The sequence below is a fragment of the Salarias fasciatus genome, chromosome 22 (genome assembly GCF_902148845.1).
Source record: "Salarias fasciatus chromosome 22, fSalaFa1.1, whole genome shotgun sequence".
In the NCBI taxonomy this organism is placed as follows: domain Eukaryota; kingdom Metazoa; phylum Chordata; class Actinopteri; order Blenniiformes; family Blenniidae; genus Salarias; species Salarias fasciatus.
In genome coordinates this window covers 10,601,335-10,663,798 of record NC_043765.1, presented here as the reverse complement: position 1 = coordinate 10,663,798, position 62,464 = coordinate 10,601,335, and the positions used below count along the sequence as shown (strand labels likewise).

At 44.2% G+C, this 62,464-nt stretch overlaps 3 protein-coding genes and 1 long non-coding RNA gene across 8 annotated transcripts; 2 read left to right on the top strand and 2 right to left on the bottom strand.

The window, feature by feature from the left end:
- The first annotated feature begins 10,149 nt into the window (after window positions 1–10,149).
- Window positions 10,150–29,041, top strand: LOC115409660 (uncharacterized). Its single transcript, XR_003934009.1, has 3 exons — window positions 10,150–10,290; window positions 25,433–25,435; window positions 29,031–29,041. It is a non-coding gene; the product is annotated as an uncharacterized LOC115409660 (long non-coding RNA).
- On the bottom strand, window positions 10,284–22,316 carry tent4a (terminal nucleotidyltransferase 4A). 3 transcript variants are annotated; one of them, XM_030120917.1, is made up of 13 exons: window positions 21,341–22,316; window positions 17,187–17,310; window positions 15,371–15,417; window positions 15,128–15,248; window positions 14,459–14,566; window positions 12,854–12,982; window positions 12,521–12,734; window positions 12,076–12,202; window positions 11,890–11,993; window positions 11,619–11,800; window positions 11,295–11,453; window positions 11,045–11,218; window positions 10,284–10,566 (listed from the first exon to the last, which is right to left on the bottom strand). In XM_030120917.1, the coding sequence occupies exons 1-13, from the start codon at window positions 22,126–22,128 to the stop codon at window positions 10,414–10,416; spliced, it is 2,430 nt and encodes an 809-aa protein (XP_029976777.1). In that variant the 5' UTR covers window positions 22,129–22,316; the 3' UTR covers window positions 10,284–10,413. The 3 variants fall into 3 exon arrangements, with proteins under 3 accessions (XP_029976777.1, XP_029976778.1, XP_029976779.1); XM_030120918.1 differs by having other exon boundaries at window positions 11,165–11,218; window positions 21,341–22,315; XM_030120919.1 differs by lacking the exon at window positions 11,045–11,218 and having other exon boundaries at window positions 21,341–22,315.
- Window positions 24,356–34,323, bottom strand: srd5a1 (steroid-5-alpha-reductase, alpha polypeptide 1 (3-oxo-5 alpha-steroid delta 4-dehydrogenase alpha 1)). Of its 3 annotated transcripts, XM_030120922.1 has the most exons (6): window positions 33,917–34,323; window positions 32,468–32,634; window positions 30,910–31,011; window positions 28,911–29,061; window positions 28,712–28,811; window positions 26,253–28,426 (listed from the first exon to the last, which is right to left on the bottom strand). In XM_030120922.1, the coding sequence occupies exons 1-5, from the start codon at window positions 34,225–34,227 to the stop codon at window positions 28,745–28,747; spliced, it is 798 nt and encodes a 265-aa protein (XP_029976782.1). In that variant the 5' UTR covers window positions 34,228–34,323; the 3' UTR covers window positions 26,253–28,426; window positions 28,712–28,744. The 3 variants fall into 3 exon arrangements, with proteins under 3 accessions (XP_029976780.1, XP_029976782.1, XP_029976781.1); XM_030120920.1 differs by lacking the exons at window positions 26,253–28,426; window positions 28,712–28,811 and adding an exon at window positions 24,356–24,508; XM_030120921.1 differs by having other exon boundaries at window positions 26,253–28,811.
- A 1,829-nt stretch (window positions 34,324–36,152) lies between these two features.
- On the top strand, window positions 36,153–44,964 carry nsun2 (NOP2/Sun RNA methyltransferase 2). The gene is made up of 19 exons (XM_030121258.1): window positions 36,153–36,356; window positions 36,868–37,025; window positions 37,121–37,225; window positions 37,317–37,422; window positions 37,542–37,613; window positions 37,696–37,780; window positions 37,864–38,056; window positions 38,393–38,467; window positions 38,631–38,761; window positions 39,259–39,332; window positions 39,413–39,543; window positions 40,794–40,890; window positions 41,056–41,213; window positions 41,297–41,389; window positions 41,470–41,605; window positions 43,079–43,159; window positions 43,577–43,715; window positions 44,165–44,204; window positions 44,300–44,964. Exons 1-19 carry the CDS (start codon window positions 36,219–36,221, stop codon window positions 44,604–44,606), a joined length of 2,319 nt encoding a protein of 772 aa, XP_029977118.1. The 5' UTR covers window positions 36,153–36,218; the 3' UTR covers window positions 44,607–44,964.
- The last annotated feature ends 17,500 nt before the right edge of the window (window positions 44,965–62,464 follow it).

The following is a 62,464-nucleotide window of genomic DNA, read 5'->3' as shown; positions in this document are numbered from 1 at the left end:
CCCTCTGATTTTCCGCTCCGCTGCTGCACCTCTGTGAGCAGGGATTACTCACACCTGCACCCCATCCGAATGTCAATGGAGGATATCGACCCCGGGAACCCGAGCCTTCGGTTTGCCATTTGGCCGCGGCACTTCCTGGTTTCTGGATGTTTGATGGATCACCATGAACCTTCAGTGACCACTGAGAGTGTGCCAAATTGCAGGTTCAAATAAACTGGGCTTCCAGTTTGTGTGTATTTTGTGGGCGATTTACTATAAATAAAACCTTGAGTGTAATCCCAGTCAAACAGGAGGCTTGAAATCCCTTCGACTCGCCCCCGTGCTGGTTTGCTTGTGGTCACAAAGGAGTGATGGGCTGGAGCGCTAAGCTCCTTCCAGCATGTGTTGGTGGAAGGAGTTAAGCTCACCCTAACCCTTTACAGCAAGGTAAATCTGAATTTGGGGAAAAAACATCCCTGTGATGACCGATCATTACGTTAAGGCTCTGTTTACATGCACGCAGATTCCCTTTGAGAATACAGAAGTATTTTGGCAGTGAGTTTATATAACGCTGTTTCAGTTCTTCTGACTGCACAGAGTTGGTGCATGACAGAAAACTGCATTGACAGGCCCGAAGGCACATTAATAATAACAAATCACAGCTATGTTGTTTCACCTCAGCCCAACTCTCAAAACCACCTACTCGCTGCATCCAGAGTATTTCTGAAAATCAGATGTGCTGGATGTGTTTCCCATTAGCGATGCGTGTAAAAAAAAAAAAAATCACACGTTGTGTGGGACGGACCGACGTGAATGGACTCACTCACAGCATCGCATCCCCCGACAGAATCTGCTGAAGTGTTGCTGTAGAGAGAGAAATGACAAGAAAAGCAGAGAAAGAGACATTTTAGAGCAATTTTCACGGCAGGAGCCTGGAAGCAGGGAAATCGATCAGAGCAGAGCAGAGCGGCACGAGGAGAAACTCATGGAGGATTACTCTCCGGCTCGCTAAAATGATGGCCGTTACGACTGCAGGGTCCTGAGGTGCATTAACACTCATAACCAACACATTTTATACCGCCGTATAACTCAGACAGAAAAGTTGGGACAGTAATGACAGATTCCACTAACTTAGGGTCCGACTAGGGGTGAAGGCATTTCACACACTGATAACGCAGCAAAAAATTATATTTCTCATCAGCTTATGTACATAATAACCTGGTGAGAAATAACTCAAATTAATCAACAAGCAGGTTGAAGATATGCAAATATGATATGCAGATATCCAGGTTTTCCCAAAGCATTTCTCCACTCTGTGATTGTTTTAAAGAGGAATCACTGCAGTAAGAAAAACACTTTTAGGCATTTTTATATTTTAATATTATTGTACCAAAATTGAAAGTAAAATTATTCGCCGAATATCATAACGACCAAATATTCAGATATTTGGGACCAGTCATAAGTACTTATGGAAATGACTTTTGCAGCATGCTGCGGTCTTTTTTGATATAAAGGAAAATGTGGAATCTAAAGCCACTATTATATCAAAACACACAATCTCAGAACACAATTTACTGGAAATGTAATGTAGTTCTCAAGTAAATTTTCATTCAAACCCATAGCAGACATTACTGTTGCAGACTATATATAAAGACTTAAAGAGTTTAACAAGAGTTACACTTTCTATTGAATTAGCATCCCAATATATTTAATTGAGGAGTAAAATATTCAAAACATTGGGGGGGACAGCCTGGAAAAAACATGGCGGCACAGCTTGAACCAAATGACATGCTGTCTTTGGCAGGTAACATCGGTCCAGGCTGCCTTCACACACAGGCAAGGAGATCAGTTGGACAGAGCAGCTCAGAATTAGATTTTGCAGGAAAATGCCCTTCGACACATGGATTTGTTCATTTCAAATAGATGAAGACAATGATCTCAATGATCGATTATGTGACTTAGCAAGAGGTGCGGCCACTCAGGTTCAGGCGGTTCAGAGGAGGACGGACAAGAGAGGATCAAGTTCTCGGTGTCAGTCACCTCCTGAATATAAAGCAGGGTCGTCACCGGAGATCGGGCCTTCTGGAGCAGCACAAATATTTATTTTAGTAACAGGAAAACATGGCAGTGTGAAGGAGGGGTCGGCCGACGCCAGGAGGCACGCGTGGTAACGAGCCAGAGCCCCCCACTCCCCGGCGAGCTGAGAGCCGTATGACATGAAGTGTGATGCATCTGCAGCCGCTCGCCGCTGCTCATTCTGCGCCTCGTCAGACGTGCCGACAGCTCGATGACCCCAAGGAAAATCGGTGTGAATTCGTGTTTAATTGTCACATGAAATCTCCCTTCTGGTGGTAACAAAACCGTCTGACAAACGTGTGATGAAGTCTTCATTTGCAGCGTTTCTGTGTGTGTGTGTTCATACCATATTGCAGCCCATCATATGCTTCCTGCCTGGCTGCACTGAATAAGTGTGTGTAATGTAATCTAATTAGGTCTGCCTTGACACAACAAAGACAAGATTAATGGACTGAGCGGAGTTACTCGCACGCAACAAGCCATGACAGTTTAAGAGTGAGTGTGTGAGTGCGTGTGTGTGTAGGACAGCTTGAACTGACTTTCCCTTTATTCAACTTGTCCTTCGTTCAGTGAGATAAATCCTTTTTTTTTTTTCTTTCCATGAGCCCTTGAGCACAGTTGCTGAAATTCGGGGAATCCCACCCTCCGTCACTGTACCCAAACCACAACAAGGGCGTGTAATTCAGACTTGGCAGACGAGGAACACAAAGAAACAAACCCAAATATTATCAGGATGTGAGCGAGTGTGTGTGACACACATCAAGACGCTCCTATTTATATAATGTTGTCAAACCACATCCCATTCATCATCTGTGTGTGTGTGTGTGTGTGTGTGTGTGTTCACCGTGTAAGCCTTCACACTCCCATCACATTAACAACAGGTGTGGCTTTGCTGACCACCTGCTACCCGCAACGTGCACGTACGTACGTACCGCTGAGGGCGCTGACAGAATGAGAGCACGCCGAGGAAACGTGGCCTTAACGCACTAATTCCGCATGGACGCCCTCCCACGTACACACGGAGCAGATGGAGCCGGGATGCCTTCACGTGCTGGGGGAGACGGAGCCGGCGTTAATGAGCCTCAGCAGAGGTGTGGAAGCAGGTCTGCTGTGACCTCTGATCATATCATCCCTGCTGAAATGGCTGGATGATCGCTGCTGGTTATTATCAGTTTCATGCAAAGAGGCTGGCGAACTGATCTGCATGTTGCTACACCGCCACAGTAGTTGGGCGTATGGTACTTCTGTTGTCATGGCAACCAAAAAAAGGTATGTAAAGGTGGGTTAATGCACCAAAACCAGCGTGGCTGTTTAGGACAGATAATTACCATGCTTTCTGTTGCCATGGTGACAATAACAAACTTGTTTTAATGTTTTGGTTGTTGTTTTTTTTTTTTTCCACACAGTGGCTGTTTTGTTTAGATCAGGCAGCAAAAGTGACTTTTGTCTCAATGTTAATGAGACACACACAGCCAGAAAACACTACTTTATATTTAGAACGCAACTTAAATTCCAAACTTTAGTGGAACTCTTCCCAACTTTCACATACTGTCTCTTAAGTTCTCGACCTCTAGCAGTGAGGATCATTTTAAAGTTTTGCTTTTGCAGTCAAGATCAAGACGAAGCAAGACAAAGTCAAGAGCAAGACCTTAAAATGTGGTCTTCAGATTTTTTGCTATATATATCTCAAACGCTGCATCACCAAAGCCTGCACACATCTTAAATGGGTTTACAAACACTTGTTTTGAATGCAGACATCAGTTCAGTTCTTTTGCAGTGCATGTGGAGGACTTCTGGTCAATTTGGGCATCTCAAACTGTAAAAATGCAGGTTTGTCATTATATTGTCAAAGGCAGATTCTGCTGATTCGTCTTACTCATTTAAATTTTTTCCATTTATTTTGGAAAAAAAAAATATCAGTCAGTCTATACATGAAATAAATCGAGCTAACTCCTCTAAAAAGGGAAAAAATATTCAGTTCATATCGAGATAACAAGAAAGAGACAGAATTTTCATGCGCTTACCGTTACTGAGTCAAAATACACGAGGATGTTTGAGGAGAAAATGCGCTCCGTCTTTTACTCTTGACGCTAAACCAAAAACTGCGCTTTCCTTAACAGGAAGTGATAAGGTCAAAGGTTAATGCATGCGCTGCACCCATTGGATGAATCAAACCACGGCAGTTTTTAGTTTTTTATTTTATTTGAGCATTTATTATTTTATTGGACAACAAGTTATCTTACTCAAACATAAAAAAAATTAATTAATTAAAAAAAAATCTAAATAAACAATTTTTTCACCACAGAGCCTCTCTACAGAAATCAGTCTTCCTGTGTCACACGTTCACCTTTCCTTCAGACTTACTGAAGCCATACAGATGAAGGTCAAAGGAGAACATACGGGCCGGGGACAATCTAGGTTAAAAAGCATCTTGTGAATATTGAATAACTGACATAAACTGGATGGCATCCCAAAAGCAGCTGAGCACGTAGAACGGTAATTACAGCAGGACTGATGGTGTGCTAGAAATAAACCGACTCTCCCACCTTGATGGGAGAAAAGTGGGCTTCATCACCTAACTGGGTCTCTCTCATCCCAGCAGTGATTAAAACACACGGCGCTGACCTACATAAGTAGCAATCAAGGTGGGAAGGTGGGAGATGGGAATGAGTGACAGAGGAAGAGAGACCACCCACACGCCCGATTCCTCATTAAGGCAATCACTCTGGGATTCATTAAGCACGACTACCAGTGTGTTTTCTCAATCAAATACCGTGATTTTTAAGCGTGCTGCAGCAAGGGCCTGCTTCGGCATTTGATTCTGCGATACCTTATCTGGGAATTGACAAAATGCTTGACTAATCAGGCTTTTAATTGCACCTGATTGTCACTGTTGAGGGGATTCTTTCCCAGGCTTGTTAAAATGCCGTCTGCTCCCTGCGGCGGGAGATCTCCAGTAGAGGATAATCGTTGAGTGTAAAGATCATCCCATTCACCGCTGAATCTTTATCACAACATCATTAAACACACTTGGCTGTTGGCAGATCGTATCCCAATTAAACAATAAACCCAAACTGGGAAGAGTGTCAACTGCAGCCTCTGCCTTCGTTTAGCCTCCGAATTAATCCTGAAATCTTAATTTGAAACGTAGTCTAATATTAGAGCTGAATTTAAAGTTCAGTGGACCTCTCTTTGTTTTTCTGCAGTACTTTTCACCACTAATTGGATTAACCAGGTTTCGTTGCTTTTCCTGGAAGCCCATGTATTCCAATGACTGCATACACCTAATGTAAGGCAGCATCCCCGGGCGTGATGGATGGGCTGTTAGGAGAAAATAAAGAAGAGAAAAGAAGCCGTCTGTATAGGAGGAATTGGTCTGCTGGCACAGACGAGGCACCGACAGTCGTTTTCTTGGATAATGGCTCAGCAGATGAAAGGATTGATTTGAGAGGCGAGACTGAGCCAAAACAAAAGCCCCGAGACCAAAACGCAGACATAAAGATGTTATGATGCTCCCCAAACTGTGGGAAAAATGTGACAGACAGTCCATCCATGAATCCTCTGTATCTTCAGTTAAATAGCGTTAATAGAATTTTTCTATTCGATTCTTAACATTTAACACAAATGCTTCAGAGTACATTCAGTGTGAGCCTCATGCTCAGCGGGAGAAAAAAAACAAGGTCTCAGCTGCCTCCTGCGCTTCCTCTCTTTTTCTATGGAGGAAATCAAGTGCGCGGACGCAGTTAATCACTGAGTTGTGAACGACTTGTTCATCCAGCTGTTCATGAGGCTTATCCACTCCGAGTTGTTTCATTCAGCTCAGAGGACAGGCGGCTAGCCCGGGTCATAAGGTCAAAAGGCCTGGTGAGGCCAGCAGCCCGCTCTGGGTGGGGTGGGGGTCATCCTGGTGAGGCCGTAGATAATCATTACAAGTTTTTTCACAGTTGACCAGATCAATTAATTTCTGTCTAGAGATGCACCGCTGCCAGCACAGATGGGAGACCTGATCCAGAACAAAACCGCACACAGTCAAGCCTGCGGGTCCCAACGAGGTGCTTGTGGACAGTCTGGAAATGCAGAGTTAACGCCTCAACGGTCTCTTTCAGGGCTCGAAGACACCAGGAAGCTCAGTAAAGTAGAGCATCCTTGTGTTAGAGAGGGCTGACTCAACAGGCCGCAGACCACAGCAGAGCGTGTGCACCACCCAGTGTGAGGGAGAAGAATCACACACTGATGGACGAGCCCAGGACGAACCCACGATGAATGAACCCACTTTCTGTGCCACATGGTAGAACTCATACATTCTAGAGCGCTCACACATTTTTTTTTTAATTCTCTTTTTATTCCAAAAATATGTCAACAGAAACACAATTCCTTAAAAATGTACAATTCAAACTTTTTTTTTTTTCAAATTTATAAATGAACAGGTATATAAAACAGGTGTTTAAAAATCGTAACAAAGAACACCTACGTGCACGCCTGAAAAAGACATAATCCAACCAATCAAAGACCAGTAAAAGAAAAAAGAAAGAAAAAAAACCCTGTGTAGCTGAGAACCAGGGAGTGTCATATTTCAGTTTATATCAATTAGTCTGATCTATATGGGCTGATGAACTCGATCCAACCATTCCAACATTTCTCAAACATACCTGTTTTGAGTCTCAATGCAAATTTTACTTTTTCCATTACAAAAATATCATGCACCACATTAAACCAGTCTTCTATAGTTGATGGGTCCTGACATAGCCATTTTTTTGTAATGGCTTTTTTACTGGCCACCAGCAGAGTTCTGGATAAATATGTCTTGGGGTAACCAGTAAGTTGTGGTGGCACCTTACCAAAATATAATACCTGGAAAGAAAGATCAGTTATGATTCCTTATACCTTCTCCATGCCATCTCTGACTGCTTTCCAAAAACCATGAATCCTTGGACACCCCCAAAACACATGATAATGGTTTGCCCCCAGTTTTCCACATCCTCTCCAGCAAGCAACCTGCCTCTCCTTGGACTGTTTCTGGGCTGGTGTCATGAAAAATCGCGCGCACACGTTTTGAAATACGCTGCTTGACTTTCACACATTTGAGATAATGTTCTAGAACGCTGACAAATTCCTAGCCGTTACATTCTAGAATGCATCAGTGAATCTAGAACTCTCATATGCTCCACTTTCTAGAGTTCGTCTGTTTTCAACATTCTCCTGCTCCAACACACCTGATTTTAATAAATGGATCACAATGAAGCCCTGCAGACAGTCTGAGAAGAGTCAATCATTTCGATCAGCTGTGCTGAAGTGAGGAACAGGAATGTGACTCTTCAGGACCAGGACTGCCCACCCCGGTTCTCAGACCTTTATTCATTATACAACTGTAGTACAATGTAGAACTATCAAACATTAGTCTAGGAATCTTCATGTATACATCTCTTACCCCCTGGATTATTATGGGAAAAAATAAAACGAGTCACACACTAATTGGCAGTTTTAAAATGTTTATTAAAAAATAAAATAGAAAAAAATATATTTACATAAAAATGTCAAAAAAAAAGCTGCTGTGGTTCCCTCTGGCCACTGGTAGCTTGGTGTCCATTCTGAGGGGCCACTGCTCACATGAATGGACCAGGACACAGTAGGGCTGCCATCTCTCCTTAAACAGCAGCCACCAGTTTAAAATCCCTCATTGTGTTGCAATGGGGGCGGTATTACATTGCATCTTACATGTACATGTGTACGCCAGAATCCCAGCGGTCCAAGCCGCGCTCATCCTGGATTCCCGTTCTTTCCCCAAACACCTGCTGGAACCCAGAACCGGCTGCTTTGGACCGCTGAGATGCACAGAGATTTTAATCCATACAGACTTCTGAAGATACTGCATGTCAGTCTTTTTGCTGTGACAATGTGGGCAACTCTAATCAAGCCAACAACCTTCCATCAAGTCATTTTACGGTCCGGTCCGTCAGTGCTGGTTCTAATAGCTAAAAGCAGACACACTGGCCCAATACATCCACGTTTTCCAATTTATATCCGGCTTGATTCATGAAAGGGGGGGAAAATATTCATCTGTGAGGGTGAAATGTACTACAGCATGTCAGAGTCAGTGATTTAATTGCTTTTTTTTTTTTGCTTAAATCATTAAAATGTGAAATGAATCTCAGACTTGAAGGTGGATATATCAGCTCATAATCTGCTTTGCCGGTGACCCCTCGGTCAAAGACGGCAGCTCCTCGCCCGCCGGTGAGGAGCCGCCGGCCGGCTGCAGTTTGGACTGACAGATCAGAGTTGCCACATCTGAAAGGAAATCAAAAAAATCACAAAAAAAAAAAAAAAGTTACAGCACTGAATGAGTCCCAGTATTGAGAGGAAAAAAAAAAAAAAAAAAGGCGAATTGTCAGCGGACGCTTTGGAAGTGCAGCTGCTGCAGAGTGCAAGGCGCTCTCTGGGTGCACTCGCTCATGAACCGTCAGGTCGTCTGCTTTCAAAGAAACAAAGTCATGAGTCGGGATACTTTTCTCACACACGTTGCACTATGTCACACACTACACAGACCCCACCACTGACATCAACCCCCCCTCATTCCTTACATCGGACTGATAGGTGTAGAAAACTAGACTTTGAAACAGATCAGGGCCTTCATACAAATACGAGGGGGGCTTGGGGGATGATTGGGGGAGGGGGAGGATTGTAGTTTACGTGAGTTGCTCCGGTCCAACAAGTGGAAAAATAAGCCCCGCCTCGTTCTCCAACAGAAAAATACAGATGACAGTAATTAGAAGAATCCACTTGCATAGTAATAACACCAGCGTGTGTAGTGTTGAGGGCGAGTCACAGCCTCCGACAGTCCTGTCTGTGCACGTTTATGTGTGTGTGTGTGTGTGTGTGTGTGTTTGTGTGACACGCCGTACACACGCTCCAAGTAAACACAAAGAAAGGCATTGCAAACAATTAGCGGAAGTACCTGGCAATCAAATATACACGAGATTCCTAAATGGAATCAAAATATAAATTCCCTTTCGCTTAGGGTCCTTGGTTCAGGAAGACCCCCACCCCCCCAAGCCCCTCCCTCCTTCTCCCTTTGTCCAGAAAGAGAGGGAGGAACTTATCGCTGAGCATCTTAAGTGTTGGTCAGCACTGATTTACAGCCGTCAGTGAGAGCCGACCTGGGGTCACGTCTCATCTCCCGTCCTCCTCGTCTGAGGCGGAGTGAGCACACAAACTGCCCTCGCCTGAAGTCAGTGCTTTTTTTTTTGTTTGTTTTGTTTTTTTTATTTATACTCTAACTCAAGTCAGTGAGACTGTTTCCTTCTCAATCCCACGACCTTAACAAGAAATATAGTGATAAAGGAACAAGAGCAGAACGGGCTCCGTGGGGCCAAAATCCTCAGAAAACTACCTTAAGAGGACAAAAAAAAAAAAAAACCCACGAGGGACGTGCACACACACTCTTCAGGTGGCAGTACTGAAGTGTGTGTGCTTCTTCTGTCATCCTCGCCCCTCGTATATCCGGGTGCAGTTTGAATCCCTCCACTCGTGGAGTCGCTTTAAGCAACACGTTCAAAGAGAGGTCGAGACACGAGAAGGAGGGAAGGGCAGGCCCTTTCCACACACACACACACACACACACACACCCACACACACAGGTGCACGCACGCGCCCACACACACAGGTGCACGCACGCGCCCACACACACAGGTGCACGCACGCACCCACACACACAGGTGCACGCACGCACCCACACACACAGGTGCACGCACGCACCCACACACACAGGTGCACGCACGCACCCACACACAGGAGATGCTGCCTGGGGAAAGGTAAACAAAATTTAAAACTCTATAAAAATAAAATAACAGTATAAAATGCCTTTACATATACACACGCGAAATTAAATAAGCATTTACTTCCGAAGAAAAAACAAAAAAACTACACATTATTGCACAAAATGGAAAAAAAAAAAAAAAAAAAAGTTTGTTCTTAAGTGTGTAAACTTATAAGAAATGTAACGCGACCGCGGGCAGCTTGGCTCCGGGGGTCAGAACGAGGTCAAGTGAACTTGGTAATGCTGTCGTCACCGAGACCCAAAACGAAAGCAGTAATGGACCTCCGAACAACGAGGAAAAACAACACTGAGATTAACATAATACTGAAAAAACAAAGAGGGAATAAACACCCAGTGAAGTAAAGGCATGCAGAAATGGAACGGTAGAGAGAGAGGAGGAGGAGGAGGAGGAGGAGGATGGTGTCGAGCTTCAGAGTGATGGCTGCTGGTCTCGGGGTCCAGGTCGACCTGCCTGTGCGCCCTCATTCAAGACGAATGGAGAGCCGGAGGAGGAGGAGGAGGAGAAGCAGGAGGAGGAGTGGCTTCTATCTGCTGAGGCTGACCGGCAGGCTGTCCCTCTTTCGGCGTCTCCAGGTGTTGCGGTGGTACTGCGTGTGCGTGTGTCCGCGCGTGGCCAGGACAGCGTTGTTGACCAGCGGCGGGTTGTGGAAGCCCTTCGCGTTGAACTTTGCTCCGTTCTGCGGGAGAGAGAAGAGGAGAAAATAAACGAGGACATCAGAAGAGAGCGCTTTGTTTAGGTTGTTACGACGCAGAACTACTTGTGATGGGACACAGAAGATGCTCACTGCAGAAAGTCCTGATTTAATTTCTGCGTTGCAATTAAAAAAAACTCAATGTCTGCTATGTTACACAGAAAATAGCTTCACAGAGGACTGGAATCGCTTTAACAAGACTTGTATGGATGTGTATTTCTATAAAATCAAAAGATTAGCAGAATATCTGTAACATCTCTAAGCTGATGTACGATGAATTGGAGGTTTTCTCTGACAGCATTTGTGGTTTTTATAGGAGAGACTGATGTGACACTTGATGGAAAAACAGGACGGCCCATCAGACTCAGACACAATGCAATGGGAAAAGCGTGTGCGCCCGCGTGTGAGAGGCGGGGCGGTCTCGGTCGTGCATGTGAGTGTGCTCGTGGCGTCCGGCGCCTACCTTGTGTGTGTGGCTGGAGTGGGGGCTGGGCGGAGGCTGGGGGCTGGAGGGGGCGGGGGCATGAGCATGGGCTGGGGGGGGCATGTGGAAGAAGGGGGGGAGCCCGGTGTCTATACACACCTGTCTGCCAGGTATAGAGGACATGGCTAGACCACCGGGCAGTGAGACGCGAGCCTGCGGGACGACAGGGACCGCGGTCAGTTTCAGCAGGTAAGCACGATTCGACGCGTCACTCCGCCGGACGCCTCACCTGTGAACCTGGAGGTAGGAGCAGGTGGGGTCCTCCCATGCCGGGCTTTCCGGTGCCCATGTTGAGGCCCGGAGGCAGAGCCAGGCCGAGGTGCGGGAAGGACGGGTACGCTGGCAGGGTGAGCGGCGGGAGGGGGCACGGCAGCGTGGAGTCCGAGTCCTGGCAAATCAAAGAAGAGCGTGAGAGAGGCTGGGGTAAAAAAAAAAACCCATACCTGTGGCTCTCAGGTTACGGAGAGTCACATGACCGGGATGCTCTGACTTCACATGCAGAGAATAACACGGCGGGACTTCGGCAGGCTGTGGCCATTCTGTGCATTCTTACGTTGTCGGATCCCGACAGTGAGGACACCGACGAGGCTGACGAGTGCTGCTGGGGGCTGGAGATGGACATGGGAGAGTCGGCGCTGTGGGGGGACACCGAGTCCCTCTGCTGCTCCTCTGACCCGACGCCGCCGCCCAGCACACAGGACTCCTGCTCCGACGCCGGCTCCTTCGGTGGAGACACTGTGGAGAGACGGCGAGAGGTCAGTGAGAGAAAAGCTCCCGATAAATCTGATAAACGAAGATGTGGAGTGCGATCTGAACATTCTTACCTCGGTTGTCCGTCCGCGTCAGATCCCTGCCCCCCCACTTCTTAATGATCCACTCCCTATAGTCGATCACTTCCTGCGTCAACCTGATTATCCTCCCCAGCGTGCTGCGGAGACACGAGACAAAACGGATTGAGGGAGGACTGCCACTTTGAGCCATCGTCGTTCCCTCTTCAGCTCAACTCTCACCTCTCGCAGTCTTTGTTGGGATACGACCGCGCCAGCGGCGACACAGCGTGACTCAGGACAGTGTAAGCGTAGTCGAACACCTGCTTGACGTGCATCGCGCCGTAGGAACCCCTCCCTACGTCGTTGCCTACAAGACGACAGCACATTATTAAATTATCTAACTTTACTGGCTTCATGACATGCTTTTTGGGATGGTTAAAATCCCATTAATGTGTGCAGACGGAAAGTACTGCAGCTATTTTAACTGCTTCCTGCTGTGGTGTCGTTCTCAACACCGCCACCAGATGGTGCTAAAACCAAAAAATTTCAATACAGCAGGATTCTTTTCCAATTTCACAATTTTAAAAGGTGAAACATTTCATGTTTGACTTTTTGACTCATAGATGTACATCATCTTCAGGACAGAAATGAATGTTGATCATTGTGAAGCGAAGTAAATACAAACCTGGGAGCAATGGGTCTTCTATGCAGAGCATGGATGGCCTGTGTCCGTTCGTCATGGCCTTCATTATCTCCTCTTTGGCTATGTATGCGCCACCATTTTTGATGCGGATCCCTGTTTTCAAGTAGTTGAAATGGCGGCCGTACAATTCAAAAAACTCGATCAGCAGCACGCCCAGGTTTTCGCTGGGGTTGCGGGCATCAATACGAGGATGGAGCTGAAGAAAAGAGGAGATCTGTTTGTGTTAATGCAAAGTCCTGTGGTCCCAAACGATGTCCGTTTACAGAGTCACACGCGTCCGAATGATTTCCAGCATGTGTGCTGCGCTTCCCGTACCTGCAGGAAGCTGATGACCATGAGGATGAGGCTGTACGAGCTGATGCCCCCCGTGAAGACCTCGTTCAGGTCCCTCTGCAGCAGGAACTGCTTCAGTACAAAGATCAGGTAAGGCAGCACCGGGTACTTCTGAAAGCAGACAGAGTAGAGACGGACAGGCTGTGAGAAAGACTGATTCAGAAAAAATGTGGACGAGGCAAAAAAAGAACAAAGCACCAGGGAGAATCCTGAAGCGAGGAGGCTGATGATGAATCGATTGAGGCTCCTGTCCTATAATTCATTAAGAATTACTGATGAGATACACAGGATTAAAAAAGTTACAGATAGCAAATGACCTACCCAAAAAGACAGTGTAAGGAATCATAAAATGATTAAGGACGGTTGAATGACTTTCTTAATTCAAAGGCGTTTAATGTCTCCTTTTAAACAGGAGTCCATTTGAAACCATCACTTGAGTAACGAACCAGTAAGTTCATAATGTATTTCCCTGCTAATAAATCTGATGAGGGGGGCCGTTACAGCTTCTGCTGTGAGTTCCCAGAGGATTCCTTCCATCTATCTGAAGGCTGGGTTGCTGTTTCAGTGGAAACGTAGCTCTGGCCTCCTCTGTAATTTTCTTGTGCACCGTCTCGACATCGTTTCATCGTTTCACCAAACTGTGCGACTTCCTGTGAGCAAACTATTATGAGCTCAAAACAAAACGATTCAATTACATTATCGCATATAAAGACAAGACACAGCTCAATTGGGCGTTTCATTGATATTAGCAGGTTTCTAGGTGAAGGTGGATGTGGTGTAATGTAACAAACGAGTGTGATAAGACCGACGTCACCGAGCAACAATGTCATAAAACAAAGTACAGACCGGCATCTTTCTTTGAAGGACTGTAAACGTGAAAGAAGTTCTGTGAACAGGAAGCCGTGCGAGAACCTGACGTACCAGAGATAACTCTCAGGTGACCTTATCAATGACAAGACCGCACTGGAGCAGCACCAGAGGTCTGAGTGCGGCTGTCAACGGCAGGCTCTCAAGCCGCGACACGCATTTCCAAGGTAATCCCAACGCAAACGTGCAACAACAACAACCCACAAAAGGTGAAAACCCGACGGCTGGATGGAACTCGGGGCAGCTGGGATTCTCCTCGCTTGCCTAAGTGGGGAGAAGCGTGACTGAAGCAGGCAGACGTCCACCTTCAGCAGGAATCCTGTCAGCCTCTGCTGAGCGGCCTCGGCAGCACGGGAGTCGAGTGGAGCTGAGTCAAGATTACACGGAGTGCAGCCGCTGGCGTCGGTTCCAACTTCACTTTGGAAATGAGATGAGGCGGTACGAGATGTAATGCTGCAAACTGCTGGCCGGCCCGATTCAACAAGGGAATTTCCAAAGTTCTGAATTTAGATTCCGCTGTAAAACAGTAATTATGCGACTCCTCCGGTGGTTTTTTAATTTAAATATGCCTACGTGACCTTTTCCTTCTCTTCCATCATGTGTTCCTTCTAATACAAACTGGCTTTAAAAAGCCTTCTTTGAGCAGTGCGTTGCCTTCTCATCTGACTCTCAGATTAAAACAACACACAGAGCGTGTGTGTATCTGAAAGCCTTTCTCACCTTGACGTAGTCTTTTATGAAGCTCGCTGCCTTCACGCCGGTCTCCACGTTAAAACTGATGTCCACCTTCACCTCGGTCTCCTCGTCTGTCAGCTTGATGATTGGCACCTGAGAGGAGATACACGCAGCACATCAGAAAGCATCACAGGAAAAAACATCATCTCGATAGTCTTTACACTTGCACCACAGACTTGATAAGTCACCAGACGGTATCCAGTGAGGGACGCAATGATTTGTGATTGCTCAGTCTTCCAGAAGTTCAGTATATAAACCATAATAGCCACCATTTCTTTTAAAATCTACAAATCAATTTAAGATGAAATTAAAAAATAGCTAAGATGCTTGTGTGAGAAGCTGGGGAGCTTTTTTGTGAACGATCCGGACACGGATTGTGTGCTGGACTGACTGCAGGCGACTGTTGCTCCTTTAGCTGCCTCGGATATTGACAGCTTACAGCTCACTGCTCGTCTACTGGGTTTGTTAACTGTATATGCCAAATTCAGTGACAACAAAACAGCAAGCAAGACTTGATCAATCTTCCATAAAAAAAATGGTAAGAATAGGCTCCTAAACAAGCTGTTCCTCACATCCCAGTCATATCTAGTTCATACATTTTCAGGTTTTGTGTGTGTTTTGAAGTGTTGACTGCCTCTGGCGATGTGTACTTACTGTAGCTTTGTCCAGCACTTTGATGGAGAAAGGTTCTGCCACATTATGCTTGCGAAGAGCTTGTTCCAGCTCTTGCAGCGGGGGACGGTCCCACTTCCCAAACACCACCAGGTCAATGTCACTGAAGACCAAAACAAACGTCGAATCATCACTAAAACCACTGCCAAGCAAAGAAAAAAAAAACAAACAAAAAAAACGCACACATATCATGAAAATCATCTATTTAGAAAGATTGGGTCTTACCTTGTTGGAAGGTACAGGCCGGTGCTGAAGCTGCCAAATATCTGGACCTGCAAACACAATGACGAAGATTCCTGTCACAGCTCCTCAGGTCACGTTCTGACCACAGACAACTCGGCAACAAAACTTCTGAACAACCATGGAAAGAAAACAAGCCCTCCTCATTAGTGGTGATGGTGTATATATCCAGTTTGAATGTCTGCACACTAGCATGAGCGAGGTATTTCCGGATTCCACTTCAAAAACAGTCAACGCTGCCAAGTTGCGCGCGCTGCCAAATCAAGTATACAATGGCCCCGGAAAAAAAAAAAAAAAAAAAATACAGTGCTTAGGGGAGGAGGCCGCGAGGAAAAGGTCTCCAGAAGGAAGCCGAGTGGAGTTGTTTCCCTTTCCGTCTGGTAAATACGACAAGGCAACAGCACAAGGACCGGCCAGGATTGATAGGTTGAAATGAAAAGAGAGGCCGGTGCAAATCAGAGGTTTGATCCATTTACCTGACAGTGTGGCTCACAGTGGAAGAGGGGAAGACTGGCAGCCGACAAATCACTGCCGCGCGTGTTTTACATGATTAAGTAATGAGAGTGGCATTACATCAACCCTGCTTCGCTGCATTTTTCCCCAGACGGCAACGGGCTCCTCCATCGTCATTTCTACGAACCGAGAGTCATCGGCTTATAACCAGCAACCCGGCTCACGTCTCCTTCTAATTGAACTACTTGTCATGATTTCCCGCGGCAGAAACACCACTTTGCACTGAAAGGTGAAGGCGGATCCCCCCACTGGAGTCACACCTGGCTAACAACCTGTAAGAGCCCCGCTGTTGATTCAGAGGACAAAAGAGAGAGTCTTCCCACATCCCCCGACTGCAGCCCACGGCTCAGCGGGGGGCCGGGGTACACTCACAGCAGGCCACCTCAAAGTCATTTCAATGCAAAAATGCGGAGTTGCAGCCTGGAGTCTGCTGCTTCAGCTCGGCATGAGAGGGGAGGACAACTCGGCACACTTGAGTAACTTTCCAGAGAAACCTGGGCTGTGGTTACACCTTGGATTAAACCTGATCAGGAAATATACTAGTATACTAATACTACTCAAACTATGATCTACTATTGGAAAATGAGCTAAAAATGTGTGTGAGCTACCCGATACCTACATGATAGTGCTAAAGATCACAATGGCATGATGTTTATTACGTATAAACACTTTTGAGTCCTTGCTGTGGCCCATTGTGTTAAAGTGGCAGACAAAAATAAATAAATCATACATTTTCAAAGGGGGATTTGCTTTAAGGTTAGAGTTAATTTAAGGTGAGGCAAACAGCAGATATGGTTGAGTTTAGAGTGACCCTTAAGGACATTAATGCAAGCCAAAGCAATGCTGTGGTGTGTGTGTGTGAATATTAATCATCTTTATTTATAGCGTCGGCCAAATTACTGCTACTCAAAATGAAAAAATTAAACACTGAAAGACAACAGAAGTCAAGATCAAGGGCAGAGCATTACAAGAGAGATCATAAAAATATGTTTTATGTTGTTTCTGACAAAAAAAAGGCATCATAAGCCTGCTCTGCTTAATTCATCTCTCAAATCTAAAGGCGAATGGCAACCAGAAGATCGGAGAGGACGTTTAAGAGCATATTCATACACGCAGACGCACACAAAAAAATACATGCAATAATTATGGTCTTCCATTCTAGACTTTATCTGTAGGACTTCATACTCACTGCAGTGTACCAACTGTACCAACCTCCTTCTTGTAGAGACAGAGAGAAAAAAAAAAAACAGATCACATGACTAAAATGTGTTGAGTGTTTGAGTCTTACGTCTGCAGTGGGCCACAGCTCCTTGATGATCATCTCTATCCGGTTCACCACCTCCTTCCTCATCGCCGCCTCCTCTGGTCGAGGCGACATGAAGTTGTAGAAGTCCATCACCTCTTCATGGAGTCTGTCCAGATGGAGACAAAGACAGAAATCAAAATGTGTTGTCTCATGTGGTGCGGTGAGAGGGGTTCACAGACAGCAGGTCTCGTTTCCATGTTCGACTCCACAAAGTTCTAAGTGCACACACAGCAACGTTAGCAAAGGATAATGATCCAAAATACACGCAAATGTGAAAAAACGTTGAAAATACTGTACTGGACCATAAGTTGGTGCTGAATTTTTTTTAATTTAACAATAACATGTAAACATTCCTGCAGCTTTCAGATCCACACAATGAATTCACACTTTGGGGAGGAATACTATTAAAGTTCAGAGTGTGAGTAGCACAAGCTGAACTCTGGAATCCACTATTTTTATCTTTGATGTGTAGAAAAACGACTGACTGCAGGTGAGAGAAGCTGTTTCACGGCATGTGAAATTTTGTGGCCAGAAATACAACAGAAAACCGTCAAAGTGACACCAAAATAACACAATCGCAGATTCCAAAAGGTTCTAAAATGCCAATGAAGTGGAGGCACTCTGTCCATAAATGTTTACTGAACAACTGAAAAGCATTGTGCACAAAGATGATGTCCAGTAAATCAAGTATGTACATCCTGTACATACCTGTTGCCTTAACAAGTTTGATAGTGACAATAAATATGAACCATATCCTGAACCATCAACTACAGTAACTCACTGCGTGTGTCTACATGTTATGATTAAAGTTTGATAAGCAACTTTTGAGAAATAAAGCACAGCAATCTCTTAATTGACCTGTAAGAGATAAATTGAATGCAGCTGAAAAGTTTAATAAACCAACAGATCGTGTTCATTTTTCAGCTGGGAGCTGCTGACAGTGAGGTTGCACTTTGCAGTGAATGAATTTCAGCATCATTAGCAGACAAGCGCCATTGTTTCACAACAGAGAATGCTGCTCTTTTTTCCTTCTTAATTTAGAGGCTTTGTTTCATATACTTGCTTTTTTAACCATTAACACTCAGACCAAAACTTTGCGAAAGTTTGCACTGGACTCAATATCTAAGCCTAATAGAAAATGTCTATACCTGATCTGATTCCACTACAAACATTTTTCCAGAAAGATTCAGCATTTCCCTGTATTTTGCACCAGAAAGTAACATTAATTTGGATTTCTGTAGAGGCCGTCAGTAGTTAGTGTTTAATTTAGTGAAAATATCATCACATATACTCTGCGCCATGACAAAGAAAAACTTTCAGCTTTAAATTTAAAGGTTATGATGGCACTATTTTATTGCCCCCATCGAGATGAAATTATTCTGTATGTGGTTTCTGAATTAAATTATGCTTACATCCCCGCTATAGATGACAGAGCAATGCAGCACAACAACATAACGGGTGCATGTGCACTGGATGTATGTTAGAAAAGTGACATTCTGCCATTTGTGCTCGGGTGAAATGCACAAACATGTTCAAAATTTTACATGTAGATCCGAACTGCAACTGTGTGATACTGTAAGTATTTTTCTCCACAGACATGTATTCTGTCATGAACATGACAATCAAAGCCTATATGTATATCCTGTAATGATAGGTCTTAATATAACTGCACGCCACACCAGATGTACAGTGTTCACAGCGAGGTCGAGGAGGACTTCGCAGAATTGTTATCTCCTGTGAAAACAGCTTCTTCAGGAGAAAATACAAGTACACACACACACGGAGACACACACCTGAGGTTTGGAGCAGATTGTGAAGACAGGCAGTAAAAACACTGATCAATCACAAGAGGCTTAGGCTTAGCATTATCTGCTTTTTGAGTTTGACAGAAAAAGAAGCGTATACATATATAGTAAACATTATGGACCAGTCAAATGCCTTCGAACAGAGGAAGTCTGTTCGAACCCTGTGGCCATTCATTTTTTGAGGAATGCATGCCATGATGTCAGTGTGAAATACAGAACAGAGGGACTGTCACAAATAATTACCAGAGCCCTGGAGGACATGCAGTCGGCCTGTATGGCCACGATTTGGTGAAAACTCTGCAAGTTATTGAAGGAAACCCCCACAATCACAACTTGATAACTCAGCATTAATCAATTTTGTTCACAACAGGAGCAATCTGTTATCAGCTGTCTGTTACAAACACATTTTTCCCACATCAAATCAGTGTAATTACAGATTTATTGCTTCATATTTTCAATTTTAAACTGCCATTCCCTCGTCTTGCGTAGCATCAAAGCGCTGCCCTGAAGGCAAACCAACAACAGTAGTGAGTGCACAAGCCAAAACTTGAATTTGAAAACAAACGCAATCATTGGAGGGGGGGGGATGCTTTAATTCACCTCTTAAAACCACCAGGTTAGCTGGTATTAAACATGTGGTAAATTTGTAATGAACAAGTACAAAAAGAATTCAACCAGCGAGCACAACCATCCTCACTTGGTTTGGGAGAGATTGTGCCATGGCAAAAGCCATCAAAGATAAATCGTAAGAGAACAAAACAAAAAGAAATTTGAGGAGATGGATAAATCCTGCTAATCCCTGGCAAAAAATTCACTATTCCATGAAATCAGGAATTGGTTGAATATATAATGGGTTAAAAAATGTCAAATCTCACTTCTTGTCTTCAAAATTATGTCAACAGTGCAGAATGGGTTCAAATGGCTGTTTTGGCTACAAAAACGTTAAATTGGATTAATTCCAAGTATCCTAGCCTCTTATCATCACCCCATCTTGATTGTATTCATTTTTTTAGAAACTATTTCAACATTCAAATGCAATATCAAGCAGTTAAAGGGTTAAAATCCTGGATATGAGGACTTTTTAAGATGATGAAATGATTTAAAGAAAAAAGATATACGTCATCTTTTATTTACTTTAATGGAAAGAAGGTGGCCAATCCAAGGAAGACATAAGGATTAAAATTATTCTAGTTATACATTTAATAACCCAGGTGGCTGCAACTGGACAGCTACTAAACTAAATCAAATTAAAGTTATACAGCGAAGTTAATCTGTGGTAAAGCTTTAATTAAAGAGACTTTAAGTAGACTCAGACACACCCTGAATGGTTTATTAAAAAAATAACCTGGAAAAACAAGAATTAACTGTGATCTGGGATAAATGAGTAAACAGAGCAATTACCTTCTCAACTGAAAGTAATGAAGCAAACAGGGAAAATTAAAGCCCTTCAGATTTAAATACTTTTTTTTTTTTTTTTTTTTTACATAGAAGCCACTTTCACAGTGGAGCAAACACCTAGCCAAGTTTCATTTGCACAACACTTGAGTTAAATTTATCTCAACCTTTTAGATAAAGGAGGAAAATATCTGTGGCTATAAAATTCGAAGTGTAACAATATTTAGTTAAATTGTTCTGTTTATTTCTGCTACTTTAAATCAGTTTGAGCCGCTTTAGTCTCCCAAATCATGCTCGCAAATGAATTACATTTGAAAGCTACACATACGGTGTAAGCCTTCTAAATAAATCACTCCGGACAGAAAAAATATTGAAATCCCAATGAGAGACTCTCCAACTGTATTTAAATGCGCACATGTTTGTAATGTGTTGAATTTGGACTTCTAGAAGAAACAAAATGAGTTTCGGCCGTCAGTCAGCCACAACGCAGATTAAAGGTGTTTAGGTTTATCTGGTTCCCCTGTTCACCGGTGAGTCTCCTTCGAGCGTCCCGTGTTGCTGCAGATGCTTAAAAAATAAATTAAAACGACGGAAATCAGTAGCGAATGCCGTTTAGTCGCATTTACAATAAAGTTTCGAAGCGTCACGCCTTTTTCGAGTCTTATTTTAACATCTGCTGTTAATGGCAAAGGAAGTCGGTCACCAATTAACAAGCAAACCAGTTAATCCGAAACACTGGTCAACGGTTTCATAAAAAGGCATCAAACGCCTTTCTCCGTAAGATATAAGTTGGAAACGAAATGACATCGTATGTATCATGCATCCAACTCTGGAAACTACATCAATACGTCGATATTTTCGTCCAAACAGTCGTAACAAGCAGACGTTACCAAAGTTTTTAACCCTTTAAAGGCAGTGATGTGCACGTCCACTCACCCGAGTACTCCAGGGTTGTACTTCCTCGTCTTCCAGGGTGTCCAGGAGCTCGGGTAGTTCCCATTGGTGCAGTTTGAAAGCAGGTAATTCATCCCATAAGTGCTCGCCTTATTGTCGCTTTTCCTCCGGCCCGGGTGGTGGCTGTGTGTGGGGTTTACGGGCACGGAGGGCTGGAGCTGGTGGCGCTTCATGCAGAGCTGCTGGAGGTGGTGATGATGATGATGATGATGATGGTGGTGGTGATGATGAAGGTTATGGTGGTACAGGTTGACGTTATTGTCCATGGTGTCGCTCAGGTTGAGGATCAGGTTGGCACCCCCGACGTTTTTATTAATGTTGCCCGTGTCATTCCCACCCATAGTCCTCTCCAGCGAGCAGCTGGAAGGGGGGCTGTCCGTCCCGGACTCCTGCGGAGACGGCGGAGAGACGGATCCCGTCTTCCGGGGGAGGATTTTCCCCTCACCGGGCTCCGAGACGCTCGCGACGGGGAAGGAGTTGTGTGCGTTCCCGTTGGTCAGCGCTATCCCCAGCGGGGGGACCGCGGTGCCGTTGATGCCGTGATGGCTGCTGCCATTCCCGGTGCTGCCCGATGCCACCGCGGTCGCCACATTTTTCAAAACATCCAGCGCGGCGTAACTCACGCACTGGTTGTGGTTCTGATTGTGGAGCTGCTGCTGCTGCTGAGCGGACAGCGTCCGTACTCCCTGAGAGGTCTCCCAGACGTGCATCCATAAGGCGTTCGCAGGTCCTTTCTGTTCGGGCTGAATCCAAGCCACCCTCGGATCCATTCAACTTCTCTCTCTGGCAACCCCCGTTCTAACAAGTACCGAGCCCGTGGCGAGTCCGCGCCGCACCCTGGACCGTTCGAGGCCCGCTACGCCGTCCGGGGTTACGAAGAGATACGACTTAGATCATGAAACCGAATTAGGACCATTGATAAAGTGGCCCCCGTTACACCGCTAGCTGGGAAAAAAAATGCTAGCTGATTCCTACGGGAATTCAATATGGCGTATTCTCTTCAAATCCACGCGCATGCGCCCTGTAAGGGGTTTCTGAGCCGACTCCCCCCTCTATCCACCCACTCCTTCAGCGCTCCGTCATTTCCATTTGATGGATGTTTCATTTAACTAAAAATTAAGGAGAAAAGAACTGAAAAAAGGATCTGAGAATCTGCAAACCAAGAGATCCCGCCTCCCCCCTTTTTTTAATATGATGATGAATGAATGAGAAATGGATTTCACTTATATAGCACTTTTAAATTCGGGAGCAGTCTGGGGTCCAGTGTCTTGCTCAAAGACGGGGAGGGGTCAAACCCGCAGCACTCAAATTGGGAGAGGACCACTAGTAACTGAGCCACAGTGGCCCCAAACGGTTTATAGCATTCAAGAAAATACAAACACCAAGAAATCACTTTAAATGACCGAAAAAAAAAAGCTGAAGGAAGTAGCCTATCCATGCACATCCTATCAATGGTCTATGGAATGACCAAGATCATATGCAACAAAACCAAAGAAAGACCTGGAGAGCATCAGAAAATTCCATAATCATAATGACATTCCCCTTCTCTGATCAGTCTGGATTGTAACCCTTAAATTATTCTGTATTTTACAGCTTTTTTGAAAGTTGACAGAGAGCTACTAAAATTAAGTTCATCACTGAGTTTAAGTCCCAGAAAGGAAACACATCTACATTGCATATTAGTTTTCACTTTACTCAAAATAGAGTCTGACAAAATTATATTTGCCTTCTCTCACCTTAAAAAAAACCTCTTCAATACTAACAGGATGACTTTTGTTCTGAACCCATTAACCAATATAACATTTCCAGTGTTTTTAAGTACACACTGCCTGAAAATATATTTGAAAAAAAATCAAAATAATGAGAATTATTTATTAATCTTATAGTACTTTCCTGTAGTTTGATTACTGAATCTAGATTAATTTGATGCACATGATCATGTATATATTTATATGGATGATGAAATGCGATACACTCCTCTAGACAAAAAAAAAGTTTTCTCTCAAATTTGTTGACTTTTCTTCTCTGATTTCATAATATCTATACACAGTTCAAATTGACAATAGAAATGATTGCAAGAAGGTATGTTTTTATTAGTATAAATTAATTTTTGTATGATAAAGTTATCTATTAGTACTTGTTGTGTGCTTTGAATATTAATATCTCGCTGGACACAAGAAGCACCAAAAAAAAAAAAAAAAAAAGTGAATGACTGAGTCATGTTATTTTTCTTCATCCCCCCCCCCTGCATCTGCACTTCAAACTGGCAGTGTTTCAGAAGAGAAGGATTTCGTTGACTTCATCTTCCCAGTTTTTGTGCTTCTGACCTTTGCCCTGGAGCTACCAGGTAAGAAATTATCAGGACTGTTAATGAATTCACATTTTTAAATTCGCTAGTGAATTTTCACTTTTATTTCATATCTAAACTGTGATTTTCAATTTGAATAGCACAAATTCAAATTGTGCCTGTATATATCCGCAGTATTGATACATTTGCAGTATGTTGGATGGCTTTTATTGGTTTCTTGGTGCATGCACCTCTTAAACAATGTCATCGTCTACTTCTGAGGGCCACAATCATAACCTGTGGCCCTTCACTTGCAGCTCACATTCATACAAGCAGCAGAAAACTGCGTTCCATACCATAATGCAATTTTTTTCTTTCCTCTATGTATTGATGGAGCCCCTTGTTTGTTATTTCAGATGCAGACAGCGCACGCTGCGGCCAATGAATCCAAATCCTCATTTCAGGATGATAACACACAGCAGGTGGTGTTGATCATTCCAGATCCCGCGTGCCGCCACGGCCCAGTAACGACCGTCCTCCCAAACCCATTAGGCTCCGCGATGGAGCAGTGGCGAGCTGGATGAGGCATAACCAGCAACCTCCACAGATGAGAGTGGAAAAAAAAAGAGAGAAAAAAGACAGAGTGAGTTAGATGGTGTCTTGCATAATGCCCGCCCCCAACCTCTGCTACTCACGTGCAGCATGTGACACAGTCAAGGAAAGCCCCCTGGAGCAAACTGTGTGTCGGCTAGGATATGTAACACACTCCGGCACACAGACAGCTGCTCACTCCCACTGTACGCCTGTAGAAATACAACCTCCTCCTTCCATCTCCTGCCATCTTCCACTGTGTGAGCCGGCCTCTGAGTGACACAACACACTGAACAGGTTATTCTTCGCATCCTCTGATTCTCAGCTAGAGCCAAATGCCTGCATTGTGTGTGTGTGTGTGTGTGTGTGTGTGTGATTTCAAGGCTGGTTTGCCTCATTGTTACTTTTGTGGGACTACCACATAGGTGGCAACTGGACCATGGCTGATAGATGCCAGAGATGCTCGCTCACGCATTCAGAGCCCGGTTTGGAGGAGCCGCCATAACGTTTATGGGTATAACGGTAATATTAAAGAAGCAGGCGTTCGTCTGAGGCTGCATGTGGCTCGAATAGTAATGAGGCTGCAGCATGTTCCAGATACTTAACCCACATTAGTTGAAAGCTGCGTTTCCACCGTCAGCAGCTATTTGGCTTTTTCACACAGCGACATCTTGCCTGCGGTGTGTCGCGGGTTAGGTATAGCATAACAAGAGGGCCGTAATAACAGACAGAGGAGCCCGTCTTACTGCACAGCAGCAGCCACCCGCAGGCTCGTGACGGCGAGTCTGGACCGCTGACCCTACGTGCACATCCTCGTCAAGTGGTCTTTAAAGTGAGCCTCCCCCGAGGGGCGCCAGAGAGCTTCACAGCAGCGGAGAAAATCCAAGGAGGGGGGTCAGGGGAATGCCTTTTCCCACTATCATTAGGCTATCTATGATATGATATGAAAAGCATCATAAAGTGCAGCTATCAACCAAAAATGAGTACTTTCTACTAAAAAATAAAAGTTGTGAATAGTGTGATAAAGTCTTTAATCTTTTATAGTACCTTATTATAGGTATAAAGTGAAACCGCATGGTGTTTGCGTCTTCGCTTCACAAAGGTAGCGTGTTTACAAATTTTTAAAGTGACATCCATTTACGTACAAAGAAATGATAATTACTGATAACAGTGTAGTTTTTGTGCTGGGCCACAAGTGGGTGCTGTTTTGGTTTAAAAAAAAAAAACCAAACACATAGCTACACAAAAAACAACAACAACTTTTTGTATTCCAGAACCACAGCAACAAAATAAAGATTTAGGCAAGTTGAGAACAGTTTTTTTTTTTTTTTTAAGTAACTGCCCTTTCATATTATGTGCACTTTGCATTCTCAACCAACAGAAGTGTAGATTGTAGAACTTCGCATTAGTAATACATTTCTTCATGTAGAAGCTACCTCTTGTCTGCTGTTTTGGTAAATTACTTTGGACAAGAAAAAGCCATTTATTGGCAAAATCTCATAAAGGCAAGTATCTAATATTTTGTAGTCACTGTGTGAATGTCACACAAATATCCTAGAAATTCAGTACGAAACCCCTCTTAAAACATATGATGAAACCTAAAGATAGCTCAAGACCTGACATGAAGAAAACTGAATATTTTTCCTCACTGTATTGATCCCCGTCATTCTGACAGATGAGATTACAAAAATCACATTTCATCAAACTTGTATTTGTACAGAACTCTTGCTGTTCACGAGCCGCTGCCTTTTTTTTCCTCCTACATGTATATATTGAATATCTGCAGCCTGCTGGGCTGTATATTTGAATGTTCGACGTTGGAAGCAATTTCATGGGGATGTTTTGCATATAAAGAGACAATCCACCGCTGTATGCAAAAGAATGAATGGTGCTACAGGCAAATGGCAGGCTCGGTAAATATTGTCCGTGTAATATAGCGCTGCAGTTAAGAGGCACGTGGATGAAGAGGCAACACACATCACACAGCCTGGAAAAGAAGGAGGGGAAACAGCGGGGACGTGAAGGACGTCGGTCTGCGCAGACCTTCGCAGATGTCGTTTTTCATCACATTCAGACATTATTTATTGATGAGACAGTGCATTGAAACAGAGAGAAAAGAAACGCCGCCAACAGTAATAATGACATGACCTTGGTTCTGAGTAGTGATGAAAACAGGAAAAACTTAATATGAGGAAGATGTGTGTTGAAACACCTGAGTATCTTGTCATTGATGAAAAACTTCAAAGCATTTAGGTTACATTCTGAGTTTCATTAAAGTAAGGCATAATCCAGTTAGAGTGGCTGCAGCAGCATTTAGCTCAAGGTAAGACTCATGATGAAACAATAAAGCCTGTTTTCAAGCACGATGCAGCCTTTTACGCCTCTTCTTCCTCCTCCTTCCTCAGAGGCCACACCGGGAGTGATGTGTTGAGGCAATTCTCTCTTCTCCTCATTTCAGGCATGGCTGAGTTATTGAGGACCATGCTTGATCTCTATTTGATTTACCCTGCAGCTTGCCAGGAGAGGCGCAGCCTGCTGTGGACTCTTGTCTTTGCAGTCCAGAAGCGCAGCCGGTTACATTTTGTCGCAAAGTGAGAGGATGACCCGGATTCCTGATAAGCACAGCTTTTAAAATAAAAAAAAATAAAAACCCTTTGCTACTACAGTCATTCAAGCATGGTTAAAATATAAAAACAAACTCAAATCAACATTATTAGCAACAACATCAATTAGTGTTCGTTCCTATTTAAAAACAAAAATTATTTTTGATACATAGTGTTTAAACAGCACTGAATTAAAACAACAAATGATCGTAGATGAGTTTTGAAGGCATTATTAAATATCTTGGAGATGGTGAGGAACATCGATGAGTTTTGTTCTCTCACCATCTGCACATAACACAATCACATTCCTTAGCCTCGGGACAGCAGTGTGCCTGACTCCAACTCACTGAAGGACCCAGAAAATTACAACACATTAGTCTGACAGACATTTGTGCTCTGTTGATTTGAGCTTCCTTCAGGACAAGATCTTTAACACAACAATGATCCATATGAAAGCCGATTTTTGTTTCAGAAAAGTTTCACGTTTAAGGCCTCAGTATACTTCCCCGTCGCCGCTATGTCGTTCCTACGACAGACGTCGTAGCCCTACGACGGGCTACGTCGGGCTACAGGCCTCAGCACCGTTTTGAAGACGATGTAAGACAAAAACGCTGAAAATGATGCAGTAGACACACAGGGACACTAGTGGGCGCTGTTTCTATCGAATTAAAAACACTTAAGTACACACGCAGAGAACAACACGCTCTAAACATTAACAATGGCAAGTAGCCAGACATTCATTATGTAAAAGGTGTGGTTTCAGTTTCAGAGGCTCCAAGCATTGTTGTCATGTAAACAGACACCCGAAATGCAACAAAGGCTTTTCATTTTCACTTAAAAGCGCTTCAGAGATGATTTCTGTGCATCACAGCCAGCAAATACCCTATAAGATGGAACAATATGCTACCAAGTGATAAAAAAACCCAATTTTTAATTAGTTATTTTGTAAAAGATGAGCGTCAAAAAAATAAATTTCCCAAAGCTACTGCACAATATTTCCCCAAGAAGCTTTCCTATGTGTGCTAAAGTTCTAATCATGATTAAAAGATTGAAAACTGATGTTTCAATCACTCTGTTTAAAACATTGGGGTATAATGGAGAAGCTGTAAAACCATGAATGGTTCAGACCTGCTTGTAGTTGGTGTTTGTGTGTGTAGTTTGCATGTTCTTCATGGTTTTTCCTCAGGTGCTTCATAAAACGTAGTGTTTCCCTGTGAGATGACCTACAGGCTGGCAGTCCACTGCAGGATCCTCTGACCTCTTCTGAGACAATGAGGGCCGTAGAAGAGTCTCTCTGGATAAAGCAGGTCGAACGCGATTCAAGGCACCTTGCTCGACTATTTAATTTGAATAGCTGGTGTCAAAAAAGATTTGCAACAGATGAGTCTTGAGGATTAATAAAAACTTTAAATGTCTGCTTTGCATTTCCTGTTTTATGCCTGGTCTGGGCGTGCGTGCAGATCAGAGGAGAGTCTTAAAAGAGTTTATTGCTGCTGTGTTGTGTGATAAATCCTGCGTATTCCTGTCGACGTACGCTTCATGCACCATCCGGCTTCCTCTGGGAGGATTCGGTAAATGTTGCTTATCCTGCGAACGCGGCGCTTGCTGCGGCGCATTCAACTGTGCTGAGTTTTCCACGGTGCTCCATGGGTACCACAACCAAAGTAACGGCAATGATGAGGATCTTCCTGCGATGATGGTTTTGAACTGTTGCTCGCTGGCGGCCCAGATGGGATCATGTCCAGCCATGACTGCGTGCAAGTGGGGGAAAGCAGACATCTTTGGGGCTTGTTCAGACATCAGAGGTGTCCTGGAATGTTCTTTTTGTTGGGGGGGGGGTTGGGGGGGACTAGGAAGAAGAAGCACCACAACCTTTTCAAGCTTGCTGAGAGCTCCCAGTGTTTTCTAGAAAAGAAAGGGAATCAGCGCCTTTCTGTTTTTCGGGTAGTCTTCGAACTTAGAAAGATACCATCTGTGGAGTGAGAAATAAAAAGGACGAGACGTTTCCTTCGATTAGCAGGAGAAACTTCGGAGTGTGTGTGTGTGTGTGTGAGTGTGTTATTTTTCTTACTTGTGGTGAGCCACAGCCCTGTTGGCGATGACCGCTGTGGTGAAGATGGCGAACGCTGCACTGTGGATGGAGTGGCCGGCCACGGCGAAGCCGGTCCACTCGGTTATCTCTCCCAGGAAGTTGGCTCCAGACACGTATTCGAACACTCCGCCTGTGAATGGAAGATACTGCTGTGAGGACAGGTGTGCTCGTCCTCACTGAATAGAAACATCTATTCGCGAGCGACCATTCCATATCATAAAGCAGTGACATTTGTGTTATCTGTGATGTGGAGGCAGCGAGGACTCTCGCCGCTGCGACCCTCTTATGCGAAAATGGCAGATTCTTGGCTGAAGGGATTCCAGACGTGCCTGGAAGTCGATTTGGAGCAACAAAGCTCGCGGCTTCCTCCCGCCTCGCCTTTCTCCACTTCTATTTTCCTTCGGGGTCCGGGACGGATTGTTTCTGCGGGTTCAGCGCGAGTTCAGGCCCAAGGTGCTATTGTTGTGGCTACGCTCGACGCCGAGGGAGCCGCTCTCCCCGCGAACCTGTTGCGATTACTGATTCAGTTAGCGAATGGAAAGAAAGGGAGGGGGGGAGGCCGGCTCCTGGATCGAATCTGCCCAATGCGTAGCTTTAACTGCACGCCGCCCTTAAGGCCTTTTGTCAAGAGGAATTTGGAGATGAGCCCAAATGTTGTTTACCCAACCCCCTTCCTACATGTCACATCCCATACGATACTCATTCATTTCCACAGAGTAAAGGTCACACTCTGCCAAAAAGGAAAAAAAAAAAAAAAAAAAACACCCTTGCTTTGCTTTTATTTCTTTGGTCTGGTTTTATTGGCATTTTGGTTGCTAATAAGCTGTTGGGCAAATATGGACATGTTACCTGCTGCACGCCGTTGCCTTCAAAACACATTCGAATGTTCAAGAACTCCTCCTTAAAATAACGCAAACTGCCCCATCTTCATTTCATACACAACTGTACTTTTTTTTTTCGATACATACACAAACCGTCCCTTTAATTAGATCGGCAAACATATTAAAAATGTCGAGCCCGACATCTGAATTAGTCACGACCGGCAGAAATTTCCACTTTCTCATGAAAAACAAGTCATAAAAAAAAAGAGGTCACGAGCACAGCCGGGTGCTGTATTTAGAAGGAATATTCAATCGGTCTGGTGTTCACATGCACAGACATGTAATGTACGGGGATCCAGCTTCGGCTCGGCCCGCCGTCTAACATGATTACGATCAACACAGCGCGGTGGAGAGAATGTCAGTGCCAGTGAAAGCAAATCCACACACACACACACACACACACACACACACACACACACACACACACACACACACACACACACACACACACACTACAAGTATTTATACACTAATGTAAGGGCTCGCAGAAGACGAGGCGGGGAGGGGGAAGATAACTTGTGACAGCCTGTGATTGCGCTCACACTGTGATCCCGTATAATCACGACACCACGCTGGAAAATTAGCATGTAAGCGTACGGAGGTCGCGGCGTTTGATGCCGAGATGTGATTACAGCTCTTTTGGCTTCCTTGTCACCGATCGGCGGTGGTGGCAGGAAAAAAAAACAAACAAAAAAACTTTAGACTTGGAAGCTGAGAAGAGGCTGGATGACATTTTTAAGCTAGAATGGTAAATGCGAAGTTTACGTGTTTTACAAATGCTTTCTTGGCGTTTTCATGTTTATGAAGTTCTGATGAATCAGTTAACAAGAAAACTACTTCTGGACTTCTTGCAGTTTTAAATGTTTCTTCTCGTCTTCATCACGCTCATCCTCTTCCACTCAAGCTCGTCCTCCGGCCGGCGTCGAGCCTTTTGAACTTCGCTTTCCCATGTAATCCTTTCTACAACCGAGGGGAATCCAGACACGCCGAGTCCGGGACTTGGCACGTTAATGTTGTGTCATTATTTCATTTCCAGTTGAATATGCGCCGATCACGCCAGTGCGCTAAAAGTCTGGACTCTGTCGTGAAATCCTTACCTCTGGGAATCTTGTAACCGGTCTCTCCGGGTTTCCTGAGGTTCCTCAGGATGTGGTCGGAGTGCACGTTCACCAGCCAGCCGACCAGCCACAGAAAAGACCCTGAGGACAAAGCCAAAACCTGCTTGATTGGGACGTTTCACTGACAGGCGTCCAACAGAAAAGCTGTAAATTTAAAAGGAAGTCATTTTAACATCTAGATAAATCCGCTTCTCTGTTTTCCTTCCAAGAGCAACATGAGGAGATCGATGTGCTGCGCGGTGGATTTAGCCGGCTCAACAGTTTTTCCACCATGATGAGGTGGTGACTCAGGGCACGGAGGGTGGACTCCACAGACCTTATTGGAGAGCTGAAGATATTTGATACTTATAAGCTTATGAGTCTAATGGCACAAACGTCAGAACTATGTATATAAATGAAAACAGGCACAAAAATGGACGGGAAAAAAAATCTCATAAATCTATATTTAATTAACTACAGAGTGTGGATAACACATTAGATTTTGAAATAAAGACATCTGTATCATTTTCATGAGAAGAATGTAAAGTGTAATGGCAGCATCACATTCCTGGATATATTGAAAAGCGAAAGATTTGCCTTTGTTCAGCAACCCAACAGTTTGTAATGCAGTGTATTACATTATACGTTACATATTGCAATGCATATGTAGAAAAGAGGAATTCAACAGTTTCTGATTTCCTTTGAAGTTTAAAAAATTGTATGTTTTCCGAAAATTAAACGTGTTACAATATCAAGATTAAAAAAAACCAAATGATTCTTTCTGCTACAAAATACAGTGAAATATCCCAAAAAGTTGTTCCTATCATCACTGCATTTTGGTTTGCAGTGACAGCATGACTCCTTACATTTTGCTTTATCATTTCCCGGGCTTGATTGGAGTCTTTTGTGGGCCAATTTTGGCCCACCGACCTTCTGTTTCACAACCCTGACTGAACACAATCACCATGGTTCTAGTTAATTACAGAGCTCGGATGAAGGAAATGGGGACATCTAGTGGTGAAGTTGCACATTACAGCCTTTCTCCTCAAAACCGAGAAACCTGGTGGCCTTGAAATTTGCCTTAAAAAAAAAAAAAAAAAAAAGACTACTCACCAGGAGCCAGAGCTCATAACATTCGTTGAACTTAATGCCTTTAAAATCCAAAACCTCCACCTTATTCACCCTGGGCTCACAACGGCAGGGCTGCCATTGAATTTAATCCGTGCTTCTATCATTAGAGTGGATGAAACCTGACATCAGCACATGGCATTTCTCTGGTCATGGGCCTTTTTTGGGTCCTATTACAACGATGCTAAAACTGGCCTTGAGGCTAGTAGGGTGTCAAAACATACGGCCCGCGGGCCAAAACCGGCCGCCCAGAGGATCCAGTGCAGGCTGCGGGACGACACAGCAAAGTGTAAAAATTGTAGTTTGTCCAAGAATTCTACTCTTCTTCCAGGTATTTGACCAACACGCTGTTTTAATATTGTCAATCACTTGCAATGCGACTAACAGTTTGTATTTCTGTTGGGGTGAAAAAAAGTTGAAAGACACGTACCGATAATGAAGCACGGGTGTGTCGCCCAGTGTGCGGGGTACTCCGCATAATGACTCAGGTATCTGATCTGCATGTATCCATTATAGCTGCAGAACACAAAGGCCAGGGCGAATGAGCCGAACGGTGTCGGCTTCCCTCCTCGTATTAAGAACGGATAAATGAGAGCTCTGCAGAGAAACAGAATGAAATGTGTATGAATCCCCTTTCACACTTTCACACTTTCAGATGTGACCAAAACATAAGATGCTGTTTCTAATCGCCGCTTTGTTTTTATGTTCAGATGCACCTTAACATGTGCTTGTATTTAAAAATCTAAATGTCTTTAAGATATGTGTTTCAAATGTGACGAAACATCCAGTGTGCTTGTTATCTTTTCTATTTGGTTTATTTTAAATGGTTAACTTTGCCTGAAATTCTGGCTCAAGTGCATTTTTAACTGAATAGCCCTGTCATACAGGCTGTAATAACAAAACACTAAGTTAACTTTGCAGGAAAGTAATTTTACACTTGTCTAATCTCTGCAAAACAGGCAATTTGTTTGCTCCAGGAAAGTTCCTTCAAATGAAAATATCAAGTGACTGGAAAAGCTGGTAACCTGTACCTGAGAGACAATGCTCACAGCTTTCTCAAGAGGACTTGAAGCTGGGTTAGATGAATGCGTGATCTATAAATCACATAAAAGTTAGATTAAAATAATGTGGATGGAGCTCTGTAAACAGTTGACTTGGCCAAATATATAACCAGTGCTGCAGGGGTTTTCCCTCCCTATTCTGAGCTACAGTACAGTCTATAAAAGTGAGTGTACATGTACCTTTTCACTTAGAGATCACCTCCTATTTAAGGCATAGAAAGTGAGAAAGATAGATAGAACCTTCTGGAACTCTATGATTAACTTTTGTTTGAGCTGAAGAGTCATTAATGTAGAATAAAGTGGAAGCTGTTATAAATATGATCAAAACCAGTTTCGTACTGTACCTTTAATCCCAATGATACAAGTATGTTCCAACCTCAGTAGTAGATGTTATATAACTCAGAGCTCTTTAGGATGGAAGCTTAATAACACTAAATCAGGACTGTATTGACAAACCTGAAGATGTGGTTGATCAGTCTGTCACAGATTTGGGGAGTATGCTTTAAATTTGTATCTCAAAGAAGGTTACAAATTACTATGTCACCTTGTGTTGACCTAGATAATAACTCAGGAATACACTGGAGATCTATACAGCAGAAGTGTAATCGACTGAATGTGTCTATAGCTGATCATGCTGGTTATGAGCAGCAAGATCATGTAACTGGTAAATAAACACACCCAGTTATCTCTCTCTCTCTCCCTCTCCCTGTGTTTTCAGCCGGCTTACATAATCGCTGGAGTTTAACTTCATCCATATTGACAGCAAACCTGCATCACGTTAAGAAACCATCAGAAACACACGCACGTGACATACATACCTCTGGGTGTAGTGGCACATGTACATGGCAATGAGGAGCTGGTTTTCCAGCACTGATGTTTTGGAGGAGGATGCCCAAAAGATCAGACCGACAGGCAGCAGGAAGGCGGGCAGCTCCTGCACGAACCAGGCGAACCTGGCGTTCACTGGAAATCCGTATTTGCCGGTGGTGTAGCGGCCGTACGGGACGTCCTCGAACAGGAATGTAACGAAGGAGCAGGCTGCCATGAAGAACATGAAGTAAGCCATGCAGTCCAGCGTGTAGCGCTCGTGCTCCCGGGAGGAGAAGAGCGCGGACAGGAGCGCCTCCATCGCGGAGGGGAGAGAGGACTTAACTGACAATTAAAGAGGTTTAAAAATTCACCGAGCGTTCACGGTTTTCACGTTTCGGCGCACTCACTGGCTGCACGCGCGGAAGTGACAGCGAATGCCTCGCGACGGCCGGGCTCGCGACTTGTGGAACTCGTGGACAGATATTGCGTAGACTCCAGCCAGCCAATCAGAACGCACCATTCTATCAACGACACACATGTATGTGTGCGCGCGCGTGCGTGTGTGTCAATCAATTGTTTCACTGAACATTTCACGAAGTATCTCACTTTAAATCCAGTGACGTAACTTGCAACATAATAGCGCAAAGTTACAGTTACCAGGGGGAAAGAAAGAAAGAAAGACAGAAACACTTCGTTATATATGTAACTTACCACATGCGCTCAAAGTCTCTTCTGTCTTTTTGTTTTTGTAGGCTCAATCGATTTAAGGCACAGTTCAAACTCCTTAAAAAATTAAAAAGAGGCTTATTATTAATAAATTTATAATTATGAGCATAAAACGTTGTTAAAATAATAAATAGCCTTACAACACTGACTTTGCCATTGTCTTTTTTGTTAGTATGAACAAAGAAACCAAAAATAACATTTGTTTGAAGTTTGTCACAAATAAACCTTGATGCAGCCTTCTGTAATCGGGAATATGCATAATACCAGAAAACATCTGTGACACTGTTTTAGGATGAACTGAACAAAAGGAACAATTGATGTCATTATTATCTCAAAATCTTTTCATAAGATGCTTTGTAAATTTTGTGTTAAATTTTAAAGTAAAGCTCTTTCATTTTGTAGGTAATCAAATACTTATGAGGCAATAACTACACTCTTGAACAAGGTATATCTTAAAGAAGAGAATCCCTTTCATAATAATTTTTCTTATGAGTGGATCAGTAACATTTTTTCCACAAAGAGTGTTAACAGGACTGATAACAGACACATCATGAGCAGAAACACCGTTACACAAACACAATCACCTGGAATCAATCCTACAGTCTGAGCAATTTCCTTCTGTGATGCAGGAAACCTGAATGTATGACAGAATTCCTCCTAATCAATAAAGTGACCAATTCTGGTCAGTGATAATTAACAACTGACTTAGCAAGCAAATGTTTTGATACAACCAATTATTTATGAAAAGATTCACTGTTATTCCAAAGATAATACCATTGTTATGAGAAATTTTGCTCGTAAATTAATTTCCAGGCTACCGAAATACCTGTTTATGAAAGTCAGCAGTGGCTCTCACTCAATGCGCATTGTGGACAATTCTGCATCCACAAAAATAAAGTATATCCATGTGACATGAAAGTAAGGTTTAAGTATCAATAGTGACAAATCTTGTCTTATCTTGTCTTATCAACTTGAACCAGTTGCTTGTAAACTTAAACCTGTTGGATGAGGAGTAAAGTACACTGACTTTCATGAAGTTTATACATGGTTTATATACCACTGACAAATAGAGTAATGCCAAAATGAATAGGTTGTGTTATATTAATGTAAATGTAAATGTAAATGTAAATGTATTATTATTATTGTTATTATTATTATTATTATTATTATTATTATTATTATTATTATTATTATTATTATTATTAAGACCTCCTTCCTTAGCAGAAATTAGCAATACTGGAAGTGTGTATCCTCATCCAAGATGGCGGTCGCCGTAGCCACCAGGCGCCAGAAAAAAACGGAACTCAGGTCAGGTTGTCAGTACCGATCGCTTCTGGATTCTTGTTTTTTTTTTTGTATCACCACCATGGAATAAAATAAATATACGTGATTTGGCAAGTGTTACGGGTGAGATATAATATATTGAATTATGTATCTGATTGATGCGAAGCTGACTTTTAATCAGGCAGAATATGCGGGCTCCTTACCGGGGTCCTGATTCACATGGGTCAGAGGCAACACGTTGACGGGAACAGCGCGTCTTACTGAAAGCCACGGACTGTGTCTTATCTCTGCTTGAATTTGATGCGCGTCTGTCGACTTTTTCCCGTCGCGATATTCCGCAGATTTGTGTCCAGGGTCGTGTGTGTTTCCAACATGGGGAAAAGAAGCAGGCAGAGGCAGAAAAACCAGAATACTGGCAGGGACGACAGAGACAACGCTGTAAGGCTGCACACAGACCCCGGCTAATGACAGAGGCAACACACATGACTTTTAATCTATTGTTGAAACTGTAAAGGCGGCTCAGTTAAACTCTGTGGTAACTGCTGCTTGCTACATTTTCTAAACTCATGAAGTTAGCGAGTAGTCTTCTCTGTTAGCTTATCACAGCTGTTTTAGAAACGTGCGAGCTTTTTAACCATCGTGCACATGGTGTTTGTTCCTTCATTTTGCCAAAAGAGATATTATTTTAATCTGGACTTGCATGCAGTCGAGGAGATGTCCATTTACAGCCTGTAACAAAGCCAGAAATTGTCCGTCTGAGGATAACAATTAAAATGTATTTTCATTCTGCTTGTAGACCTCACAGGGATAACTATTGCAACTTAAGTTTTCAGCTTAACCTAAAGGTTCTGTTTTCTCGCATGTCTGACTATTTTGTGTTGACAATCTAGCTCTCTAAGTTAAAGTGATCTGTGATGTGATTTCATGTAATAACCATGTGTTAACCCAGGGCTGGGGAGCTGGATACGCTGACATTGTCAAGGAAAACAAGCTATTTGAGCACTATTACAAGGAGCAGGGCCTGGTGCCCGATGGAGAGTTTGAAGAGTTCATGGAGGCGATGAGGGAACCGCTGCCGGCAACCATCCGTATTACTGGGTACAAGAGGTGAGGAGGCAACCTTGAAGTAAGATTGATTTCATTGTCATTCTGGTATGGGAAGAATCTTTAAGTAACAATGGTTTGAATCCCATTGCCTCCAGCCATGCCAAGGAGATTCTCCACTGTCTGAAGGAGAAGTACTTCAAAGATATTCAGGAGCTGGAAGTGGATGGTCAGAAAATTGAGGCTCCACAGCCTCTAAGCTGGTAATCTCCATCATGTGGTTCAGGTCAAAGCTGAGGTCACCCACGATCTCACACCTCAAAATCAACACCAGTGTGTTTTTCGTCTGTCCAGGTACCCCGATGAGCAGGCGTGGCACACTAACATGAGCAGGAAGATCATCAGGAAGTCTCCCCTGCTGGAGAAGTTTCACCAGTTTCTGGTCAGCGAGACTGAATCTGTGAGTCACACAGGAAACTAGGAGTTCAAATACAAGCTTTTTTTACAAGGGTATTTATTGTTGAGGTAGTGTTTTGATTTACAGCTCAGTAAAGCAGACATGTTTGTTTGTCCTTGCAGGGAAACATCAGCCGCCAAGAAGCTGTCAGCATGATCCCTCCTCTTCTCATGAAGATCGAATCCCATCACAAGGTAAAAAACTCCCCCAATTATGCTCATATTTATCCTTTTGTCCCTTCAATAGTGGCCTGTAAAACAGCATCATTCTTTGCAGATTCTGGACATGTGTGCAGCTCCAGGTTCAAAAACTGCCCAGCTGATTGAGATGCTGCACGCCGATATGGACGTACCGTTTCCTGGTGGGTGAAATGCATTTTAAACTATAAAAGACGTGGGAGTCAGTTCCCATGTGCATGAACGCCCTCATTCCGCCGCCTTTCAGAGGGCTTCGTCATCGCCAATGACGTGGACAACAAGCGCTGCTACCTGCTGGTGCACCAGGCCAAGCGCCTCAACAGCCCCTGCATCATGGTGGTCAACCACGACGCCTCCTGCATCCCCACGCTCCAGATCGAGTCGGACGGCAGGAAGAACGTCCTCTTCTACGACCGCATCCTTTGCGACGTGCCCTGCAGGTCAGTCTGGGATTGGAAGCTGCTGAAGAAGGAAAATATGGTTCATAGGCTTTGGCCTCATGTGGGAGGAGGTTTCATGTGGCGGATGACAACGAGGAGCACGGCGCCTACATCTTTTCTGAAGGAGCTGCTTGCTTTCTCTCAGTTTGCCAAACATAAATACAACATGCGTTCACATTGTAAATCTTTTGAACGCCTCACGAAGTTCTGTAAAGCCGAAGGGGGGGGGCATTAATGAAGACCGGAGGAGGCAGTGTTTAGACAGTCGCCATGTCGGGGATCTCTTGTGGCGTCACGCGTCTGACCGGCGCCTCTGTCTGCTTCTTTGCCTCGCAGCGGGGATGGCACCATGAGGAAGAACATAGATGTGTGGAAGAAATGGACAACCAGCAACAGCCTGCACCTCCACGGGTGAGTGGGGGAGGGGGTGCACGACACGTGCTCACGCTACACCTCAGGAATCTGTGCAGTCGACCGAATCCATTAAACAAATAAGAGAGTGAAGTGCTTTCCTTTGGTGCTGATCTAGAAAAACGGGCGACTTTATAGAGTGTATTTTATGTGTCTCCACCAGGCTGCAGCTGCGTATCGCCGTGCGCGGCGTGGAGCAGCTGGCCGTGGGAGGGAGGATGGTCTATTCCACCTGTTCACTCAACCCTGTGGAGGATGAAGCCGTCATCGCTGCGCTGCTGGAGAAGAGCGAAGGTAACAAACTGACACGGTGACTCACGTCATGTGTTCAGTCAGGATTTTGATTCCATATTGATGGAGGAATAAATGTGTGATTTATAAATACCACATTCAGAGCAGGGTTTGTACTCGAGGTAACACTGGCTGAAAAGGAGGACCTGTGTCTCACACCCACTCACAGTTAAGAGTCATTGAGAGTAAATCCAGATCTTCTTTCTGTGAGGCAACATCATTCCACACTTACTCCTTATCCAACACTGAAGTTTACAAACAACTAGTTCTAGTCGATGAGGCTTAAAGATTTGTATCTATTGATACTTAAACCTTTCTTTAATGTCTCCTGGATATACTTTATTTTAGTGGATGTAGAATTGTCCATGGTGTGCAGCGAGTGAGAGCCTTTTGGATTTACAATGCAGTACATCACAGTTTAGATAGAAAAGGACTTAATAGGATTGGTTGAATGTTAAGAGCATTAAAAGTACACTGAACCAGCGATTTGCCCTCTCCAGGAGCCCTGGAGCTGGCCGACAGTTCGGCCGACCTGCCGGGCCTGAAGTGGATGCCGGGAGTGACCTCCTGGAAGGTACTGCCAAACGTCATTCTTCACACACCTCCGCCGGGCCATTCAGACCTGACTGCGGTTTGTGCGCTTCTCTCCTGCAGCTGATGACCAAAGAAGGCCAGTGGTACTCGGACTGGTCCGAGGTGCCGAGCAGCCGTCACACGCAGATCCGCCCCACCATGTTCCCCCCGACAGACAAGGACAAACTGGCAGGCATGCATCTGGAGCGATGGTATGAGCACAGTTTAAGGCTCGCTGCAGGAGCGTATGATGAGTGGATGGTTTGTTTGTTACCCCAGAGGGAGCTGCATTCTTAATTTGTCCACTGGGGGGCTGCACTGTTTCAGATTGCAGCTTCATGCTGAGTGATTTAAACACACTGGACTGAAATCTGTCATCTCATGTCAGACAGTGAAAAGTGTTTACAGACAGCCGTTTCCTCAGTCGTGTGACCTCCGTCTACTTCCATAAAAAGCTTGTCCTTCTCATAAATGATGCTAAAGTGACATCGTGTATATGTTGCTTGGAAGTGATGCAGCTGTAGGTGCAAACAACTTTCTTTGCAAGCTTTTAGAATTTTATGTGTCTGGTCTGGCATGATAAAGATCACATCGGGAACAGTAGAATCATTGTGTTTTGTGATAATGTAGCTCATTTTGATGATCTTGTTAACGTTCCTCTCAAACTAACTTGCTCTAGGATAGGATGAACAGATCATTTAATTGTATGAATGCTTTGATCTTTATTTTATTTCTTTAACTAAAGTTGTCCAGAATCTAAATTATAAAAACTGAAATAAATCAAGTTCTGTAGCTTCTGGGGCTTTTCAGATGGATCATTTTCTGACTTTTAAAGGCTTAATTTAATTTTTTTATGATGAAATGAAGAAACTGCTGCCATAAATGTGATCATGAAGAGTTTACACAATATGTGATGTTAATTTTGATTTTCCAAGATGAGGAATTCATTTTCGAACCTTTTGCATTAGATTATGTACTTGAAAATTGCTTTGTAAGGTGTATGAAGGGGAGCAAAACTATTTTAAGGGAGGATCTTTGAAGAGGGGATGTGAAATGATACCAGCATGTTTGTGGCATTTGGAGCTGAATATAGTTTAACTGGATATCTGTTAATGAGATAATCAGATGTCCTTCTTGGAAAGTGTGGGAAATATATTTGAGACGTGTCTGTTTCTATATTTTGTTTCTCCCCCATTGAGTTAAAACACACAGACACACACACACACAAAATGTTGGATGATGTCATTCTGCTGAAGGTGCTGATGCTAATCCGGTGCAGTACCAGCAGAGGGCGCTCCCATCCCACACTGTCTGAGCCCCCTGAGAGATTGTTGAGCACATTATGAAAAATGATATAAAATATATTTAAAATGAAGAAAAAAATCCCTTGTTCTGTTTCACAGTAGGTGACAGCATGAAACTTAAATCCCTGTATGTGTGTGTCTGTGCGTGTGTGTGTCAGCATGAGGATTCTGCCCCATCACCAGAACACTGGGGGTTTCTTTGTGGCTGTGCTGGTGAAGAAAGCCCCGATGCCCTGGAACAAAAGATATCCCAAGGTACTTCATCTTTGTCTCTCTCTCTCTCTCACACACTAACACACACTCTTAACGGATGAGAGATTTCCGCAGACATCTCACTCAAGGTGGGAACTGGAGCGTAGTTCTCCCCTCTTGAACGCCCCCCCCCCCCCCCCCCCATCTCATCTCCTCGTCTCTCTCCAGCTGAGGAAGGAGGCCTCCTCCAGCTCGGCCTCCCCGGCGGATCCATCCGGCCTCCTCCTTCCTGAAGGTTCCCCGCAGGAGGGGGAGGCCGAGAAGGAGGCGCCCACGGGAGACCCGTCGGCCCAGGAAGCCGGTGCCAACCAGGACGGCGTGTGCGGGTGAGTGGCGTTGGTCCCAGCTCATAATCGAACGGAAAGCCGTCGGCACTCCGAGTCACAGGCGGACTCCTGTTCTCCCTCAGACCTCCGCCCTCCAAGAAGATGAAGCTGTTTGGCTACAAGGAGAACCCCTTCGTGTTCCTGACCGAAGACGACCCCGTCTTCACCACCATCCAGTGAGGGTCTCCCCGCACACGGCGTCACGACGCCTTCACCCTCTTCCCGACACACAGAGCTCTCTCCGTTTTCCTCGCAGGTCTTTCTACGACCTGTCCCCCGACTTCCCCAAGCTCAACGTCCTGACCCGGACCCACGAGGGCAAGAAGAGACACCTGTACATGGTGTCCAAGGAGCTCCGCAACGTGCTGCTCAACAACACGGAGCGAATGAAGGTGCGCCGGCGTGAAAATAGATCCATTATCGATCTTTCCTGGAGAATCGAGTATCGATCTCATGAAGGTGTATTGTGTTCATCACAACACAGTTGTTTTTGTTGTTTTTTTTCCATGTAATGGAGGGAAGCTGGATAAACAGATGTCTGTAGTCCGCCGTGTCGCACCTGCACAGGTGGCACTCTGCTTTGTTCTCCTCAGCGTTTGATGCCTCTCACTTTTACTCCAGTTTCTCCCGGGCCGCGGCGAGCATATGTAATGATTCTTAAGAAAAACATTGCGAAGAAACTGTGATTTCGAGCCGTCTCCCACTGCTCGCCAGAGTTTAATATCGATCATTCTGCTTTGATAGCCTCGTGTTAAATCACCACATAAATTTGCTTCATTTCCCTCAGGTTAGAACAATACAGCGCGCATATTTATCTCAAATCCCTTTTTTTTTAGGATGCAAATTAGAGCCGATTGCTTCTGCTCCTGCTGGGACACCAGAGACCGGCTGCACGCTTCTCCAATATCTTCTACTGTAGCTGCCTGGAGCTAAAGAGTTTGGTGTAATTACTAAAAACATCAATGATATTACTGCGAGAAGCATCGTTGCTCACTGTTTGTAGTTTTAAAGGACTAGTCTGTAAACAAAGAGCAGCAACATTTCACTGCTTCATTTGTTTACAGTAACAATGGCGGCCTCCAGAGTAGCATGACTGCCAGTTTCCATATACATAGACATCTTTATTAAAATGTTGCAGTGAAAATGTGAATTTGGCAAAAATGATGAATTTTAATTTGAAATGCTGCCATGTAAAAGAAGCCTCAGTTGATAAACGCCTGAATAAGATTTCCATTCATTTACTGTGATCCTGCATCAAGCAAGCTGATCTGCACGCCCGAGAAAATAGATTGTTTTCCCTCTGTGGGCATTTTGAATAACATGAGTGACAACACGTGCAAAACATGAGAATTCAGATGAGCGTTTTGCGAGCTTCAGGCAGTTCACACAAGAAAGACATGCTTCTCGCTTCGCTTCACCTGCTTGTGGTCACGAAATGTATAGTTTAACACGTCGGTGGAGGAAGTTGATCTATATGTCAGAGCCTTGCAACACAAGGTGGAAATATAAGGTACGGCACAGACAGTACATCACATCAGTCTTTGAATCTATGAGTGTTTCCATGAAGTTGTTTGTCCTTATTTTTTATAAAGCTTTAGTAGATCAGGCCTCATGGTTGATGTTTACTGGACATCATTTTCCAAATGTTGACCTTGTAAACGCAAAAATAATGTGCTTCGACTTGAAAAGGGGGTCTTACCGAAGTCGCCGGAGGAGTAGTTCACCAGCAGGACAGTGGCTGAAGCTCTCTGGGATAAAACCAGTCATTGTGGACTCTCTGAAAAGCCAGTTGACGGACAGACATTCGATCTGTCCAATCAGAGGGCGAGGGAGAGATGTAGACGGTAACTGTTTTTGTTCTCCAGGTCATCAACACCGGGGTGAAAGTTTGGTCGCGCAACAGTGATGGAGAGGAGTTCGGCTGTGCCTTCAGACTGGCCCAGGAAGTAAGTCACACACACACACACACACACACACACACACACACACACTCACACACACACAATTAGATGCTGCAGGCTAATTGCAAGAGTGAAAAAAGATCCTTTTCTGGAAAGCCTCTTGTTCTTGGCGGGCCGTATTAATTGAAAGCTCTACAGTTGTAAAATTCCTGCTGCTCATTTCCACACGGCTTTCCTAAATCCTCCTTTCCAATGCAAATTCACGTCAGGCTCTTAAACGCTGCAGCGTTATTAAATACCGAGCACATTCACGCCCTGCGAATTCTTTTTGAGTGGGTGATACGTTATTATTTTGCGTCGGAAACCCCCTCTCTCTCTCCAGGCAGCCAGACGGCCGAACTCGCACGCTCCTGAAGCCGTAATGAATTCATTCTGAGAGTTTGTTGTGGGCTCTCCTTCCAGGGTATCTACACTCTGCAGCCGTACATCCACTCCAGGATCATCACAGTGAGTGTGGAGGACATCAAAGTGCTGCTGACGCAGGAGAACCCCTACCTCAGCAAACTGGAGGAAGACGCTCACGCTCAGGCCAAGAAAATAGGTATTTAACGTTTTCGACAATAGAACTGAGGGTCTCCGTTGAACCGCCGGGTTGGGACGCAGCGGCGGCCTGCAGGTCAGAGCTGCAGATTAGTTCAACTGGCAGCAAATGAAAGAGGAGAGCAAATGCCTTCGCCTTCCGCACCAAAATGCTGCCCTTGAGCAAGGCACTGACCTAAAAAGCTCACATAAAGGAGCCAGTTTGAGCCTCAGAGGAGCAGCGGCGCTGCGTAATGCTGTTGTAAGTGGATGTAGGAGGCAGGCCGAGTCAGCACGCAGCGTTTGTTACCCAGTTACTGCATCGGGAGAATTAAGACACTTTTTGTTTAACTGGAAATTGATCTGTGTGGGGTTTAATCTGGATCTGATATTGTATTGATATCTGTATTGAATATAATCTGTTATTGAGCTCACTGTATGGATTTCTATTCGTTGTCATCCTCTCCTCAGGAATGGGCAGCATCGTGTTGAAGTACATTCCTAACCCAAAGTAAGTATCTGAACTCGCTCGTGTGTGGTTTTTATGAAGAGAATTGTGGTTCTCCTGGTTATTTCTGACTCTCGCCATTGTCTTGTGTCTCTCAGCAACCCGGCCGAGCCGCAGTGTCCCATCCAGCTGTGCGGCTGGAGGGGGAAGACGTCCATCCGAGCCTTCGTGCCTCGAAACGAGAGGTTCCACTACCTCCGGATGCTGGGCGTGGAGGTCTTCAGGGACAAGCAGGGCGTGGGCCAGAAGCGGAGGGATGGAGATAAGGAGGGGGAGGGGGAGGAGGCAAAGGAGGAGGAGGAAGGAGCAGCAGCAGAAAACGAAGCGGAGCTGGACTTGGAGAACGGAGGAGAGAACGGATCAGAATCAAAGACTGCCAGCAGCAACCAAGAGACGAGTCGCTGAGGAGGCAGCGAGAGGAGATGATGGAACGACGAGCTCCAAGAGCCGATCAGGCCGAGGCGGCAGAGGAGGCCGACGAGCCTCGACGGGTTCCCCACACTGCCCCCTGCAGGAGGACGCCCCGCCACACACAGACTTTTTCCAACAATCTGCTTTTTGTTTATTTTTAGTTGAAGTTTTAAAAGCTTGTCTTATTTTATAAAACTTTTCAGTGTTTTAAAGAAAGTTGTATCTCACCGGACGAGCGGCGTCGTTTTCCTTTCAGTTGCTCCCGTTTGGAGAGGTTTGGATTAATGGCAGCCTGATTTTGTACACCTGCAATTAAATTGAAGCGTTGAGTCGATTAAAGGTGTGAAAGGTCCACTTTGTCACTGGGAAAATTATTTCACTTCAAGTTAATCTGAGAAGAGGAAAGCTAACCTAGTGAGGGGTTGATTGGAAGCTGTGTGAACCCCTGGAACCTCTTTTTTTCCAATAACAAGGATTTTTTTTCTTTTTTAAACGGCGGCAGAGAAAGATGCTCTGACTATAAGATCCTTCCATCTTCCATCTTACAACTCTTGCCTCAAAAGAGTTTCAAATCCAGATCAGGCCTTCTTGTGAGAAGTTTGCATGTTCACTCCTCGGTTCAAGGTCAGGCTTCCATGGTGAGTCTGTGAATGAAATCGCCCATACCTGTGAGTGTGTGTGATGATGGGAAAGCTCGGCTGTCATGTCTTAGCATAGAAGAGATGATCATCTCTGAATGCAGGTCATGTGTGGCATGATGGGAAAATGATGTAACTACATGAAACGGAGAGGAGAAACTAAAGTTTACCTCTGAGACGGTGGTGAAGAAGAACCTTATCCCACAATGAAAACTATAAAGAGCAGGATCACCTTCCACACCCATTACTTAAAATTCTGTCTTCAGCACCGACTGCTCATCTATGTCTTTTTTTTCCCTGAGGATTCAGTGCCTTTGTCCTAAAGATGGTAAAATCTGCTGCACAGAGACTCCGCTCGCTGTCCTCGCAGCATGGCGGCACCGACCTGCAGCGTCTTGCTCCCTGACGCTCTACCTCCATAACTACTTTTGCGAGCGAGGGCTGTGGGAGCTCGAGCGAATCCCAGCGGAGATCCACAGTTCACCCTGTACAGGCAGAACAGATCGGGGCAGCAGGGGGTCACAAACTGCCTTTGAAGAACGCAGTGCTGCGTACGCTTCCTGTTAAGAGTTTGCATCAACTGCGTGAGATGTTTCCTCACCATAAAGGCCGAATCAGGCAGCGGCGAGCCGAAGAATTTGCTGCCATGATTGTTTTAGACGCTCGAAGGCAGAGCAGCTCGGCCACCCGACAGCCAGGACGAAGTTTTTGTCGGCCTCACGTCGAAGGTCGACAATGTACAAATTCACAGGACCTGCAGCGCCGGATAGGCGAACATCTCTTCCCCGTGTTTATCAGCGAGTCCAGCTGCCATGACGACAGCCGTCATGACAACCAGCCCCCTCACCTCTCTCTGGTGACGGGAAGAGAACAGAGGACGGATGGACCGCAGAGAGCATCCGCCGCTCCTCTCCCGGCTCTCCCTCCTCTCTGTTCTTCATCCGTCTTCGTCTCTCTCTTGGTCCTTTATTTTTCCCACTCGATCTGTGACCTCTGACGTGCGCAGCCGCTTCAAGCCAAGGCAAAGTGTGTTATAAAGGTTACAGTCTTCTTGCGCTCGTTTGTTGCTAACGTCCAGATTGTAGAGCATCTTCCTCCCACCAAACACTGCATGATGTAACTTCAGTTAAATTTAATGTGTGAGTGAGTCATTAAACTGAACAAACAGAGCTGACAGCTCAGGCAGCGTGTCACAGAAACACTACGACCACGCCGACCTGCGCATCAACGGCCATTCAGCAGATTTTAATGTTGCTGTTTTGACGACAACTTTGGAGGAAATTATATGTTGGAAGGATCTGAGTCTAATTCAGAAGTGTCAAATACGTTTTAGTTCACGATAACACTGGTTACTGATGGTTCTGACTGCAGAGGCAGAAATCTGGGAACGGGTTGCGTCCACTTGGCGACTTTCTAAATCATATCCTAGCCTTAGTGTGAAACTAAAACGTTTGTTCACTTATAAACATATTTAAGGTGTTTTTGTTCTCAGTTTGTGGTCTTTCCCATTAACATGAAAACAATCGCATTTGCAAATTATGCAGACACAAGTTATCTGAAGCTTCTTTGTCCCGATGTAGATGAGATAATATTCTCCATTTGTTTGTTTCTGCGCAAACATTCACACAATCAAGAGAAGACAGACGGCTCCCGTCCATACCCGTCTGTGTATCCGAGCCTTAACATTTAAAGTTCTACTTTAAATCACACAGACGGCTGGAAAACAAGCGTCTCGTGCCTGATTGTTGGGAAAAACAGGCTGGATCCTTGAGATTGAGGTGAAGTCGCTGCATAGAGTGAAGTGGAGGGGCGGCGGTGGAGGAGGGGGGGGGGGCGCCCGAGGAGCCAGCCGAGGGTGAACAAGGGGAGAAAAATACTCAATTTTTACCAGCTGAGTAGAGGAGAGCGCACGAAAATAGAGGGAGCTGAGAATGATAAAAGCCTTGGGAGGTTGAGGGGAGATGAGTGGATGGAGGGTTAGAGAAAGGCTGTCGATGAATAAATTGAATTGGACAGATAGGGAAAGGTTTGGAGATGAAGAGAAAGTTGTTTCTGAGTCGCGGGCCTGTCTGTGTGTGTGTGTGGGAGTGTGTGTTTAAGCCCTTCCTTGCGTGCTCTCGCCGCCGCCTTTCGCCTTTTAGACTTGACGCTTAATGCGGCCCTGCTAATGCTAATAATGACATCAATTCCGCTCAGGGACTCGTGCATTAGCTTCATGTGGTCTCTCTCCTCCGGTGTCTCTTCCACACCTCCTCCCACCTCTTACCGTGTTGTTAAATCTCCAGCCAGTCCTCGGCGCCGACTTCATTCACGCCGCTCGCCTCTTCTTTCCATTTTGATTATCTTTCGCCCCGGACGAGCTTTCTGAAAGCACTCCTGTCCTCCCAAAGCTCAGTCTCAAATGTTCTCAAACTGTCATCTCAATTTAAGCTGCCGCTTTTACTTTCCCCTCGGTACGCCGGTTTTATTGGCGAGCTGTTGTTCCCGTCCCCCCCCATGTTTGTATGATACACTGAGATATTGCAATGATGCCTCTTTCCCGGCCGTTTTTCACGTTTGTCTCATTTTGAGCAGATATCACCGTGATTGGTATTTATTCTTCTTTCCATCCAAACACATCCACAGAGGCACACCGAGGGAACAAAATAGAGCAATTTGTTATTTTTTGCATGGTTATTTTTCAGTAAATTCTTATACTAGAATCTACTTCAAACGATTTGTTTTTCAGCTGCTTTGTGTGTCATGGTTGATTCCAGCTTGTGCTCCTTTCTGGGAGGAGTTTGCATGTTCATCCTTTTCATGGACGCTACTTATTTACAAAGATCTACTTATAAACAAAACGAATGATGTTGCACGGTGTTATTTTGACATTTAGATTCTCTATATGATTCTTTCACAGCTCATTCTGGCCTTTGATTGATTCCTAAGAGGAGTTTAACGCTGCTTTAGGTCTCTGACTTTCGTTGATGCTCCAACCGCACAATATAACCTCTCTAACTGCTGCCGTTTCACGTGTCTGCAAACACAAAAACATCTGTGTTTACAGACACGTGGCTCCATTTCTGAACTAAGAATAACAGCATTTCAGGGTTAATATGCACTCTGTAACCGTGGCAACGACAAGCCCGTTGTTAAAATGACAATAGTTTGGATAACTTCAAGAAAAGAGACTTTCATTTGCTTTTTCTGGGACACACAATCGAGCTCAACAGATCACACCAGATACAGAAAAGAGCATATACCTGTAACTGTCCCTCATGTGATTTAATATGGACATGGAAGTCATACCATTTCCAGCTGATCAATCCAATACATGCAAAAATCCCATCTGAATGCTAAAATCTCCAGTCAAATGACGATGCAAAGTCTGTCTCTTTCCCTCTGTTATAATCAACCATTTACCATTTCCCAACCAAAAATGTTTCATGTTGATGTTTAAGATTTCATTATTGCAAGCTAGTCTTTCTAAATCAGGGGTGTCCAAAGTCGGTCCTGGAGGGCCGCAGCCCTGCATGTTTTCCATGTCTCCCTGCTTCAACACACCTGAATCTCATGATGATTCATGACCAAGTCCAGCAGAAAGCCTGATAACGAGCCTCATTGCAATCAGCTGTGTTGAAGCAGGGAGAACATGGAAAACATGCAGGGCTGCGGCCCTCCAGGACCGACTTTGGACACCCCTGTTCTAAATCTTGCATGCAGGGACATTATTTATTCAGGACAGCAGGTTATTACGTCATTTGACACTCAGGCCACCTTTGCTCTCCAGCTTGTTCTATTCATAGACGCCACGGACAGAAGTCACACTGCCTCTTCTGCTCACCTGGAAAAGTGAGCATCGACATGAATGGATTTACAGCAGAGTGTCGTCCCCGGAGAGCTGGAGTGCTCTCACAGTGCCATGGTGTCCCTTCTTCACCCGCCTCCCCCCCTGTTTCCCCCTCCTTCTCCTCCTCCTCCTCCTCCTCCTCTTCCCATCCCTCTTCAATTTGATGCTCTCTCATGCTTCATGCCCTCCAGCGCTCAGCCTTGTGGACATGCATATATGTTTGGAATTATATAATCAAGCTGTTACGCAACACTGGAAGAGACTGAGGGAAGCAAGTTCTCTCACGCACGCACGCACGCACGCACGCACGTACACACATACATGCACTCACGCACGCAGTTTCAGGGATCGGTGCTGCTTTGTGTATGTGCATATGAGTGTGTGCGCGTGTGTTGGGGGATCTACTGTTTCATGTTTGGATTAAATCAAATCCCACTCTGCTACACACACACACACACACACACACACACACACACACACACACACACACACACACACGCACACAGACTCACACAGACACTGCTTGCCCTTTTAAAAATCCGCTGGTAAATCTGTGGTTATGGCTGTTGGCTCTGTCTGATAGTGCCACTGTGCAAAGCCAGTGTGTGTTTTGTTATGTGTGCACGTGCAGCCTGAAAATACAACAATGTTAAAAGACGGCCTCCCTCCCACTCCGCACATGCACAGGACTCCGCGCGCTTTTATTCCGCTGCTCTTTCATACTGTATGATGCTGCGGCTTTCACAAGCTTTAATCCTTTTTTCCTCCTCTCATCCTCTGTCCCTGACTTATGCTAAAAGCGCATGCTTGCGTCCGTGCACACTTCTCATGAGGTACCATTACTGCTGGAAATGCCGTCTCGGGGGACTGGATTGAGAGCTTAAACCTGGATTCATCTAATGTGTTTATGAAATTCCCTCCCACAGGTTAGCCTCACTCTTGGAACTCTCCTGGGTTGAAGCACTTCCACCCAAGAGAGATTTCTTTTTTGGGAAGAACCGAGCAGTCACAGTGCGGTTGACAGTCAAGACCAGGTTTTTCTCGTACAGGAGCAGAGAAAACTAAGAACGAAGAGTTTCTCTTCCCAGCCAGAAGTGTCTTCTTAAGCCAGCCCAGAGTGTCTTCTTCATTAAAGTCACACCAGATTAAAGAGATTTGACTGAGATGCCATTACCATCTTGTCTGCATGTCTCCATAGAACAAAAAAAAACAAGCAGAAAAAGAGATGCAGATATGAAGATACATGGTTTTGTTTACTTGTTTTTTAAATGAGAGTTGGGAAAAACATTGAACTCTTGATTTTGACAGATAAAGATTGTTTATAAAGCTATCTGGAATTAACACAGATTAGCCATTCTGTCAGAGGAGAGTCTTGTAGTGTCGATCCAGTAAGATGTGCAGTGATAGATGATGCTATGGGACCACCAAAAACCTTCCATTTCTACCGTATTTGACTGACAGTGCGTACAAAATTAATAGAATGTGCAGCAAAGAGAGCATCAAACACATTTCAGTGTCTGAGAAACTCGTGGGACAGGAGAAAGGCAGAGAAACTGCTACCATGATGAGGAGGATTATATGTGCAGGTACATCTGGGCGTGGAAGATTAGCTTGACCGATATGATATTGTACGCTGATGACTGTGTACTTTCTAAATGCTGCCATGTAAAAGGAAAACGTCTTTATAACATAAATGCAAAAACAATGTGTTTTACTTGAATCATTGTCGTGTAAATGGTGTGGTGGAGTCAATGCTTCGGTGGCAGCAACCTCCAGGTGTGGCTTGGCTGAAAAGTGGATCGGATGGATCTAATTTTCATGTGTAACCGTGTGAATCTTTCATCTGTGTATGCACCGATTCTTCGGCATTATTCAGCATCCCTTATAGCAGTCAAGAGGAGCACTCTGTAGTTAAAGCAGCTCTGACCCCAATAAACGTCTGAAAACTTTAAATTATTTTAGTAAAAGATTGTAAGCACAAGCCAGGGTGGAGCAGCATGGAGGGAAGTTAAACGCTGCTCATTTGCATACACCACCCACTCTGTAATGACACAAAGCCGGTTGGGCATCGGCAAAGTTTCCCTTCAAGAGGCACACTCGAGGCCTCTTCACGCTTTTTGTAATCAGCAGCCGAGCAGCTCCCACATCGCACTCTCCGTCTGTGCTCACATTTCACACAGTGACCCTAAAAAACGGGTCAAACTTGATAATACTTAAAAAAAATACATGGCGGACAATGTGTCACAATCAAAATGATTAAAAAAAAAGGTTTGAGAGCTCAGAAGCGCCGAATGTTCAGAGAGTACAGAATCATTGATTACAAACCATTCTCCCTTACTGTCTGTCAGGTTGACTGATCAAGAATATCTTGCAAAGGTTCCTCCCGCTCAGCCGCACAAAGAAGGCGGCAGGATACTATGTCAGGATGACAGTTTGGGGTTACTTTTACCTGCATGCGCCCCCGAGTCGTTATCCACTCCCCGTCTGGTTACTTCCATAAAACAGAGGCTTCCATTACTCTATTTTTGTCTCTTGGAGACAAATAAAATTTACTGCATGGCAGAATCTCGGTGCACCTGAGGTCACCTGTCCAACGTTCCCCAGAGAATCAACAACTCGGCAACGGAGTCTCCGTTCAGATCTGCCTCTCCTCCCTCAACTTTCTTGTACTTAACCATGCAAGAAGATGCAGAAACAACCTTCAACAAGTACAGTGCCATAAAGTCATTCTGGAGGCTTTTACCGTCACTAAGACCCTTTAACAATGCATGAAGAAGGCGTCTGTATTAAAAGAACAGTCGCTGAAGGAGAGAAGGAGCGGGAGTGTTTCTGTTGATGCTGGTGGAGGCGGTTTGTTGATGCTGATTTATCGAGGCTCTGTGGGATTACTTAAGTGAAGTGCAGGCAAGAATGCACATTGATATTAAAACAAAAAGCCTCCAAATTACAACACATCAACTTGTGAGGGTTTTTCATTTAAAATCATCCCACCTCTGCACATTTTTTTGTGGCGATTCAGTTTTCCCTGATGAGGACCGTTATTAGTTTTCTTTTGTGTCTGCCTTTCAATAAATCATTTCTCATCTCCTCCTTTTAAAAGCACCTTGGAGCACTTCTTGCAGCCTCTCACAGGCAATCTAAATGTGCTTATTTGAGTCGTACACTCAGATTTTCATTAAGTCGTCATTGAGGTGCATATCAGAAATACTTTGGCTATTATCAAAGGTAATAAAAACATCTAATTAACAAGGACCGTTTGATTTAGAGATGGTTATAACAGATACTTATTTACTAGACCGGGCCGGGTCCACCCCCAGTGGGAGAAGACCAAGATGAGTTCAGTGCAGTGGAGAATGTGGGGGAGTAGCAGCTCAGCTCTTCGCTATGTCACAATAAAGTTTTAGTTGAATGCTTGGAGGCCACTTTTTTCTTAATATGGATTTAATTCCTCTTGTCCACTCTGCTTACCACTGCCTGTACTATTGAGCGTCTGCTAGAAAGAAGTCTCAAACCTCTAACTTTGTGTAAGCGAACAACTTTTCAGTGTCAGTGAGGTTAACTCATCCCATGCTTTGCATTATTTAGGTTGTTCAGTGGTATGAATTGCACAATGGGCCTGATCCACTAAAGCTATGTGAAGAATAAGCACAAAACACTGAGGAGTTCTTGCTAATAGATTCAAAGTGCAAAGTGATTTATTGTGTCTGAAAAGGTTTTCTTTGTTTATGTAATAGGAAAGTAAACCAAGTGCAGACCAGCTCAGACTTTAGCAGCGACGTTTGCAGATGTTCTCACTCATGATGTTATTTACAGTGAATCATTCACAAAATGCCCACAAAGGGAAAACACAATGGCTGTCACTGATCAATCTAGAAACAAGAGCAGATCTGAGCGCTGATCTCACCGTACGACGGGACACGTGAGATTTACGAACTTTTCTGAGCAGGAATTTGATCTGCTCACGTCTGGGGTGGAGGCAAATAAGGAGGATCTCTTTGGAAGAAAAAAAAATGGAAGTACAGACACCAGAAAAACACTGTCTGGATGAAGATCACGGCAGCAGTGAACAGTGTCAGTGTGGACAAACAGACACCGACTGAGGTCTGAATAAATTACAGGTTCATTAATTTTTCCCTGATAGTATTGTCTATTACAAATAGTGAGTCTTACATGTTACACAAGTTGCATTTTCACAGTTTTCTAATTTTATTAGATATTCTCAAACGCATTATTTTATTTTTTTTATTCTTTTACTTTTTAATCAGTATTGAATATGTGCCTGCTTTGAATTGTGACATGTTTGAGGTTTGCTTAATAATTTTTTCTCGCTCCACCAGGTTTTGTAAATCCACACTGCCTCAAACTTGCGAACACGTCTCATCGTGAGATTTGATCTTACCGTACGCTTACGTCCATATTGATAAATGTCGATCCTGGTGTGGATATGGCCATACGCCCAGTTTTCTGTTGTACGTTCGTTTGATAAATGAGGGCCAGAGTGTTGTCTTGAGCATGAATGGCAATCTTATTCATGCATCGATCAAGTAAAGCCCCATTCACATGCCAATGTTTGAAGTTACAACGCATCATTTTTTGCATCTTCATTCAGTAAAAATATGTTTTCTTGGCAACATTTTGAAATCGATGCCAGTTTACACAGGAATGGCAGAAATGCTGAAAACAATGTTGTTTTTGTAAATGAAACCACACGCATGCGTACAGACAAAAACATGCTATAAACATTAACGATGGCAAATGCATGAACATACAGACAGACGATGGTCAGTCGTCAGTCTGGAGGCTGCCATTGTTGTTATTGTCCATCTACTCGTGAAAACACACAGAGGAACTCTTTACTCTGACTTTGGTGTGAGTAGCAGTAATTCTTAGAAATCTCCACGGCGGGCAGATTACCAGTCTGCACTAAATTGAATCTTTCTCTGGGATATTGTTTGTAGGAAGTTAGACTCTGGTGTTCCAGTGAGAAATTTCTGCCTTAGAAGGTAGAACTCAGTTTCAGTAAGTTCCCTTGAGTTGTAAATGAGGGTTTGATTGTCTGTCCCGCTGTGTGCGACCTGTTATGGATTGTCGACCCGTCCATTCTGCGCCGTGTCCGTCGTTCATTGTCAGCTGGGATTGGCTTCAACTCTCTGCGACCTTAAGTTGAAATAAAGCGCATATAGAAGATGGATGGATGTTCCATACAGTGCAGCGTTACCGGCAACCGCACAAAGCACTTCACATACAAGCTGAATAATACATTTAAGAGGATCTGCTGCATCTTCATTCAGTTTGTGATTTCTATTTTAGCTGCTGTTTCTTCTACCTGAAAGCATAAACTCGACCTCTGACACTTAGGGACGAGACATTGTAGTGTGTAAGTAGAACTTTGTTGGGTAACGACAGGGTCCCTTTTTTTTGAGTATCCCCTGTTTCCAAATTGTTGTGATCTTTATTCATCACCTGTGTTTTGAAAAAGTGCAGCTGGGATTCAGGACGGACAATTTACCAAACGCAGCACAGCACTTTTTTTCTTTTTTTTTTTTCAAGCGGGAGATTGAAACCACTCCTCTGCAATGTGGAGCAGATGATGAAGTAGGTAGAGGACGAGCCGGGAGAAGGAGGGGAAAAGTAATGGCTGCTGGATGATGGGGTGAAGGGGAGCGGTCCTGGCGAGTTTAGGGATGAATGAGAGGAGGAGAGATGGATGAGGCCGACGAAAACGGCAAAGCGAGAGAGAGAGTGGGAGTTTGCAGGCAGGGCTGTGGGGAGGAGGAGAAGAAGGAGGAGGTGGTGGAGGAGGGAGAGGAGGAGGGATGGCGGTGAATAGTGGGTACAAGGCTTTATTTAGTGCATGCCTGCAGGTGTTGCCTAGTAACAGAGAGGAAACAGATCGAGGGAAGAGAGCTGGAGAGCACATCTCCCTTTATCTTCCTCACTCTTTCTCTTTCTGCTGCTGGCCTTACTCTCTTCCAAAAAAAGTCTCGCTGCACACGCGCGCGCACACACACACACACACACACACACACACACACACAGAAACACACAGACACGCACACACACACACACACACACACACACACACGTTTCTCTTGTCACACGCACACAGCGAAAGCCCCGTCCCTCATTAGCAGTCAGGATGGCTGCCGTCCTCCCGTCAGGAGGAAGACAGGGAATGGAGGGCAAGGAGAAATGTATTAAAGAGGGGAAGTAGACACAGAAGAGAAAACATGCAGTGAAATGCTTCTGTTAAAAAAAAAAAAAAAAAAAAAAAACACATTCGCCAAGGTTGTTGCCATAGCATTTGTTGCTGCGTTCCAGTTTCTCATCATCTGACTCTGTGGAAGTGTGTGTGAAACACACGGGCTTCCTGCAGTTCAGAGGCACAGTCGCCACACATGTAACACAAGTCCCACTCATTTGCTTGGCAGATGCATCTCTTGGTGGGTTATCGATCAAGGTCAGATCTATGGCGCTCCAGGTGGGAGTGTGGGAAATGAACCTATCGTGACCTCTTTAAAAAGTTTACTGATGTCGAGGACATTCTCAAAAATACACAACTCAGTTCTGTGATTAATGATCCACGGATGGGTTAAATGTCTGGACTACTAATGAGAATGAAGTCTTTTGTTTCTCTTTAATCTCAAAGCGAGCATCCACCACCAGTACGAGTGTCTGCCTGCTGTCTGTTGCTCATGTTCATGCATGCATGTCTTGGTGTCCGGGGGAAGCGTGTGCTTTGCATCCTAACACCCCGTCGCTCACCGCAGACATCTCCTAAAGGATTTTCTTTTTTCTTTCCCCCCCATTCTTTGATTTTTTTTTTTTTCCCCCTCGCAGTCTCAATCATGCGCCATTAGTGTCTTCTACCTTCCTAATTGTCCTTTGGGAGAGGGGGATCACCTTGTGTTAGATCCTGAAGAACACTGAGGCGGCGCTCCTTAAAACTCAAACTTCATTGACTTTAAAGCTCACACTGGGTATTTTACCTTGAAAGAACTCATTAGGAATCAATAGCGTGCTTATTGGATAGCAGTCAGGATTGATCACATTAATCATGGAGAGGCCCTGATGCACATGCATGCACAGAGAGAGAGAGAGAGAGAGAGAGAGAGACAGGCCAATTAATCCATGCCAAAAAGGCTGTCTGGTTTCACGGAAAGCTGGCTGCTCGCAAACACGCTGATAGAGGCTAAAAATACATTTTTCCCACATGCACTGTGCCATATAAAATATTTATAGTGAGCCCGACTCTGCTAAGAATGGCAAACATGCTACAGAGAGAAAGAAAGAAGGTGGTAGCTGCCAAAGTGAAGCCTCCACATCAGTGCCAGAGCTTACGTAAGAGCTAACTGTGGTTTTGAAAGTACAGGCTTTACTCTCTTGATCTGTATTTAACGCACACAAACACTCAAACTGCGAGCGACAGATAAAGACTGACAGGAAGAATGACCGAAGAGTTTCTACTGTGCCGAAATCTATATTTACCGGCCAGTACGACTCGCTACTACAGGCTTACAGGTGCGGGCGTGTTATTCATCATCGGTGGCTGAAATAGAAAGAGAATTGTGTAAGTGAGGAACCTAAATTTACACTTTCGACTGCAGAAACTCACGTATCGGGTTTGGGTTATGCGATTCATGATATAAAGTTCTGTCAGTTCCAGTGGAATGTGACCGTGCTGCAGAACAGGCAGGTATCAGACTGCAGCTGTCAATCCTCTGGACAATTAAAGACTCTCAGGGCACGTCAGACATCACTTGTCAGCAGGCTGACAAGTTGGAAATGCCAATTTTATAGGCTTCAGTTGGAGTACCAGCTTAGACACATGTGGAAGGAGAAGATGTAGAAAAAACACATTTGCTCTCACTGTCGTCTCACAGTTCCTGGAAGTTGTGGTTTCCCTCCCAAGAATCTTATTCTTATTTCTAACTAAACAAAGTATGAATCAAAATGATGAACAGTTGTTAATGAACTATAGGGACGATCAGAACTGATTCTTTTCTCCCTGTCGTTCTTAAACCTGAGTAGTTTTCTGAGATCCCGCTCAAAGCGTTGAATTGCAGAAGGACTGAGTGTTCAACTTGCGTGCTTTTCGTGGGTGATCAGCTAAGAATAACTCCAGAAGTGATCTCACGCAGGAGCATTTAAAATAGGGTTGGTTTAGACCGCGTTCACACGAGGACAACCACGAGGAGACGGCGTGGCTTCCTGATCCGTTTGCTGGTGTTCACCATGAGGGTGAAAGAAGTGATCAAACCCGATGAAACAAAACAGAAAGCTAAATCTTAATTTAGGAGGGGAAAAAAAGTGAGAAAGAAAACTGCAGATTTGGAAATGATCTGTGACAAAGTCAAAGCTTGGGGTACAACATTTTCTAATAAAGTTCACAGAGAAAAGCCGTGGCGAGCCAGCCAAGGAAACGCCTCCAAACACATTGAGTTGGTTTTAACAAAAACAATTAGAATAAAAGACAAAAATACCAACTGTAAAACAATGCCTCACCAGCTTCCACATGCATGTGTGCATTTGGTTTTATAGAGTGCAGACTTTATTATCAGAAGTCCCAATTTGCTCTCTGTTCCTCTCTAAATAAAACATAAAGCAGATCCATCTTGTGCTAATTTATATGCTCATTAATAGTCATTATGCCCTCTATTCACAGTCTGTACACTATAAAGCCTGAATTCAGTGCCAGTAGTAAATATAGAGAGTCAGTCATGAATCTGTGTCAATGTATGCTCTTATATCCTCATAAGTCTTCTATTTGACTCATTCAAATATGATTTCAGTCCAGTTGTTGTGACTATATGTCTGAATTTCACTTGCTGGTAAATGAGTTAATTTTAGTTAAAGGTGAGAGTTTCCAAATTTGTAAGATTATAAGCTGTTGTTTTGGTAATGTTTTGTGAGAATGTTAAAATATTTTTGCATCGATTCTGTTTTATGAGCAGGACACTTGGATTTTTCCATATTTAAAATGTTTATGTGCTCTGAGACCATTCAATTCCAGTTTTGTTTTTTGTTTTTTTTAAAGGAAGTATATGACATTAACACAAGCATCATCAGATGCAGTTGACAGGCAACCAAGACAAAAACAAAAAGAAGCACGCAACGTGACGGACGGGATTGAAATCTGCTGAAATCACGTCGGTGTGCCGCCTGCAGATGTGCCAACAGAGAATGAGATCAGGACAAACTTACTGTAATCACTGGAAACAGCTTCAGTTCTTCAAACTGCTGTGATTTATCTGCCAGATGTTTGCTCGTGGAACAAAATCAATTTTTGATGGTGCGATGGCCTCGGCTACACACACACACACACACGCACGATGCAAATCTTCTCAGCCACACACACAGTCCATCTTGTCCATACATCTGTGTATCAACAGTGACGGCATATTCATTATTCAGCACCAGATTTCCAAGGGAGACACCAGTCTTGTGGAAATAACACACAACACACACTGAGCGTGTGCGGAATATAAAACCACGACTCCATCTTTGAGCGCGCCATATTTCATGGCACGTCCGGGTGTCTTCGCTGGGAAGAAGACGGGTCCTTCATCAGTCACTGTGTTCAGTCGCGGTGGAATCAGCACCGTCAACAGACATGATCCAGTGTGTGATCCGTGTGTCACTAATGTAAAAACACGTCCAATATTTCATACGTGTTGAAAGACGACCTTATACATCATGGATCGGCTGCCGGACGGCGAGGAAGGACGGATGTATAATTCAACACTGGCTTTTTGATGGCGTCTCCCCGGAGAGTTCCTCCCCTTTGGTTTTCCCCTCTTGGACCCTTTTAAGCCCTTTTCTGCCTCTGCTGATCCTCTCGACAGTAACTCACTAGCTTTTATTTTATTTTTGTGTGTGTGTGTGTGTGTGTGTGTGTGTGTGTGTGTGTGTGTGTGTGTGTGTGTGTGTGTGTGTGTGTGTGCATGAGAGTGTTCGACATACAGCATGCCTGTGTGTGTGTGTATGTGTGTATATGTTGACCAACCAGCTCTGGGATATCTCCGCTGCATTGTGTGTGTCAGCCAGGACAGGCCAGAGGAAGTGGAAGAGTCACAAATCACATCTTATCTAATGAAGGTAATATAATTCAGCCGAGCGGCCGGGCGCTCTGGCCGTCTGCTGTCCCTTCACTTCCTCTTCTCTATATCAACATTTCTCTTTGTTTGTGCATGATTCACTACAAGAGTTTGTTTCTTGTCCGTAATAAACTCACTGGGGCAACACCCAGGCCTAATAACCGACACTACAGTTGATTTTCTGGTCGACATCAATCATGTATCACCAGATAATAAATTCCTTGTAACTAAATGCTTCCTCTTCGAGCTAAAAACAATCAATCTTCACAGCTACAGTCGATGTATGCACCTATACTGTCAATAATGCAAAATAAATAATAATGCAATTCAGAAACAATCTCTAAGTCAGAAATCGACAAAGGGCATTTAAGCCAGCTTGGCTGAAGCATCGGCGTTCAAACGCGATGGTCTCGGATTCATTCTAGATAACACCTCAAAAAAATGTGTGGACAATTAAGTTCAGCACAAGATGATCGTACCCCACCCACAAAAAAAAAAAAAAAGATGAATAAGGTGAATAATTATTAAAATATAATAATTAAAAGGTGAATAAGCAACAACAAATTAATCAAACAAAATGGATTAAAAAAAAGCTGAAAGGCAAAATCAAAGGATATGAAAAGGTAAATGAAAAAAGAAACAAAGACAAAATGGCTCCATTCAAGGTCACACTATTTTTTTTCCCTTTTGGAAGGTCTATAGTGAAATATTGTGCTCTGAACTATGACCGCCTAACATATTTCTTAAAAAAAAAAAAATCACTCAATCACTGCACATTTCTAACAGCATACCCAGACGCCTTTTTCACAGCAGGGTTAGCGCCGCTTATCTCCTCCACACCCGAGTGGACGCTGCTGTTTGCGGTGATGTATCCCCGGATTTTATCACCTAGATTTGTGTCGGCTGGGGAAGGCGAGGTAAACCGTTCTACGGATCCAGACGTGTCCAGACTGCGTGCAGCAGGTTTCCTCTCCTCCTCCCCATCAGCGCTGACACGGCGGCAGCCATCGAAAACGGCTTATCAGCTGCTCCTCGCTCCCATTAGAGCCTCATCCTGCCTGAGCTCACGCCGGGAAAACAGGTGCAGCGTGTTTGCATCGCTCAGATCGCACAAATACTTTACTTGGATAAGGTTTCCCTTTTTGGTTAGGGGGGAAAAAAACAAAAAGCAATAACAGAAAGTCATAAATAGTGTCACGCTCACCTTCCTCTGTTTTTGTTTTATCACTTTGCTCAGTTTGTTTTGGATGCTTTCTGAGTCAAGGTAACCTTCAGGGGATTGAGACGCGTCTCACAACTGAATAATGGATGTTTTACACTCCAGCATTCAAACAGGAACTGGCTTCTTTTTTTTGTTTTAACTAATTAGTAAATGATGTTCCTCACTGGCTTCTCTGTCCAGCATGGTGTCATCAATATCTCTCTCTCTCTCTCTCTCTCTCTCTCTCGCTCACTTCCCCTAATGAGCAACGCAGATACAGCAAGCCGACAAAAACAGGAGTGCTCAGGGATCAATTAACCAGAGTTTGTCAGTGTCTGTGTGTGTGTGTATGTGTGTGTCTGTGATCATTTAACTTTTACAGATTTGCCTAAGTCAGCAGATAAGCTGCCGTTAACGCCTGCTAACAGGTGCTGATGTCGACCGAATCTGAACTTGAGAGAGCGTCGATGTTTGTTCTACAAACCTCGTGTTACCTTTACTTTTTAGCTCAGACACGCAACAATTGGAGCGAAGTGATGAGCTGGATCCCAGCTCCCCCTGACAGCCAACTAGCTGCTATACTGTGAGCGTTTAGCATCTGCAAGGGGAAAAAGAATCTATCAAATTCAATGCGTTCACATTTTCACATACGTTTCAAACAACAATATTAAAATAGAGTACGGTTAAATCCATCCATCCATCCAGCAAAGGGATGATCAAGATCATGCTATACAAAAATAAAAGGCAAAAACTAAAGATAACACATAATTGATTTAAAGCAACCAAGCTGTCTAAATTGTGAAAATGTGCTTTGCTTGCATATTATCAATGTAACTGATGAGAAAAGACTTTGTTCAATATGAAGTGAACGAGGAGAATAAATGTAACTACACACAGCGACTTCATGATTTTACAGTAAACATTAAGAGCCCATGCTGTCGTGGTCCATGTTTGTCTCTTTGCAGTTTTTTGTGAGATCCTAGCTGTCTTTAATGTCAGGCTCCTTGGCTTCTGCTCTTCATGTTTGATTTCTGTTCCTTCACCCTGATGTCTTCCACCTGAGCTTGAGTGTGTGATCGCCGTCACCTGGCGGCTCCAGTATAAATTGGACTGTTCTACATCTTTTTGTGGTTTTTGCTGCCTTGATCTTGAGAATGTTGAACTGTTGGACTCTCTTTTTGTCAATTATTAAATTAGTTTCTTCGCTGGCTTCTTCACCCAAATGAGACACAGGCTTCACCAACACCATTTACAATGGCTCCTTTTTATGGATGAAAACCACAGCTGCCTAATATTTCAGGATTCTCTTTAAATTACTTGCATTAAGAAGCTTCACCTGACATAAAGTCAAGCTGCACCGTTCTGTCATCCCGATTTGTTTGATTTTTTTTTTTTTTTTTTTTAAACAAGCTGAAAATGACGTCTGAAGAGATTAAAAGGTGGGCGGACCACCTCGGATTATGTAATCTGACTGTGAATACAAAACAACTGAAGTTTCACTTGTCTTGTGCAACAAAGTCAGAGGAGGCTGAGGGAAATAATAGAAACTCTCTGAACATCCCACATGGCTCTGAGGACATCTGAAGCTGGAAGAACACCCTCAGATCACCTGTGTATACGTTTATGCACGTGTAGGAAGAAGACGAGAAGCAGTCTTTGTCCTGGAATAGCCTCGCCCTCAGTTTTGTAATGGCACTGACTGGCATTGAAGTTTACTGAGACCTGAAGGTCTGGTTCTGAATGAGTTGGTTATTTGTCCAGGATGTAACCTGCCTTCACCTCCCAGCTATTTTTAAATGGAGTGTGAAAGGACTGGGTTTACGGGAGCATCAAAGGACGGAGAAGAGTTTTAACAGCCACATGGGAATTAATCACCCAAATGTCGTCACCTCCTGTGATCTCCTCACTGTGTGTGTAGAAGCAGAAAGACTTGTAATGACTTTTTTTCTTTTTGGTGGTTACACTAAGCGTTATTTAGACCGTGGTTCCAGTTGCTAGCTCTGCTAGCCAAGGTGCAAAACACAACCATTAATGCAATAATGCCCATTTAGCATGAAAGCTGTGGCCATTTTAGATCTATGGAAGCC

Excerpts from the sequence above, each read along its gene's own strand:
- tent4a (XM_030120917.1), bottom strand. The coding sequence starts at position 22,128 with ATGGATCCGAGGGTGGCTTGGATTCAGCCCGAACAGAAAGGACCTGCG. Across the intron at positions 15,418-17,186 it reads AGCTGTGGCCCACTGCAGAC|GTCCAGATATTTGGCAGCTT; the intron begins GTAAGACTCAAA and ends TTGTGTTTGCAG. Across the intron at positions 12,983-14,458 it reads TCATAAAAGACTACGTCAAG|AAGTACCCGGTGCTGCCTTA; the intron begins GTGAGAAAGGCT and ends GTCTGCTTTCAG.
- srd5a1 (XM_030120920.1), bottom strand. The coding sequence starts at position 34,227 with ATGGAGGCGCTCCTGTCCGCGCTCTTCTCCTCCCGGGAGCACGAGCGC. Across the intron at positions 32,635-33,916 it reads ATGTGCCACTACACCCAGAG|AGCTCTCATTTATCCGTTCT; the intron begins GTATGTATGTCA and ends GTTTCTCTGCAG. Across the intron at positions 31,012-32,467 it reads ACACCCGTGCTTCATTATCG|GGTCTTTTCTGTGGCTGGTC; the intron begins GTACGTGTCTTT and ends CTTTGTCCTCAG.
- nsun2 (XM_030121258.1), top strand. The coding sequence starts at position 36,219 with ATGCGCGTCTGTCGACTTTTTCCCGTCGCGATATTCCGCAGATTTGTG. Across the intron at positions 41,214-41,296 it reads AACCAGGACGGCGTGTGCGG|ACCTCCGCCCTCCAAGAAGA; the intron begins GTGAGTGGCGTT and ends GTTCTCCCTCAG. Across the intron at positions 41,390-41,469 it reads CCCGTCTTCACCACCATCCA|GTCTTTCTACGACCTGTCCC; the intron begins GTGAGGGTCTCC and ends TTTTCCTCGCAG.